At 43.7% G+C, this 72,089-nt stretch overlaps 1 long non-coding RNA gene across 1 annotated transcript; it reads right to left on the minus strand.

Moving 5' to 3' along the window:
- Nucleotides 1-26,702: 26,702 nt before the first annotated feature.
- On the minus strand, nt 26,703-30,391 carry LOC125521912. The gene is made up of 4 exons (XR_007289504.1): nt 29,814-30,391; nt 28,848-29,001; nt 27,656-28,394; nt 26,703-27,533 (listed from the first exon to the last, which is right to left on the minus strand). It is a non-coding gene; the product is annotated as an uncharacterized LOC125521912 (long non-coding RNA).
- Nucleotides 30,392-72,089: the final 41,698 nt, after the last annotated feature.

Genomic DNA, 72,089 nt, shown 5'->3' on the forward strand with positions numbered 1-72,089 from the left:
TCGGAGTTCATGGGACGTTATCAAGCTGAACGTGTGCTGAAATCGGAGGTGCCGTACGTTTGGTACTTGGACCGGTCGGATCATGAAGACGTACGACTAGACGTACGACTAGATCAACAGCTTTCGGTCTACGAGGGTACATGGACACACTCTCCCCTCCCGTTGCTATGCATCACCATGATCCTATGTGTGCATAGGAATTTTTTTGAAATTTCTACGTTCCCCAACAGTGGCATCCAAGCTTGGTTTATGCCTAGATGTTATATGCACGAGTAGAACACAAGTGAGTTGTGGACGATACAAGTCATACTGCTTACCAACATGTCACACTTTGGTTCGGCGGTATTGTTGGATGAAGCGGCCCAGACCGACATTACGCGTACGCTTATGCGAGACTGGTTCTACCGACGTGCTTTGCACATAGGTGGCTGGCGGGTGTCAGTTTCTCCAACTTTAGTTGAGTCGAGTGTGGCTACGCCCGGTCCTTGAGAAGGTTAAAACATCACGAACTTGACAAACTATCATTGTGGTTTTGATGTGTAGGTAAGAACGGTTCTTGCTCAGCCCGTAGCAGCCACGTAAAACTTGCAACAACAAAGTAGAGGACATCTAAATTGTTTTTGCAGGGCATGTTTTGATGTGATATGGTGTAACGCCCTCGATGCGCCTATAGCTCCCACGTGTCGAGGCACGACTTAGCGACATAACCGCATTGAAAGCAATGTCGCAAGTCAGGCAATCATTACAACATCCCATGTAATATATAATAAAAGGGGGAGATACATAGTTGGCTTACACTCGCCACGTCACATCAAAGTACTTAAATAACATCCATCATACAAACACTCATGGCCCGACTACGGCGCCAAAATAGAAGAAGACCCAACATGTGACAAGGCCCTGAATCGAACCCCAACTAGGCACCACTACTGATCATCGGGAAAGGAAACATAATAACGCTGAGAGTCCTCGTCGAACTCCCACTTGAGCTCGTACTCGTCACCTGGAATGAAATCACCTGGACCTGCATCTGGAATTCTAGTATCTGTGAGCCACGGGGACTCAGCAATCTCGCACCCTCGCGATCAAGACTATTTAAGCTTATAGGGTTGGGTAAGGCAAACATAAGTGGAGTTGCAGCAAGCGACTAGCATATATGGTGGCTAACTTATTCGCAAAAGAGAGCGAGAAGAGGAGGCAAGGCGCGAGCGAGAATCTAGAGGAACAACCTGCGCAAGCATAACTCCAACACCGTGTCCACATCCCGGATTCCGCCGAGAAGAGGCCATCACGGTAACACACTCAGTTGATTCATTTTAATTAGTTAGGGTTCAAGTTATCTACAACCGGACATTAACAAATTCCCATCTGCCCATAACCGCGGGCACGGCTTTCGAAAGTTCAATCCCTGCAGGGGAGTCCCAACTTAGCCCATGACAAGCTCTCACGGTCAACGAAGGAATAGACCTCCTCACAAGACGTTCCGATCAGACTCGGTATCTCAGTAACTCAAGACACTTTGACAGGTTAAAACAAGACCAGCAACACCGCCCGAATGTGCCGACAAATCCCGATAGGAGCTGCACATATCTCTTTCTCAGGGCACACTCAGATGAGCCAGACATCGGGTAAGCCAGACCAGAGTTGCCCCTGGTAGCCTCGGACATCGCTCAGTGGGACCAACACTTAGAGGAGCACTGGCCCGGGGGGTGAAAATAAGATGACCCTTGAGTCTGCAGAACCCAAGGGAAAGAAAAGGGGCTAGGTGGCAAATGGTAAAACCAAGGTTGGGCATTGCTGGAAAAGCTTTAATCAAGGCGAACTATCAAGGGGTTCCCATTATAACCCAACCGCGTAAGGAACGCAAAATCCGGGAACATAACACCAATATGACGGAAACTAGGGCGGCAAGAGTGGAACAAAACACTAGGCGAGAGGCCGAGCCTTCCACCCTTTACCAAGTATATAGATGCATTAAGATAACATGGCAATATAATGATATCCCCAACAAGTAAATAAATGATGTTCCAACAAGGAACGGCCTCCAATCTTCACCTGCAACTAGCAACGCTATAAGAGGGGCTGAGCAAAGCGGTAACATAGCCAATCAACGGTTTGCTAGGACAAGGTGGGTTAGAGGTTTGGCATGGCAATTGGGAGGCTGACAAGCAAATGGTAGGCATCGTAGCATTGGCATAGCAAAAGAGCGAGCAAACTAGCATAGCAAAGATAGTAGTGATTTCGAGGGTATGATCATCTTGCCTGCACAGTTGTCAGAGTTGACTGGATCCTCACTAGCAAACTCAACGGGCTCCTCGGTAGCGAAATCATCTCCCGGCTCTACCCAACAAGACAAACAAGCAACAAGGATACAATGAACCACGTGCAAGACCAAGCAATATGATGAAATGATGATATGCTATGCGGGATGCGATGCGGGATGCAAAATGCAAGATATGACAGAAAATGCATGAACCTGGCCTCAAATTGGAAAACCAAGTGTGCCACTGGATAGAGGGGATGAAATCGCTTGAAAATGATATAAAGAACGCCAGAATCGGAGTTACGGTTTGGAAATGGCAAGCGTTTCAAAAATGACACTGGTCTGCAATTTACAGCAAGTAGGCATCTAAATGCAATGCAACGAACATGCTACAGCCACCAAACATGACAACAAAATACATGGCAGGGATGCACACAAGATGCTTAACAAGCCACGGCCAATTCATCCATTAAGAGGTCCAAACAAGCATGGCAAAAACGCAAATGCAAAACAGATTCCAGACTTAGTGAAATTAACACTTGTCTGAAATTTCAGATCACAAAGCCCTCTTCGGAGCAGCAAAACAACATGATACATGACCTGATTAAGACAAGTAAGAACATGGCATGGAGCTACTCAACAAGCTTAACAAAAGACCCAAAGTGACCTGGGGCCAAAAGGGTTCACAAAATATATAAACGAGCACACGAACATAGCTAAAACACAATCAGTTTTCAGACAGTGAAAACTGAGACATGCTGAAATATAACTCACGAAGGCATGTAAACGAGCTCGATGCACTCACCAAGGTGCAAGTCATGGAAAGGCAGGCATACATCTATTAAGAAGGCACAAAGTTCTAGCTAGACATGGCAAGAACAATGGCATAGCATGCACGGATCAACTACAATAACATCGGCAAAATCGCAAACGAGTTGATGATCTGCCCAGATTCACCATGAAGCAAATGTAGAGCTCGATTGACTCAAGCTAGGTTGCTCCATAATTGCAAACAAAGACATGGATGGATAGAGCATAACATGATTAACAAAACTCCTTTACTGATCATCCTCAAAAGGGGCACGGATCACTAGGAAACAAGCTGAACATATGGCATCATGAACTAAATAATCCCAGACTTAGTGAAAACTACTAAGTCCCTGAAAACAGATTTACCGGGTGCCTCACTTTGCAAGCTTGCACAAGTCACCACAAACATCCTAAAAATGCATGGGTTGCACCTCTGGAAAGAAGACAAAATCCTTAACAAAACATATGAAGGACTCACAGGCATATCGTGCACACAATAATCATGGCAAAAATGACAAAAGTCTAAGATGAACTAGCAGATCTGACAATTAACTCACGAAGCCTCCTTCTAACAGCATTTTGGGAATCAAGATGAACTCAAATGAAAATGATGCAATGTAATGAAACGATGTACTCGTCGAGGCGAACATTTTGATATATTATATGTCCAAAACGGAGCTACGGATGCAAAGTTACGGCAGGTCAAAGTATGCACAAAAATTAGGGTTCGGGGGAGAGAAGTCAACCGGATCTAGATCTGGAATCACTGTTCATGCACAGTTCACCGACGCGGACTTCGAGGTCGCCAGAATTCCTGTTCACGCCAGAGTCGGAGGGAGCTCGCCGGAGAGAGGGGTCGGGTGGCCGGAGCTCGTCGCCGGAGGAGGGAGCGGGCGGCGGGGGCGGCGGCCCGCGGTGGCGTGGCGGCGGCGAAGACCCGAGGCGGCGGCCGGGCGAGGCGGCGGCGCGGCTCCCGGTGGCCGGAGCGGCGGCCGGCGTCGTGGAGGAGAAGAAGCGGGGCGGCGGCGCGGCAGGTGAGGATGGCGGCGGGCGACGTGGGCCTCGGGGGCTCTCCCCGGGCCAAGCGGGCCGGCGGCGGGGGAGACCCGGCGGGTGCTGACATGGCGGCGGCGGGTGGCGATTTTTGTCAGGCCGGGTCGGACGTGTCCGGCTCGGCGCGGAGATCTGTTTTTTTAACTAGGGTTTCGGGGAGAGGGAGAGATCCAAAAATGGAGGGGTGTATATATAGGCATAAGTGGAGCTAGGAGAGTCCAAATGAGGTGCGGTTTTCGGCCCCGCGATCGTGATCGAACGCTCTAGGACATGGAGCAGAGTTTGGTGGGTTTTGGGCCAAATTTGAGGGGTGTTGGGCTGCAACACACACGAGGCCTTTTCGGTCCCTCGGTTAACCGTTGGAGTATCAAACGAAGTCCAAATGACACGAAACTTGACAGGCGGTCTACCGGTAGTAAACCAAGGCCGCTTGGCAAGTCTCGGTCCAATCCGGAAATGTTTAATCCCCACACACGAAAGAAAGCTAGAAATGGCCATCGGAGGAGAACGAAGCGCCGGAATGCAAAACGGACAACGGGGAAAAGGCTCAAATGCATGAGATGAACACGTATGCAAATGCAATGCACATGATGACATGATATGAGATGCATGACAAAGACAACAACACACGAAGACAAAGACCCGAACCCGAGAAATAAATATAACTTAACGCCGGAAACGGCAAGAGTAGGAGTACAAAAAGGGAAAGTTACATCCGGGGTGTTACATATGGTCAAGACGTGATAAGATATAAATTGTTGTATGAGATGATCATGATTTGTTAAAGTTATCGGTAACTGGCTGAAGCCTAATGGTTGTCTCTTTATTGCATAAGATCCAAGCGTCATACAATTGTTTTACTTTATCGCTATGCGATAGCAATAGTTGCAAATGAAATAGTTGGCGAGACGACCATATGACGACACATTGATAGAGATCAAGATGATGGGGATCATGGTGTCATGCCGGTGACGATAGAGATCATGACGGTACTTTGGAGATGGAGATCAAAGGCGCAAGATGATCATGGCCATATCATGTCACGTATTTTGATTGCATATGATGTTTATCCTTTATGCATCTTATTTTGCTTAGTTCGGCGGTAGCATTATAAGATGATCTCTCACTAAATTTCAAGGTACAATTGTTCTCCCTGAGTATGCACCGTTGCAAAAGTTCGTCGTGCCGAGACACCACGTGATGATCGAGTGTGATAAGCTCTACGTTCACATACAACGGGTGCAAGCCAGTTTCGCACATGCAAAATACTCGGGTTAAACTTGACGAGTCTAGCATATGCAGATATGGCCTCGGAACACTGGAGACCGAAAGGTCGAGCGTGAATCATATAGAAGATATGATCAACATAATGATGTTCACCATTGAAAACTACTCCATCTCACGTGATGATCAGACATGGTTTAGTTGATATGGATCACGTGATCACTTAGATGATTAGAGGGATGTCTATCTAAGTGGGAGTTCTTTAATAATTTGATTAACTGAACTTTAATTTATCATGATCATGAACTTAGTCCTGATAGTATTTACATATCTATGTTGTAGATCAATAGCTCGCACATAGCTTCCTAGTTTATTTTTGATATGTTCCTACAGAAAAATAAATTGAAAGATGTTATTAGCAATGATGCGGATTGGATACATGATTTGATGATTATCCTCATTGCTGCACAGAAGAATTATGTCCTTGATGCACCGCTCGATGACGGACCTATTGCAGGAGCATATGCAGACGTTATGAACGTTTGGCAAAGCTCGGTATGATGACTACTTGATAGTTTAGTGCACCATGCTTTACGGCTTAGAACTGGGACTTCAAAAATGTTTTGAACGCCGCGGAGCATATAAGATGTTCCAAGAGTTGAAATTAGTATTTCATACCCATGCCCGTGTCGAGAGGTAGGAGACCTCTGACAGTACTTTGCCTACAAAGATGGAGGAGAATAGCTCAACCAGTAAGCATGTGCTCAGATTGTCTGGGTAATGCAATTGCTTGAATCAAGTGGGAGTTAATCTTCCAGATAAGATAGTAATTGACAACATTCTATAGTCACTATCACCAAGTTACTAGAACCTAGTGATGAACTATAATATGCAAGGGATAACGGAAATAATTCCCAAGCTCTTCGTGATGCAGAAATCGACGAAGGTACAAATCAAGAAAAGCATCAAGTGTTGATGGTTGACAAGACCACTAGTTTCAAGAAAAGGGCAAAGGGCAGAAGGGGAACTTCAAGAAGAACGGCAAGCAAGTTGCTGCTCAAGTGAAGAAGCCCAAGTCTAGACCTAAGCCTGAGACTAAGTGCTTCTACTGCAAAGGGACTGGTCACTGGAAGCAGAACTGCCCCAAGTATTTGGCGGATAAGAAGGATGGCAAAGTGAACAAAGATATATTTGATATAAATGCTATTGATGTGTACTTTACTAGTGTTTATAGCAACCCCTCAGTATTTGATACTAGTTCAGTTGCTGAGATTAGTAACTCGAAACGGGAGTTGCAGAATGAACATAGACTAGTTAAGGGTGAAGTGACGATTGATACGTCTTTGTTGTATCTACTTTTCCAAACACTTTTGCCCTTGTTTTGCACTCTAACTTGCATGATTTGAATGGAACTAACCCGGACTGACGCTGTTTTCAGCAGAATTACCATGGTGTTATTTATGTGCAGAAACAAACGTTCTCGGAATGACCTGAAACTTCATGGAGCAACATTTAAGAAAATATGAAAAATACCTGCAAAAGATGAAGGCCAGGGGGCCCACCACCTCTCCACGAGGGTGGGGGCGCGCCCCCTACCTCGTGGGCCCCCTGTTGCCTCTCCGACTGAAACTCCAACTCAATATATTGAGTTTCGGGGAGAAAAAAACCAGAGAGAAGAAATCATCATGTTTTATCATACGGAGCCGCTGCCAAGCCCTAAAACCTCTCGGGAGGGCTGATCTGGAGTCCGTTCGGGGATCCGGAGAGGGGAATCCGTCGCCATCGTCATCATCAACCATCCTCCATCACCAATTTCATGATGCTCACCGCCGTGCATGAGTAATTCCACCATAGGCTTGCTAGATGGTGATGGGTTGGATGAGATCTATCATGTAATCGGGTTAGTTTTGTTAGGGTTTGATCCCTAGTATCCACTATGTTCTGAGATTGATGTTGCTATGACTTTGCTATGTTTAATGCTTGTCACTAGGGCCCGAGTGCCATGATTTCAGATCTGAACCTATTATGTTTTCATTAATATGTGAGTGTTCTTGATCATATCTTGCAAGTTTATAGTCACCTATTATGTGTTATGATCCGTTAACCCCGATGTGACAATAATCGTGATACTTACCGGTGATGACCGTAGTTTGAGGAGTTCATGTATTCACTATGTGTTAATGCTTTGTTGCGGTTCTCTATTAAAAGGAGGCCTTAATATCCCTTAGTTTCCGTAAGGACCCTGCTGCCACGGGAGGGTAGGACAAAAGATGTCATGCAAGTTCTTTTCCATAAGCACGTATGACTATGTTCGGAATACATGCCTACATTATATCAATGAACTGGAGCTAGTTCCGTGTCACCCTAGGTTATGACTGTTACATGATGAACTGCATATGGCATAATTCTCCATCACTGATCCATTGCCTACGAGCTTTCCATATATTGTTCTTCGCTTATTTACTTTCCCGTTGCTATTGCTATCATCACTACAAGATACCAAAAACATTACTTTTACTACTGTTACCCTTTGCTACCGTTACCATTACTATCATATTACTTTGCTACTAAACACTTTGCTGCAGATATTAAGTTTCCAGGTGTGGTTGAATTGACAACTCAGCTGCTAATACTTGAGAATATTCTTTGGCTCCCCTTGTGTCGAATCAATAAATTTGGGTTGAATACTCTACCCTCGAAAATTGTTGCGATCCCCTATACTTGTGGGTTATCAAGACTATTTTATGGCGCTGTTGCCGGGGAGCATAGCTCTATTCTTTGAGTCACTTGGGATATATATATGCTTATCATTATGAAGAACTTGAGAGATCCAAAAAACAAGATCTATCCCTCAACTACGAGGGGAGGTAAGGAACTGCCATGTAGCTCTGCACTTGATTCACCTTCTGTTTTGAGTAAGCTTGCGACACCTACACCTGCTTCTGCTATTCGTTCTGATATGTCGCATGTTATTGATGATGCCACTTCTGCTATGCATGATACTTATGATGAAACTACCTCTATGCCTGATACTACTGTGCCACTTAGTGATTTTCTTGATGAACAACTTGCTAGGGCTAGAGAGATTGAAAATATTGAACCTGATGATACTGATGAAAGTGATGACGACGAATCACTTCTTATTCCTAAGGGTTATGTTTTTTATCAACAAGCTTCTTTAGCTATTTTAGCTTGCAAAAATAGAAATGAACTCAAAAGGTTATTAGCTAAATGGACTAAGCAATCTCTAAATGCTAGAATGAAACCTGACCCTGCTTTTGCTACTTCACCTATCTTTGTTACTGATAAGGATTATGAATTCCCTGTTGATCCTGATATAATTACTATGGTTGAATCTGATCCTTTTCATGGTTATGAATCAGAAACTATTGTGGCACATCTTACTAAATTGAATGATATAGCCACCCTGTTCACTAAAGATGAGAGAACTCGTTACTTTTATATCCTTAAAATATTTCCGTTCTCATTAAATGGTGATGCTAAGATAGGGTTTAATTCTCTTGATCCTGGTTGTGTGCGTAGTCTCCAGGATATGATTTATTACTTCTCTACTAAATATTTCCCTGCTCATAAGAAACAAGCTGCTTTAAGGGATATATATAATTTTGTGCAAATTGAAGAAGAGAGCCTCCCACAAGATTGGGGGAGGCTTCTCCAGTTACTTAATGCTTTGCCTGATCATCCTCTTAAGAAAAATGAAATACTTGATATCTTTTATAAGGGAATAACCGATGCCTCCAGAGATTACCTGGATAGTTGTGCTGGTTCTGTTTTTAGGGAAAGAACACCGGATGAAGCTGAAATTCTATTGAATAATATGTTGACAAATGAAAATAATTGGACACCTCCGGAGCCAATTCCCGAGCCTATTCCTAAACTAACTCCGAAGAAGAGGGGTATTCTATTTCTCAGTCCTGAAGATATGCAAGAGGCAAAGAAATCTATGAAAGAAAAAGGTATTAAAGCTAAAGATGTTAAGAATTTACCTCCTATTGAAGAAATACACGGTCTTAATTTACCGCCTGTTGAAGAAACATATAATCCAAATCCTTCTCCTATTGAAGAAACTCATGGTCTTGATAACCCGACACAGGTAGTAAAGGTAAATTCTCTCTATAGATATGATAAAGCTGAAATCCCATTTACTAAATTTGCTAGCCCATGCTTAGATGAGTTTGATAAATTTATGGCTAAGCAAGAAGACTTTAATGCTTATTTTGGTAGACAATTGAAATACAATTCAAATATGCTTGAACACTTGGATGATTATTTGGCTAATGTTAAAGGTGAAATTAAACTTATTAGTAAACATGCTTCTATGGTTACCACTCAAGTAGAACAAGTACTTAAAGATCAAAATGATTTGCTCAATGAATTGAATAGTAAAGATAATGATAATGCTATTAGAGTGGCTAATAGAACTGGTAGAATGACTCAGGAACCTTTGTATCCTGAAGGCCACCCTAAGAGAATCGAGCAAGATTCTCAGAGAAATAATACAGATGTACCTAGTTCTTCTAAAAAGAAGAAAAAGAAAAATGATAGGACTTTGCATGCTTCTAGTGATCCTATTGTTGAAACACCTGAGAATCCAAATGATACTTCTATTTTTGATGCTGAAACTCAATCTGGTAATGAACCTGAAACTAGTGGTAATGTTAATGATAATGTTCATAATGATGCTCAACCTAGTAATGATAATGACATAGAAATTGAACCTGTTGCTGATCTTGATAACCCACAATCAAAGAATCAACGTTATGATAAGAAAGACTTTCTTGCTAGGAAACATGGTAAAGAAAGAGAACCATGGGTTCAGAAACCCATGCCTTTTCCTCCCAAACCATCCAAGAAAAAGGATGATGAGGATTTTGAGCGCTTTGCTGAAATGATTAGACCTATCTTTTTGCGTATGTGATTAATTGATATGCTCAAAACTAATCCTTATGCTAAGTACATGAAAGATATTATTACAAATAAAAGAAAGTTGCCGGAAGCTGAAATTTCCACCATGCTTGCTAATTATACTTCTAAGGGTGGAATACCAAAGAAACTTGGAGATCCCGGTGCACCAACTATACCATGCTCCATTAAAAGAAACTATGTTAAAACTGCTTTATGTGATCTTGGAGCCGATGTTAGTGTTATGCCTCTCTCTTTATACCGTAGACTTGATTTGAATAAGTTGACACCTACTGAAATATCTTTGCAAATGGTTGATAAATCAACTGCTATACCTGTCAGTATTTGTGAGGATGTGCCTGTTGTAGTTGCAAATGTTACTATTTTAACGGACTTTGTTATTCTTGATATTCCCGAGGACGATAGTATGTCTATTATTCTTGGAAGACCCTTTTTGAATACTGCAGGGGCTGTTATTGATTACACTAAAGGCAATATCACTTTTCATGTTAATGGAAATGAGCATACGGTACACTTTCCGAGGAAACAACCTCAAGTTCATAGTATCAACTCTATTGGAAAAATTCCATCGATTATATTTGGAGGTTTTGAATTTCCTCTTCCTACTGTCAAGAAGAAATATGATATTCTTATTATTGGGGATGTGCATATCCCCGTTGAGGTAACATAGTGTTCTTCGAAATTTCTCCGGTTCCATGTTATTCGGAATGAGTTCGTTAACAAGACTTGATCAACCTTGTTAGTGGATTCCTTCTGATGATCATGAGATGGATGAAACTAGAAGGCACAACCTTCTGTACCCCACTTTTACTTTCTATTATTTATATTAAATAAAATTAAAATAAATATTTTTCTGTCTGTTATCTGATTATCCGTGCAATATAAAAATACCTCAAAAATAAAAGTTCTCCAAATGCCCTGAAATTTAAATATGATTTTTCTAGAATATTTGAGAATATTTGGCACTAAGAACACAGCAGGGGGTCAACTACCTGCCCACGAGGGTGGAGGGTGCGCCCCCTGCCTCGTGGGCCCATGGTGGCCCTCCTCCACTTATCCTTTCACCCATACACTTCTTCTTCCTCCCAAAAACACGAATAACCAGCTCAAACCTGAGTCCAAGCTCGTTTAGCTGCCATTTTCGATCTGCTTGCTCAAAGCACCTCTCACAAAACTGCTTGGGGAGATTGTTCCTTGGTATTTGACTCCTCCATTGGTCCAATTAGTTTTTGTTCTAGTGCTTTATTCATTGCAAATTTTTGCTACTTAGGTGACCATGTTCTTGAGCTTGCATGTCAAATTTATATGGTCAAAAGTAGTTTTGATGCATGATATAGGCTCTAGGCACTTGTAGGAGTTGTTGCTATCAATTTTATTGAGTTTGGTTTACTTTTATTTTGAAGTTACTAAAAAATTTCAGAATTTTTTAGAGGAAGAAATATGCTTAGGAAAATGTTCCAAGGTGGTTCTTCAAGGAAGCAAGGACCCAGGCTTGCAATGCGTGATGCTGATGACGAGCCACCAAGAGACGCTCCAGTGCGTCCTTGTGAATGGCCTTCTGAGAACTTTATGGATCGAGCGGGAATTAAGGAAGAATTCAAGGCATATCTGTGTAACGCTGATCTTGTGAGCTTCGAGGAAGAGAAGTGCAACCAATATCACAACCTCACCAGTACCTTTGTGAGGAGGTTTGAATTTTCAACTTCACGTAATTCTCCAACTGTCCTGTTTGATCTTTATGATATTCTTACACTATGGACTTAGAGGATTTTACCACTGCTTGCAAACTTCCACAATGGGGTAGTATAAGGGATCCTCGCAAAACTGAATTTAGAGATTTTCTTGCTAGTATAACTGTAGGAGAATCTAGAGATATTACACAAGCTACCATAGGGAGCATTCACTTTCCTGCTATACATTACTTTGCTCTCTTCATAGGTAGATGCATTAATGGTAAAGATGAGGCATGTCACATTTGTGTCCCTGACCTTAGTATTCTTAGGAGTGCTGTGTTAGGAGATAAATCTTATAATTTGGGAGCCATTGTTGCATGTAGGTTGCATCTTAATAGATTTAATGGAGATTTCTTTGGTGGAATTTCTGCAACCTGCATAGCTAATTTTCTTGGTGTAGCCATACGTGAAGATGATATTGAATTACCTCCTGCTTATCTAGATTTTAATGCTATGGTTCACCACCAGTTTGTCGAGAGGAACGAATCACCTCTCCGGTATCGACTAATCTTTGACAGATGCCGTGCTGTCCGTATTACTCTCCCTGCTCCTGCCTTCTTTGATTATTAGGCAAGAGGAAGATATACTATTACCAGAGAGGAGGCAGATGAGTACGAGAGGAGAGAGGAGTCCGCCCGTCGCCACGCTGCAGCTCAGCAGGCGATAGCTGCTGCATCGCAGTACGACCCCAACTACTATTATGGATATCCGCCAGGCCAACCGTGGCCATAGACGAACTTAGGCCAAAAGCCGAAGCTTGGGGGAGTACGTATTTCCCACTGACATTACATTTATGCTCACACACTCATTGCTAGATGTCGGTGCTCATACTTTTTCATTGTATCATCCATGCTAGTTTATTTCCCTTTTTATGCTTTCTTCTTGTGTGTTTAATAAACCTTAAGAAAAACCAAAAAAATTAGTTGTAGCTTTTAATCAGTTTAATTTCCATGCTTGTAGTAGTATTTAAAAAGAAAACTCAAAAAGATTTCATGTTCTTCTTTTGCTTGTTGGGAGCTTTCCTGTGTAAATAGTTTTATTTCTTTTCTTTTCTTTGGGGGTCGATAGGAGAAGACCATAATTAAATTGTTGAAGTGGCTCTTATATGCATTATTGTTTATCTGAGAAAAGACCCCATATTGCCTTGTCTTCTCCCGTTTATTGAATGCCTGCAGATTCCAGCTTAGTCCAATGCACGTGCACTATTATTATTATTCACATCATTCGATCGTGCAAGTGAAAGGCAATTATGATGTTATATGATGGACTGGCTGAGATGAGAAAAGCTGGTATGAACTCGACCTCTTTTGTTTTTGTAAATATGATTAGTTCATCGTTCCTGATTCAGCCTATTATGAATAAACATGTTTGCAATGACAACTAGAGATCATAGTTTCTTGTGCCATGCTTGATTAGCTACGAGTTATAATGGTTTACCTTTCGTGCCAACATGATATTGAGATAGTTATGATGTGGTATGATAGGGTGGTATCCTCCTCTGAATGATTTAAGTGACTTGACTTGGCGCATGTTCACGCATGTAGTTGAAACAAAATCAACATAGCCTTCACGATATTTATGTTCATGGTGGATTATATCCTACTCATGCTTGCATTCAGTGTTGATTAATCTTAATGCATGTTCATGACTGTTGTCGCTCTCGAGCTGGTCGCTTCCCAGTCTTTTGCTAGCCTTCACCAGTACTAAATAGGAATACTGCTTGTGCATCAAATCCCTTAAACCCCAAAGTTATATCACATGAGTCCACTATCGCGGTGTTTTTACAAAAACGTCCCTGTTATTTAAAGCATTCAACCCGCAGTCCCTTTCTAAGTGGATTCTTCAAAAACGTTTTGTTTTTGCACAAAACTCCCCGTTGTTTAGTATATTCAACCCGCAGTTCTTTTTAAAGTCCAATTGAATCCTTGAATAAAGACATGGCTTCCTTCCATGCTCCGCGATCTGTATGGTATGGCGGCGCCGCTGGCCCGCCGGTCTTCTTCTCTGACCGTCAGCGCCCTCTTTTCCTTCCCCTCAATATCCGCTCCTAATCTTCTCTGGCGTCTCCCGCAGTCTCCTCAATCTCCAACCTCTTGCTCCAGTGTTGTTCTTCTCTGATTTGGATCGGTTTGGAGTCCGTCTCCAACACAAAATCATGGAGTGCCCGACCTGGATTAGACTTAGCGGCCATAAGAAGGAAGGATCCTCCACCGCTTGCCTGCCTTGCGCCTCCCGGCGTTCTCGTGTCGCGGCTCGACCTGGCCCTTGCCCTGTCTCTCGCCATCGGCTGCCAGGTCAGAGACCTCGCCTCGGTCCTCCTTCTTAGCGCCTGGGTCGCCAGCCACGCTCAGCCCCCTCCTTGGCTTCGATCTGATGGCCCTTCCCCAACCTCCTCAACCTCGACAGATCCGGGAGGCCGCCGCTCGGTCAGGAAGGTGTGTTGTGATGTCTGAAGTCCTCTTACTTCCACTAAGTTTCAGGTTTAACCTCTGTATAATCTCAACTCAAGCAAGTTTCGCGCAGCAATTGAGGAGGCTTTCCTAGCCCAGCTTGTTTTTCTGAACTCCAAATAGGTGGGTTTTTCTCTCTCTCTCTCGAGTAGTTTGTGGATGAGCTTCCATGTATAGGCTTTGCTGACTACAGTTTTTTTAAGGATTAGAAAATACAAAGAATCATGTCCTGATTGTACACAAGAGAATAATGATAGTTGAACCTCGAAGGGGCATATGTGCTAGAGTGGCGAAAGCTTGTGAAGCCATGGTCTGTGATCTGCAGATATATAGTAGGAACAAGTGCGATTTGGATTTCCTTTTTGTTTGTCTTATGTGTCGCTTTGAGATGATGAGGCCGAGATATGGCCTCGCTGCTATGCGTCAGAACCATGGCTCGAATGTGTGTTCCAGCCTCTATCAGACCTGGCCTCTAAGCATATCCTTCCAAGCTACAGTGGTGCACATGCTAGGCTACTCATTTGGTGCAGCCACCCCCCCCTTCCTACAGTGGTGCACACTCATTTGGCAGAATACATGCGTTTGCTCGTGCCCTTGTGCCCCTTGCTGCTCGACCTTTTTGGAGTTCTAGCATGACTCTGTGGTCAGTCTTACTGAGATTGTTGGTCCTGTTCTAACTTATGATAATGTTGATCGGAAGGGAGTGGGGTCAGAAGAGGGACGTTGGTGGTGTTCGAGATGTATCGATGGTCAGCTGTTGGCAGGGCCCTCATGGAGACACTGGACAAGATGGTGCTCAGCGGTGTGCTCAGCCCCAAGCTCGCCTTAAGCGTCCTCCTGCAGTCCGGTAAGGTCCATTCAACATTTCCTCATTTGTGAATCAATCAACAAGCCTATAAAATAATAAATTGCATGCAGTTGGGTGTTTTTATCTTGATCTTTTTGTTTCTTTTAGTCCATGAGAGGTTGGAGAACCAGGTTAAGAGCAAGGCATTCTTCAAGTAATTCATCTCATCCAGTAGGTTGATAGTTTTTTCGGTAAGCCATCTCATCCAGTAGCTTGATAGTAGGGTTGGTTTCTATTGGTGCATTACTTTGTAATGAAAATAAATCACATCGCCTTTACCCAATGATTTTTGTCCAGAACCAATCATATTATTTCTTTTCTACGAGTACTATATATGTTGATTATTTAGAGGTCTCATCTTCTTGAGACTTGCAAAGGTAAGACGTACGAAGAATGAGAGATGGTGCAAGTTTCTTAAGTATATCATCCCATTCAAGCATCACAAAATGCGAGTAGTACTATTCAAAGGGGTGAAGAAATAACATGCTAATCATTTTTAGAGGGCAAACTAGCTACCATTTTTTTAAATGGAGTGTGGCATTGACCTCTGAGTCTGGATGTAACATCCCAAAATTCTAAATTTTGGAATGTTATAATAAATAGATAGATTTGATTGATTGTTTGATTGATTGTGTGAAATTGAGTGAAATTCGAAACCTTTTTGAAAGTTAAATGAGAGGGAATAAAAGGACTTTCCCAAACTTTCATTTTGCATTTATGATCTTCGTGAATTCAAATTCTTTTCAAATACAAAACCCTAGAGAGAAGATGACATGACTTCTTCCATTTAAATAAATGAAAAGGGTGTTTGAAAAATATTTGAATTCCATTGGGAAATATTTTCCAATTCAGAAACTTTATGCAAGTCAATGATTTTCATGAGAGAAGATAAAATGACTTCTTCAAATTATGAAATATGAGTTGGGAGTTTCAAAGATCACATTTAAAGTCCTTTTTGAATTTATTTTCAATTTGGAGTTATTTGAGTTTTATTCAAAATATTTGTCTCCAAAAATAAAATATATGGAAAATAGGGTAACATGATTCCCTACATCAGAAAATTGGAGATAAATAAATTTGAATTCATTCTGGTATTTCTAAAATGATTTTTATTGAATTTTATTAGACCAGTAGCACTCTTTGAATTATCTGAATTTGTGTGAATTTTATTTAATGCTAGGAAAATGTCCATGTTGTAGAAAATATTTTTCTGCAAATTCTGGTATATTATATGCCTATATAAAAAATTATTTATTTTTTTGTTTTATTTTTTTCTGTTGTTTGGAAAATCTTTTTAAAAAAACCCTCCGTCACCGAACTGGGCCGGCCCAGCCAACCGGCCAGGCCAAGGCCCAGCCCGACGACCGCGCTCGTCCCTGAGCTCCACTCGAAGACCGCCGCCGCAAAGACAGCGCCGCCGCCGCCGTGTCCGTCGCGGACACCGCGCCCCGCCGCCTTTGCCCTGCCCCCTCCTCCACGCCTCGCGCCTCCCCCGCCACCTATATAAGCGCCGCCCCGGATCCCCTCCTCCCCTCTCTGCTCGTGCCACCGCCGCATCTCGTGCGCCGCCGCCGCCACAGCCGCCCCTTGCCGCGCCGCCGCTCGCTAGTGCCGCCGCCTGCCGCGCCCCCCCCCCCCCCCCCCCCCCCCCCCCCCCCCCCCCCCCCGCGGTCACCGCGCCGGACCTCGCCGTCTGCAGTCGCCTGCTACCGCGCCGGTGCCGCCGACGCCCGTGGCCGGACTCGCCGGAGACGCCCGCCACGTCGCCGGAGTTGACCGAACCGGTATAAACCGCCCGGTTCATCGGGTTTTTCTTTTAGTTTTGTTTTCGGTTTCTTTTTGGTTTTTTTATATAAACCGGCTTTGTTTTTGTTAGATTATTTTGCGAGCGTTCACCAGTTAGGCCCCTGTAGTGAACGGTTTTCTTCACTTATGCCTCTGTACGGAACGTTCATTAGGTAGGTTTTCCTTTTTCTGTTTAATTTCGGCCAGGGACCTATTCATGATAATTTTCTTCACAGATTAGTCCCTGTACTTCAATCGATCATTACTTTTCACTCGTTTATCCAAATCCAACGAAACCAACGCTCATGTCTTCATTATGATCCCCAATATCCAGTAATCCAACTCAAACATGTTTTTGAAAAGTTTAAAATTTGAATTAGACCAGATTTGTATTCAAACTTCTTTTGATCATAACTTGAGTTTCGTAGCTCCGTTTGAGTTGATTCTTTTTGCAAATCGAAGCTTTTGACCTAAACTTTTTGATAAGGCCAAATTCATGTAATTTTGGTACTGTTAGAAATTGTTTTATGTTGCAAGAGTTATTTGCTTGGTTTTGGTGTTCTCCGAATCGTCTTCTTCGTTCTTTCTGATTTGTTGAGTGATTGCTTATGTGTGGTTACTATTGCTTGCTTATGATAGATTGACCGGAGTGTGACGAGTAGAACTATCAAGAGTTTTGAGTGCGAATCATCTTCATCAACATTGCAGGCAAGTTCACACTTTGATCATATCCCCTTTCATACCTAGTTTTATTGCATTAGTTTCACCCTCAAACATTGCATGAGTAGGATTGATTACATGTGGGTATTGGGAAGTAGTTGATGAGGTAGGAACCTATTTCCCTGCATTCAAACCTTGGGAGTTACTATTACGTTATGCTTATATTGCCATGCTATGCTCGTAGACATGGATTGGGTTTGAGAGTATTTCATGACAGATGTGAGATTGTTAATTAATGGTTTACTTAAGGTGGCAACTTTAGCACACATCTGGGTGGATTGAGGCACTTGGGTATTCCAGCGATTGCCTGTCTAGGCACCTGGGTATTCCAGGATTGCCTGGTTTTTTTATGGACCGCCACCCTGTCTCAAAGGGATCATGAGATTATTCATACTAGAAACTTCCGTGTGCAGCTACAAGCTATTATGGGCTCTAGCATAGTTGATTAAGTCGTGTGAACTCTTATAGTGGTAGACTAGCATATGTAGGGGTTGTAGGTGGTACGGTCTACCCATCGTAAGGTGCAAACGCTTCTGAAAGACTATGTCTCGGTCATCCGTTTCTCAAACACCATGTAGTGCGAGAAATCCAACGGAGGAGATCGAGTCTTGTGGGGAAAAGTGCGCAAACCTCTGCAGAGTGTATAAACTAATCATGATTAGCCGTGTCCCCGGTTATGTACGTTTTGAGTACCTAGTACTTGGGTTATCATCTGAATCTCATCATGTTACTTTAAATTAATTTTGTTGGGTTTAAATATGTTACTTAATTGGGATTGAGAATGCTGTCAACCATTCTCAATGTTTAACAACCACCATGATAGTTAAATAATATTTATTCCTTTGCAGTAGGGAAAAATGGCTTTTCGCAAAAACCATTTAACCATAGAGCTTTTCCACCAGCCATATATGCATGTAGTGATAGCCATTGTTCATCATTCTCTATGGTGTGAATTTGCCAATACATGCAATGTACTGACCCTTTGTGGCTGCAACGTCTCATGTTGAAGGATTATCTTACAACGAGTAAGTGATACGTTAGGGTTACGATTTCTACACTCAACTTTGCCGTTGGTGTTGATGGGAATCCACAACCTTGTTGTTACTTCCGCTATTTGGATTGAGGTAAGAGTATTTTACGTTACTTTATACATGTGATTTACCTCTGTTATAAATCCTCAAGTACTGTGTGTGTCACCATACCAATCCAGGGATGACACTTAAGCACAGAGACTTGACCGTTTGAGGCCGGGTCGCTACACTGGAGCAATTGTACTAAAAGTGTTTGATATTAACAAGTGACAACTAGCCAGACTGGTTACATGTTGAAAGAACATGCGGTGCCCCCATGTTTGGTTTTGGTAATTGATGACAATCTCTATGGACTAATGGTTGCCTTGAGTTATATTTGAAGGTTTTGTCCATAGCTTTTCTTGGAGTACATGTGTTGGTTTGAAGGAGAGTTTGTGTCGACCAAGGTGCTATTCAAGGAATTACCTAAAGATTGGTCTTGTGAGAGGTTGATCAAGACTAAGTTAAAGAGTGAATCAAGTTGATCAACCCACAAAGCATACAAGATGTACCGAGAGGGATCAAGTGATCCCATGGTATGGTAAGCATTGTCAATTACGCTTTGTGTACTAACCCATGGTCTTCGTGAGGGTTCTTTGCGGGGTTAGGTTGCAGTGTGCAAGTTCAAGCCAAGCACCACGAAGAGATCAAATGCTTGAAGCTTGATGTCCTTTGTGGTGACAATGGACCTGTGAAGATGTGCGGAAGAGTAGCTCACCCATAGTAGAGTATGGGGGAGCAATCAACTAGTCTTCATCGAGTCAACACAATCAAGAAAGGTTGCGGTGTGCAAGTCCAAGTGGAGCATCACGAAGAGATCAAATGCTTGAAGCTTGCCACCCTTTGTGGTGACAATGGACTTGTGAAGATGTGCGGAAGAAAGGCTCACCCATAGTGGAGTATGGGGGAGCAATCAACTAGTCTTCATCAAGCCAACACAATCAAGAAAGCTGGTCCAACTTTAGGAAGTCAAGATCGTCATCATCTAGCTCAAGTGGACCATGTGCAAGGCAAAGGTTTGCCCTTGATAGGTTTTCTATTTTACCGGTCTCATGATGGTAGTTGGGAGACCGGGTTATAGGATCGATTGCCATACTATCAAGGGGGGCTCTCAATGAGTAGCTTGATCGTATCGTTCGTTGAGAGCTCAAACCATTGCATCCTTGCATCATCTTTCTTGGTTCTTGTTTGGTTCTCTTTGTGAGTCTTAGAGCTTACGGTCATCTTGTTGACAAGCTTGAGTTCATCGAAAACGGAGTTCGCTTGCATCTTCTATGATGTTTTCGATGTTGGAGGTTTTGCCAGTTCTTATCGGTTGGAGGTTTCACTACTCTTTTTGTTAGGCATACCTCCCGTGCTATTTTGATGCTACTCGTCGTCTTGTTTCCAACAAGCTTGAGTTTGCTCAATTCGGAGCTCATATGCAGAAGTTATGGCAGTTCTGGTTTTCTTGAGTGTGGTTTTTGTCAGGGTCCCAGCGGCAGTACCGCTGAGGAGTCACAAGCGGCAGTACCGCTCCGCAGCGGCAGTACCGGCGGTGACTCCGCAGCAGTACTACCGTTGGCTTACCAGGTCCCTATCGCGTCGATTCGAGGGGTCTTTTTCTCTGTCGGATTGTGCAGTACCTCGCTGCGGCAGTAGTGCGGCAGTACCGCTCCTTAGCGGCAGTACCGCCCTTCCTCCGCGGTAGTACCACCCGATTCCCTCTTTCCCTTTCCCCTTCGTTCTGCGCGGCAGTTTCGTCGAAGGGTGCGGTAGTACCGCCTAACCCAGCGGTAGTACCGCTGTCTCCTATGGTACTACCGCCCCAAGGTTCATGTTTTGTTGCTCCTTTCTTCCGCCTGAGCGGTAGTACCGCTCATAGAGCAGTAGTACCGCTCGTGTGCGGGCTGAGCACATAACGGTTGGATTTTCCCCCTCCTATAAAAAGGGGGTCTTCTTCCCCATTGAACCTTATCCTTTGAGCTCGTGTTCTTCCCCCATTGTTGACCTTCTTCGAGCTTGCTAACTCTCAATCCCTCCATGGATTCTTGCTAGTTTTTGAGGGAAAAGAGAGAGGAGATCTAGTTCCACATTTCCACCAATCACTTTCTCCTCTATGTGAGGGGAACCCCTTGGATCTAGATCTTGGAGTTCTTGGTGTTCTCTTTCTTGTTCTTCCTCTCATTTTCCTCCCTAGAATTAGTTGCTTCGGTGGGATTCGAGAGAGAAGGACTTGGGCACTCCGTGTGCCCTTTGCCATTGCATTTGGTGCATCGGTTTGAGTTCTCCACGTGATACATGGAAGTTACAAGTTGAGAAGCTTATTACTCTTCGGTGCTTGGTACCCTTGAGCTTGCTCCTCTTGGGTGCTTGGGCGCCCTAGACGGTTGTTGGTGTTCGGAGCTCAATCATTGTGGTGCAAAGCTCCAGGCAAGCGTCGGGGTCTCCAATTAGGTTGTGGAGATCGCCCCGAGAAATTTGACGGGTATCGGTGACCGCCCCCAAGGGTTGCCATTTGTACGGGTTCGGTGACCGCCCTCAAGGGTCCCTTAGTGGAATCACGGCATCTTGCATTGTGCGAGAGCGTGAGGAGATTACGGTGGCCCTAGTGGCTTCTTGGGGAGCATTGTGCCTCCACACCACTCCAAACGGAGATTAGCATCCGCAAGGGTGTTAACTTCGGGATACATCATCGTCTCCTCGTGCCTCGGTTATCTCTTACCCGAGCCCTTTACTTATGCACTTTACTTTGTGATAGCCATATTGTTTCTTGTCATATATCTTGCTATCACATAGTTGCTTATCCTTCTTAGCATAAGTTGTTGGTGCACATAGGTGAGCCTAGTTGTTTTAGGTTTTGTGCTTGGCAAATTAACCGCTAGGTTTATTCCGCATTTGTTCAAGCCTAAACCGTAATTATTTTAAAACGCCTATTCACCCCCCCCCCTCTAGGCGACATCGACGATCTTTCACATGTGAGTCGCAACAGAGGCGATAAACTCTTAGGTATTTTTGGTAAAATAAATTTGTTCTTCTGTACATTTTGTTGTACGAGCTAAAACATGGCAGTTTAGACAAACAACACACTTCAGCCTCTGTTTATAATTGGATTAAAGATGCACATCTGCCTTTTCTTGCGTCGTGCTCAGAGCATAGAATTTCATTCTGTTAATTCATTGATCGTGGCAGGATTTAAACTTCTACAGGAAATTAGTAGTGATTGTTTATACTGCATTTCAAAGTTAGAACTAAAGGAGACACGGGCGTGACAATTACACCATTTGAAGGTCTATCTTTTGCACAATCTGAATTTATTACTTTTATGAAAGGCAAGGGTATGCACTTTTCACTATCAATCTTGGAGTAGGACGCCTGCATGTGAGGAGTAGTTGATGAAAGCTATTGGTTACCACACCTCTTATTAGTGCCAAGTTGTAGCATTTGAATTGCTGTGGTGTTCTTTCATAGTCTTTCTTAGCTTTATTTATTTTCCATTGATTAGCTGACCTATGTAGTGTTGTAATTTCCCATAACTGCAAACTATCGGGCTAACATATTGGCATCTTCCAGTATTGCCCTTCATATGGAAATACTGAAAATGCTGAAGAACTGCCTGGCAAGCATATTGGCAGTAGACATTCGGTGAGACTTCAGTTTCTATCATCAAAGTGCTCGTAAGATTAGTTAAGTAGAAAATGTTTTATTAAAGGACTCATAAAGCTTATTTGGAATTGGATGAGGTTACTTTATGGAACAACAACGTGTGATATGCTAAGTAATAAACGGTTACATAAGTTCATTCAGGAGTTCACCATCAATTTGCTATGGTTATCATAAGTCATGGACTAGTAATGATATAAATCTACAGATTGACCTCTTATTATACCCTAAGTGCCATCAATTTCAAGAGAATAACGAGGCATGCTACCTGCTTTATCCTTCCTTGCATAACTATATATGCAACTGGACTTTATCATTTGTCACACTGATTTATACACTGTAATTATGTAGCCACCCATTGCGTCGAAACGAGCCTGCCTTGGTCCAGGGAGATAGAGAAGGCGGCTCATTCGCAAGTTCAAGCTGGCCACGAGCGACGCTCTTAGTCACTCCCAGCAACGCACTGCGTGTTGGCTGGGATCTTACCCAAATAGTATGTCCAATACTGTAATGGCAGATTATACTCCTGATTAGTTGAGTGATACAATTCCTTTCCAATTTTTTTTTTGTTTTAGCCATGGTTATTTGGTTAAAGAGTGTTATGTTTTTTGTTCTCCCGTTGCAACGCACGGGCATTTGTGCTAGTACCTACATATATACGGTATCTACCTGCCGTTCCAACTAAATTTGTATGTGCCAAACTGTAAACCATCAAATAAATATCTTGTCTTGTATGCTCTAATATCTCATATATCAACTAGGGTTGTCTGTATCTTCCATGTTAGGCGGGTTATTCTCAAGAGGAGTGGACTCCGCTCCTCACTCACAAGATAAATGGCTGGTCACCGGGATGCCCAGTCCCATGCTTTATGCAAACTAAATCAAAATAATTGCAAACAAAACTCCCCCTGGGACTCTTGTTAGTTGGAGGCACTCGTTGTTTCGAGCAAGCCATGGATTGATGCTTGTTGGTGGAAGGGGGAGTATAAACTTTACCATTCTATTTGGGAACCGCCTATAATGTGTGTAACATGGAAGATATCGCCATCTCTTGGTTGTTATGTTGACAATGAAAGTATACCGCTCAAAATATTATTCACCTCCGTTTCAAATCCGAGCTCTGGCACCTCTACAAATCCCTGCTTCCCTCTGCGAAGGGCCTATCTATTTACTTTTATGTTGAGTCATCATCCTCCTATTAAAAAGCACCAGTTGGAGAGCACCGCTATCATTTGCATTCATTATTGTTAATTTACATTGAGTATGACTTGACTGGATCTCTTTTACCATGAATTACAATGTCTAGTCAGTCCTTGGTCTTTAAAGGTGCTCTGCATTTATGTTTTGCGGTCTCAGAAAGGGCTAGCGAGATACCATCTTGTTATATCATATTATGATTGTTTTGAGAAAGTGTTGTCATCCGAGATTTATTATTATGGCTCGCTAGTTGATTATGCTATTGATATGAGTAAACTTGAGACCTATGCGTTATTGTGAATGTGGTTAGTTATAATCTTTGCTGAAAACTTGAATGCTGGCTTTCCATATTTACAACAACAAGAGCAAACAGAGTTTGTAAAAGTTTTTCTTTATCACTTTCAGTTTATCAACTGAATTGCTTGAGGACAAGCAAAGGTTTAAGCTTGGGGAGTTGATACATCTCTGTCGTATCTACTTTTCCAAACACTTTTTGCCCTTGTTTTGGACTCTAACTTGCATGATTTGAATGGAACTAACCCGGACTGACGTTGTTTTCAGCTGAATTACCATGGTGTTATTTATGTGCAGAAACAAACGTTCTCGGAATGACCTGAAACTTCACAGAGCAACTTTTCAGAAAATAAGAAAAATACCTGCAAAAGATGAAGGCCAGGGGGGCCACCACCTCTCCACGAGGGTGGGGGCGCGCCTGCCCCCTAGGGCGCGCCCCCCTACCTCGTGGGCCCCCTGTTGCCTCTTCGACTCCAATTCCATATATTGAGTTTCAGGGTGAAAAAAATCTGAGAGAAGAAATCATCGCGTTTTACGATACGGAGCCGCCGCCAAGCCCTAAAACCTCTCGGGAGGGCTAATTTGGAGTCCGTTCGGGGCTCCGGAGAGGGGAATCCGTCACCATCATCATCATCCATCCTCCATCACCAATTTCATGATGCTCACCGCCGTGCGTGAGTAATTCCATCGTAGGCTTGCTGGACGGTGATGGGTTGGATGAGATCTATCATGTAATCGAGTTAGTTTTGTTAGGGTTTGATCCCTAGTATCCAATATGTTCTGAGATTGATGTTGCTATGACTTTGCTATGTTTATTGCTTGTCAGTAGGGCCCGAGTGCCATGATTTCATATCTTAACCTATTATGTTTTCATCAATATATGAGTGTTCTTGATCCTGTCTTGCAAGTATATAGTCACCTATTATGTGTTATGATCCGTCAACCTCAAAGTGACAATAATTGGGATACTTACCGGTGATGACCGTAGTTTGAGGAGTTCATGTATTCACTATGTGTTAATGCTTTGTTCCGGTTCTCTATTAAAAGGAGGCCTTAATATCCCTTAGTTTCCGTAAGGACCCCGCTGCCACGGGAGGGTAGGACAAAAGATGTCATGCAAGTTCTTTTCCATAAGCATGTATGACTATGTTCGGAATACATGCCTACATTATATCAATGAACTGGAGCTAGTTCTGTGTCACCCTTGGTTATGACTGTTACATGATGAACCACATCCGGCATAATTCTCCATCACTAATCCATTGCCTACGAGCTTTCCATATATTGTTCTTCGCTTATTTACTTTCCCGATGCTATTGCTATCATCACTACAAAATAGCAAAAACATTACTTTTACTACTGTTACCATTTGCTACCGTTACCATTACTATTATATTACTTTGCTACTAAACACTTTGCTGCAGATATTAAGTTTCCAGGTGTGGTTTAATTGACAACTCAGCTGCTAATACTTGAGAATATTCTTTGGCTCCCCTTGTGGCAAATCAATAAATTTGGGTTGAATACTCTACCCTCGAAAACTTTTGCGATCCCCTATACTTGTGGGTTATCAACGATGTGTGTTGGAAGTGGTTCCAAGATTGATATGATCATCATCACACACTCCCTATTCTTTCAGGATTAGTGTTGAACCTAAATAAATATTATTTGGTGTTTGCGTTAAGCATGAATATGATTTGATCATGTTTATTGCAATACGGTTATTCATTTAAAGTCAGAGAATAATTGTTATTCTGTCTGCATGAATAAAACCTTCAATGGTCATACACCCAAGGTGAATGGTTTATTGAATCTCGATCGTAGTGATACACATATTCATAATATTGAAGCCAAAAGATGCAAAGTTAATAATGATAGTGCAACTTATTTGTGTCACTGTTGTTTAGGTCATATTGGTGTAAAGCGCATGAAGAAAATTGATGTCTACAACACAACCTTCTCCTTGTAGACGTTGTTGGGCCTCCAAGTGTAGAGGTTTGTAGGACAGTACCAAATTTCCCACAAGTGGATGACCTAAGGTTTATCAATCCGTGGGAGGCGTAGGATGAAGATGGTCTCTCTCAAACAACCACTACAAGAAATATGTCAACTTGTGACCATGACTATTGGTCACTGAAAGGTCGTTGTTTTTCATTTGCGACCTTTTTGTGACCAAAAACAGAAGGTCAAAAGCTGGCGGTCGTAAACTGAAATTAACGACCTTCTCTATGAGAAGGTCGTAGACGTTTATGACCAAAATATGCCTACTGTTTTGTTTTGTCCACTAGCAGCCTCCCCAGGCCACGTAGGCATCCGACATGGCAATCTGACGTGGAAAAATTGCAACCAATTGAGAAGGTCATTGATAAGATGCAACCCAGTCCGATTGAGTGTTTTACATGGGCCAAGCCCAACAATTCAGCCTTTTTATATTATTTTTCCATCAATTTTTGATCGGCATCATGGGCCAAGCCCATTATTGCAGCCTTTTTATTTCCAGGGTCGTGATCCTTTTTTGGACCATTTCTTTTTTTGTTCGCATCTATTTCTCAATTGGGCCTCGGCCTTTTTACAGTCCATTTCCTTCGTTTTTAGTTTTTTCCTGTAAATATTATTTGGAAAATCGCCTTTTTATATGCCAAATACTATTAGGTCCCACTTGTCAGGTTCTAATTAAAGACAACCAATGTTTCAATTTCCACACAATTATTTCAGTCAAAACAGCAAACAAATGAGAATTATCAAACCACATGCCAATTTTGGCTAATAGCACAATCTTTACATAATTCATTTCACCATTACATGTGATACCATCACAACATATAAACCTGCTACAAATACACTCCAAACTTCTTCACTTTCAGGCTGGAGCTCTTTACATGAGAGGAAACACCATTTCTGGATATGTCCGTACAATCTGAACAAAGGCATCTAACAATTAACCAAAAGAGTTAGAAACAAAATAAAAACAAAGATAGATAGCAGCTAGGGACTAAATCATGAACCATCTCTACATGTAACATGTAACCGTAATAACCACAAGGACTAGTTGTTGCATGAATACCAAAACTTCCAGAAATGGTTGTTCAGAATACAAGAAGGCATAGTTGTTGCATGTATACCAAAACTCCCAAAATGGTTCTAGATGTTGAACGCAGAAAACAATTTAATCTTTGATGGTTCATTGAGCACGACATGAACAATTTAAGATAACAAGACATATGTTCTACACTAATTTTACACAAATCATTATCAATTACAATTTATAACAGACTTAAAACAAAACACCATAGCTTCTGCATCACATAGGGAATCAACACAATGGCATCATGGCCCATCGACCAAAGAACAAAAGAAAATAAGGGGATAGACCGAAGACTTATCTAGTCAGAGAAGATAGCGTTGATGTAGTTGCAGCACGGCTACCTCAAGACTGTGAATGTGGTGCCATGGTTGGGGTTGATGCGCCCGAGCAAGGTAAGCATCATGGCCTCGTCGGGTCTGCGAGAATAAGAAAAGTATTAGCTATATTGCCCAGTAGGACTGGCTAGCATCCAGAGCATGCATTGACTGGACACATATTCCCTTTAACAAAATTACAAGAGTATCATCAGGATCATTACATTCCCTCTTGATTAAGTAGCAATGTCCGTTCTTTTTGCTCCATGGCTGGCCTAAACAAAACCGCCTTGAAAAATAGAAAGAAGCCTCAGGTTTATCAACCACAGCAAAACAACAGTGTGACCTAAAGAATAAGAATAGAAAGAGGTCTCAGGTTTATCAAGCATAGCAAAACAGCAGTGTGACCATCAATCATAGAACTGAATATAAAACAAAAGAGGTCTCAGGTTTAGACTCTAAAGGAAGAGCTAGTTATGCATGATGTCTCAGGTTTAAACAAAAGATCAAAACCACAATTTTAACAAGAGATATGTAGTCAGTCCAATTGAACAAGATCTGGACAGTAGCATTATGAGTATTTAAGTGGAGATGTAGCAGGCAATCAAATGAAGCAACTTAATTGTTTGCATGGCATTCACCATAGTAGATAGTACTAACCCCAGTACACATGCATGTAGAAATGATTTGCTCAAACAATGGCTAACTGAATTCAAAACGAAGGAAATTTGGACTCAAGCTTAGTCAGTCCAGCATAATCCATGCTACCCAACCACCTCCGTTTATACAGTTGTTATTATTTATCTTATCAGCGATGCCTATGCAGGAACTGAAAACCAAAACACATGTCTGCTTAAGTGAAAATTGCTGAAACAATGGCTAAATAAGAGATGCTACTCATCAGCAGAATTGTTGGTCATGTACGCTGTTATAGTCAAGCAGAAGCCTCTTGTACTTGAAGGCCTATAAAATAAAATCGGTAAGTTAGATTGATTACTATAGGTGCAACACATTTTCTCAAAGAGGCATAAACATGACATGAAATAGATGTAGTATCATCACTACATGAAAGGAGCATTATACTTGGAAGGAAAAAACAACATTCTGTCACCAAATAAACAATACTTGACAGGAAATTGTGCATTTCGTCCTTGTATCCATTAGTAGCAGGTATTCAGCATCCTGTTTTTATCTGTCTAAAAATAAGCATGGCAACTTTGTACATGACTCAATCTTTGAGCATGGCAAAAATTATTCTAACTCTATGATGGTACCACGTAAACTTATATATGGTCGTGGACAGTGAAACTCCAATCACAAAATCAGCTATGCGTCTACTGTGTCAAGGCATGACATGGCAAAAAAATTCAGAAGATGGACAAAACAAATATGAATGAAGGTTCAGCAACAGGCTACCTGCAGAGAAATGAATCCAACAGCGGGGTCTTGTGTTGTGCATCGCCATGGTGATCTAGCTCGAGCCACGACTGTAGCGTTGCCACGACGTGATCCCTGTTTGGGCTTGCACGAGCAAATCAGGGCACGCCTCCGTCACGCCATCAGCCTCTACCTACAGTAAGTGTTTGTAGTGTAAGGCCATGGATGCATTTGTCTGAATTTGTGTGTGACTGTTGCTCATTACATGATGTGGTGGCAGGCAACAGTTACTACCATTTGCAGATCAAAAAGGACCACTCTGTATATATGCAACAATTACATGATGTGGTCAGTGGTCACACGTCCCATACTGCATTATTAGTGCAGGGAAAAGGACAATGCATGCTGCATTATTTGAGTCTGTCAACTGAAAACAGTAGTATTTCTGGCCATTGCTAGCTAGCATGTGAAATAAAGAAAGAAAGAAAAATCACTAGTATTATGTCTGAAAAATCACTAGCTAGCGTATGTTTGCATGGCTAATATTCTAGCATATACAATACTTAAATCTATAGATTTACCATCCCTTTCTTAGTTATAGCATATAATAGAAATCTAGCAACATAAGTAAGCACATATCATTTTTTATGATAGCCATTGGGCTTCACAAGTATATGCAAGAAACAGACTTTTTTCAGTTAACATAGAACAGAAACATTCCAACAACAGGAGTGGGCACATATCAGTTTCCTTTTTCTTGTTTTGAATGGTCATACAGAATCAGAGGCATCCTCTTGCCTGTCTATCAGGAGCCTAGGAACCATATCACTGTAGCTAAACATCGCAAATACAGTGCCCCTAGGCGAAATTCAGAATTCCTCAACACCAATACTGTACCCAGCCAGCCTCCCTCTCACATAAATTCAGAATTCCTCTCAGGCAGCACATGCGTAGCACAACAGGGCTAATAGAGAGAGAAGAGGGGAATGAATGAATATTACTAACTCCCGATAGATCTTGAGGTGCAGCTTGAGGGGCTCGACGTAGTCCTCGAAGCCGAGCGTGCCCATGGACCAGATCAGGTCGTCTCCATTGACGATCTTGCGCTTCTCCTTCACGGACTTGTCGCTGGCCCTGCGGTGCCCGGGATCACACACGAGTTAGCTCGTACCAGAGTGGGCGCACCCCTCCACCACCTCCCCCTTCGCCGGCCTCCGCGTCCTCGCCCTCGTCATCCTCCACGGGCGGGAGGAGGACACAGCCGGCCCCCGCAGCGACAACCCGCAGGAACAGCGCGCGGCGACAGCCGGCCCCTTATATCCATTCCGCGGCGAGCGGTGATGAGAAGAAGTTGGCGGTCCCGCCCCATGGCGCGCCGCTCGTGTTGCTCCTATGGATGCGCGGCAGCGAAGATGGGCGGCAAAGGTAGGGGAGAGGGAGGGGAGGGGAGGGTGTAGACCGGCGGCGAGTGGAGAGGGAGGCAGCAAGCGGAGAGGGAGGCGGATCTGGATCTGGAGCGGCGGTGGGAGGCGGCTGCAAGGGATAGCGCTAGGGTTCACGTGCGGGGATGTGGGCCGGGCTTCATGGGGTGAGAGGGTGAGGGAGTTTTTTGTTTGAGACAAAGATGGGGTGAGGGAGAAAGGGCTACCGTCGGATCCGGGAGCATCCGACGGCATTGGAGGCGCGATCTGCGTGACATGCCTATGGACCAATTAGAACCCAGTACACGTTATGACCATCTAAATTGGTCGTAATCAACTAAAAATAAGGTGTTGAATCATATAAACAGTTTTATGATATGAGAAATTCAAAAAAAACAAAAACATTCTCATTGTGTCAGCAAATCTGACCTAGTTTTTAGGAAAACTATCAAACTTGGAATTGGAATAAGACAAATATCTTTAATAAGTGTTATGAAAAATGAGTTTTTAGGAAAAAAATTATTTTCTATTTTTGGAGTGAAAAAATTCATTTTTTAGAAGAATCTACCAAATATTTGTTTCAAAATGGCACCACACCATTTCCAAAACTATAAGACATCATTTTCTGTACAGTTGACCAAATCTTAACATGTAAAATGTTTTCGATCCACCTCTCATCAAAAAGACAAGTTATGTTTCAAAAAAGAATCTACCTGAGCATTCTTTTGTTTTTCTTCTATCTTTTCACATGAAAAAAATAAAAAAATGATCTCATATTTTGCACAAGGGTGCATCTTGGAATTCCAAACAATGTTGACTAAGGGAGTTTTCATTTTCTTTGCACACATATTTCATTTTCCATTTTTTGAGTGCCCGAAATGAGTTTTTTTGTGAAGGACCTACCATATATTTGTTGCAAAATTGGACCAAATCATGTTTATAAAATACTAGGACATATTTTCCATTTTTTGAGTGCCCAAAAGGAGGTTTTTTTTGTGAAGGACCTCCCAAATAATTGTTGCAAAATTGGACCAAATCATTTTTTCTAAAATACTAGGACATATTTAATGCACAATTAACCAAATGGTTGGGTGTAAAAAGTTTTGAGCCACCTCTCGTGAAAAAGACAAATTTCCGCCGATTCAGTTGAAAGCGGGTCAAATTTGAACTATAGCTGCCTTGTAGTTTGCTCTTTATTTTTGCCAAAAATCATTTTTAGGTACGTAAGTATCTATTTAATCAGAGAAACATCAAAAAAATTCCAAGATTCAACCACTAGCTAGGAACGGTCATTCCCGCCGTTTTGACCACATTTTGAAACGGGCATAAAAAAATTCAAAAAAATCAAAAAACTGGGAAACCTTCACATTGTGTCATTATATGTGGCCATGTTCCCAGGAAAAATAACAAACTTGTAATACGGCAATTATTTTAAAAAAGTGTTCTCAGAAACGAGCTATCACGTATGGAGATCAATGGCTTTCAAGCCAAATGATCAATCTTATGGCCACATTCATGGCATAGTTTGTTCAAATGATCTCATATTGTGCACAAGGGTGCATACTAGAATGGCAAATAATGTTGCCTAAGGAAGTTTTCATTTTCTTTGGACGAAAAAACCATTTTCCATTTTTCGAGTGCCCAAAAGGAGGTTTTTGTTGAAGGACCTCCCAAATAATTGTTGCAAAATTGGACCATATCATTTTTCTAAAATACTAGGACATATTTAATGCACAATTGACCAAATGGTTGGATGTAAAAAGTTTTGAGCCACCTCTCGTGAAAAAGACAAATTACCGCCGATTCAGTTGGAAGCGGGTCAAATTCGAACTATAGCTGCCTTGTAGTTTGCTATTTATTTTTTACAAAAAATCATTTCTAGGTACGTAAGTATCTATTTAATCAGAGAAACACCAAAAAATTCCAAGATTCAACCACTAGCTAGGAACGGTCATTCCCGCCGTTTTGACCGCATTTTGAAACGGGCATAAAAAATTCAAAAAAAATCAAAAAATTGGGAAACCATCGCATTGTGTCATTATATGTGGCCAAGTCCCAGGAAAAATAACAAATTTGTAATACGGCAATTATTTTAAAAAAGTGTTCTCAGAAACGAGCTATCACGTTTTTAAGCCAAATGATCAATCTTATGGCCACATTCATGGCATAGTTTGTTCAAATGATCTCATATTGTGCACAAGAGTGCATTTTGGAATGGCAAACAATGTTGCCTAAGGAAGTTTTCATTTTCTTTGGACGAAAAAACCATCACTACTAGGGAAAACCCTAGCAGTAGCGCTGGTTTTGTGCTCGCTAGTAGCGCGGGTAGGCGCGCTACTAATAAGGCGCTACAGCTATTGCTTAGCAGTAACGCGTCCCGCACGCGCTACTGCTAGGACAAATAGCTGCAGCGCTTGTTCACTCCCACGCTGCTGCTAATGTAACTACTGGCAGCGTGTTTTCTTTCCATCTCTACCAGTATTGTTTTTTATTTTTTTTATTTTTTTATTTTTAGTGTATTTATGCGCCATCGTACAAATATTGGTACAATACCAGTTATGAGGTTTACATCATTATGTCCATAACAGTGTGTCAAATGAAGGTGGATTAGGTTCAAGTGGAGGCAATATGTGGTGCATGTCAAAAGTATACTACTAATCCAAACTTGATCTAGTTTGGACTAGTAGTACTTTCGATGTGCACCACATGTTGCCTCCACTTGAATCTAATCCGCCAGCACAAGCTATTTAATCATCATCATAATCATTAGCACCAACAATATTTATTTAATCACCACTAACACTAGCTAATAATAATCATCAGTCATTACCACCAACACTAGCTATTTTATCATCATAGCAATAGTGTAGCACATCATCATCCTCAAACTCATTTCTAGCTAATCACTCCTGCTGCTCTCTCTTAGGTAAAACAACATAACACATGTGTAGCTCTCCTCCTTGATCAAGTTGGAGCATGCAGATGAACCTGTCTCCTAATTTTGGGTAGCACATCTGTTTGCTGCCCCCTAGTACTTGTCTGTGCTCCCCCATCACATATCTAGTCCAGTCTTGCACTATTAAGCATTCATCGCTGATCTTGAATGCACTAAAGTAACATGTAGGATATCTTGGCCGTAAGCTAATAATACTCATGGTACCTTTAGTCTCGATCCCACAAGGCACGACATTCATCGGGAGTCCCTGTTGAAGAACATCGTATGGTCACATACTTAGCAATGAAGTTTAGCTTCACAAATAATGTATGGAAAAGATGCACTGAGGACAAATAGTAAAAATCTTACCATCCTTCCTAAATAGATGTGACCGTAGTTCATGATGAACACTATTGGTCGCACGTTTTCAGTACTAAGATTTCTAAGTCCAGGAAGAAAATTTGTCTTGACGGTATCAAGATCCTCAAGCCATGAAACATAATGACTTAGCTCCTTGCAGTTTAGTTCAGCCCCGGGACAGTAGTAGGTCCTGTCTACCAAGCGCTGGACATGTTTTCTTGCACCAAAATAAGCTGAAAATACAAATTAGTTGTCAACTATTTTTGAATAAACAATATCAAAGACATAAATATGGTTGAGAAACTTCCATTTTGGTGTAACTGGAGGCGTCTGCACATCGACCCAGATCTCAGTATTACCTTCAATATCATCTTCCGGACGAATATCAAAGGTGATAACCATATCAGGCTCAAATGCATAAGTCTTGCATAGTGCTCGCCATGTTTTGCATCCAAAATAGGTGTAGTCGTCTGAATTGTATAACTTTTTGTGGAAAATATAACCATGCTCGGTCTTGAAATAAACTTTCTTTACCTCCATAGTATGACTGAAACCTATCTTATCCAATACAAAAACTCTTGCATGGCAGGGGATACGCTAGTAGAATAGTAAAAAAATTATAAGTTGAAGCTAATGAAGCAGATGTCACACTTAATTACGAAAAAAGACTTGTCGTTGTGACTTACTGTATCCAGTTCGAAGTTCTCGTCCAGCTTGATGCTGAAGCGCCTATCATCATCTAGGAAGATTCTGTCGCACAGGCCGTGCTCGTCTTCGCAGTATTTGCAAATACCGAAATCCTTTTTGTCGTCAGACATTTCCTATGTTCATAGTTAAAACAATAATTGAAAATCGATAAAAGACAACTACCAGGATACTCAACACACAAATCCGGGGCACTCGATATTTCCTACATATTCTGGCAAAAGTCATGCCAAAATTCACGGAAAAATCCGGCATGACCTTTGCTAAAATAGGATATATCGAGCGCCTGAAATTTGCCGGAACAGAAATGAATCAACACTCCGGCAAAACATAGGCCACTCAGAGGTGTAACCTGCAAACATGACCGACCACTTGGATATTGAGCAACACAAGATATACATTTCAAAATATCTTATAAGACTCAAATTAGCATGCATTCTATAAGCAAAAGTAAATCATCTCTGAAGGAAATATGCCCTAGAGGCAATAATAAAGTTATTATTTATTTCCTTATAATCATGATAAATGTTTATTGTTCATGCTAGAATTGTATTAACCGGAAACATAATACATGTGTGAATACATAGACAAACAAAGTGTCACTAGTATGCCTCTACTTGACTAGCTCGTTAATCAAAGATGGTTATGTTTCCTAACCATGAACAATGAGTTGTTATTTGACTAACGGGATCACATCATTAAGAGAATGATCTAATTGACATGACCCATTCCATTATCTTAGCACCCAATCATTTAGAATGTTGCTATTGCTTTCTTCATGACTTATACATGTTCCTATAACTATGAGATTATGCAACTCCCGTTTACCGGAGGAACACTTTGGGTACTACCAAACGTCACAACGTAACTGGGTGATTATAAAGGAGTACTACAGGTGTCTCCAAAGGTACATGTTGGGTTGGCGTATTTCGAGATTAGGTTTTGTCACTCCGATTGTCGGAGAGGTATCTTTGGGCCCTCTCGGTAATGCACATCACTTAAGCCTTGCAAGCATTACAACTAAATGAGTTAGTTGCGGGATGATGTATTACAGAACGAGTAAAGAGACTTGCCGGTAACGAGATTGAACTAGGTATTGGATACCGACGATCGAATCTCGGGCAAGTAACATACCGATGACAAAGGGAACAACGTATGTTGTTATGCGGTCTGACCGATAAAGATCTTCGTAGAATATGTAGGAGCCAATATGGGCATCCAGGTCCCGCTATTGGTTTATTGACCGGAGACGTGTCTCGGTCATGTCTACATTGTTCTCGAACCCGTAGGGTCCGCACGCTTAAGGTTACGATGACAGTTATATTATGAGTTTATGCATTTTGATGTACCGAAGGTTGTTCGGAGTCCCGGATGTGATCACGGACATGACGAGGAGTCTCGAAATGGTCGAGACATAAAGATTGATATATTGGAAGCCTATGTTTGGATATCGGAAGTGTTCCGGGTGAAATCGGGATTTTACCGGAGTACCGGGAGGTTACCGGAACCCCCCGGGAGCTATATGGGCCTTAGTGGGCTTTAGTGGAAAGGAGAAAGGAGCAGCCCAAGGTGGCCGCGCGCCTCCCCCCTCCCTAGTCCTATTAGGACTAGGAGAGGTGGCCGGCCCCCCTCTCTCTCTTTCCCCCCTCAAGGAGTCCTATTCCAACTAGGATTGGGGGGGGGGAATCCTACTCCCAGAGGGAGTAGGACTCTCCTGGCGCGCCACCTTGGCCGGCCAGCCTCCCCCCTCTAGTCCTTTATATACTGAGGCAGAGGCACCCCAGAAACACACAAGTTGATCCACGTGATCTATTCCTTAGCCGTGTGCGGTGCCCCCAGCCACCATAGTCCTCGATAATACTGTAGCGGAGTTTAGGCGAAGCCCTGCTGACTCTGTAGCATCAAGATCGATCACCACGCATCGTGCTGACTGCTGAACTCTTCCCCGACACTTTGCTGGATCGGAGTCCGGGGATCGTCATCGAGCTGAACGTGTGCTCGAACTCGGAGGTGCCGTAGTTTCGGTGCTTGATCGGTTGGATCGTGAAGACGTACGACTACTTCCTCTACGTTGTGTCAACGCTTCCGCAGTCGGTCTGCGTGGGTACGTAGACAACACTCTCCCCTCTCGTTGCTATGCATCACCATGATCTTGCGTGTGCGTAGGAAATTTTTTGAAATTACTACGAAACCCAACAGTGGCATCCGAGCCTAGGTTATTTATGTTGATGTTATATGCACGAGTAGAACACAAGTGAGTTGTGGGCGATATAAGTCATACTGCCTACCAGCATGTCATACTTTGGTTCGGCGGCATTGTTGGACGAGACGACCCGGACCAACATTACGCGTACGCTTACGCGAGACCGGTTCCCCCGACGTGCTTTGCACATAGGTGGCTTGCGGGCGACTGTCTCTCCAACTTTAGTTGAACCGAGTGTGGCTACGCCCGGTCCTTGCGAAGGTTAAAACGGAGTCTATTTGACAAACTATCGTTGTGGTTTTGATGCGTAGGTGAGATTGGTTCTTGCTTAAGCCCGTAGCAGCCACGTAAAACTTGCAACAACAAAGTAGAGGACGTCTAACTTGTTTTTGCAGGGCATGTTGTGATGTGATATGGTCAAGACATGATGCTGAATTTTATTGTATGAGATGATCATGTTTTGTAACCGAGTTATCGGCAACTGGCAGGAGCCATATGGTTGTCGCTTTATTGTATGCAATGCAATCGCGATGTAATGCTTTACTTTATTACTAAGCGGTAGTGATAGTCGTAGAAGCATAAGATTGGCGAGACGACAACGATGCTACGATGGAGATCAAGGTGTCGCGCGGTGACGATGGTGATCATGACGGTGCTTCGGAGATGGAGATCACGCACAAGATGATGATGGCCATATCATATCACTTATATTGATTGCATGTGATGTTTATCTTTTTATGCATCTTATCTTGCTTTGATTGACGGTGGCATTATAAGATGATCTCTCACTAAATTATCAAGAAGTGTTCTCCCTGAGTATGCACCGTTGCCAAAGTTCGTCGTGCCCAGACACCACGTGATGATCGGGTGTGATAAGCTCTACGTCCATCTACAACGGGTGCAAGCCAGTTTTGCACACGCAGAATACTCAGGTTAAACTTGACGAGCCTAGCATATGCAGATATGGCCTCGGAAACGGAGACCGAAAGGTCGAGCGTGAATCATATAGTAGATATGATCAACATAAACGATGTTCACCATTGAAAACTACTCCATCTCACGTGATGATCGGTTATGGTTTAGTTGATTTGGATCACGTGATCACTTAGAGGATTAGAGGGATGTCTATCTAAGTGGGAGTTCTTTAATATGATTAATTGAACTTAAATTTATCATGAACTTAGTACCTGATAGTATCTTGCTTGTATGTTTGATTGTAGATAGATGGCCCGTGTTCCGTTGAATTTTAATGCGTTCCTTGAGAAAGCAAAGTTGAAAGATGATGGTAGCAATTACACGGACTGGGTCCGTAACTTGAGGATTATCCTCATTGCTGCACAGAAGAATTACGTCCTGGAAGCACCGCTGGGTGCCAGGCCTGCTGCTGGAGCAACACCAGATGTTATGAACATCTGGCAGAGCAAAGCTGATGACTACTCGATAGTTCAGTGTGCCATGCTTTACGGCTTAGAATCGGGACTTCAACGACGTTTTGAACGTCATGGAGCATATGAGATGTTCCAGGAGTTGAAGTTAATATTTCAAGCAAATGCCCGGATTGAGAGATATGAAGTCTCCAATAAGTTCTATAGCTGCAAGATGGAGGAGAACAGTTCTGTCAGTGAGCATATACTCAAAATGTCTGGGTATAATAATCACTTGATTCAATTGGGAGTTAATCTTCCAGATGATTGCGTCATTGACAGAATTCTCCAATCACTGCCACCAAGCTACAAGAGCTTCGTGATGAACTATAATATGCAAGGGATGAACAAGACTATTCCCGAGCTCTTCGCAATGCTGAAAGCTGCGGAGGTAGAAATCAAGAAGGAGCATCAAGTGTTGATGGTCAATAAGACCACTAGTTTCAAGAAAAAGGGCAAAGGGAAGAAGAAGGGGAACTTCAATAAGAATGGCAAGCAAGTTGCCGCTCAAGAGAAGAAACCCAAGTCTGGACCTAAGCCTGAAACTGAGTGCTTCTACTGCAAGCAGACTGGTCACTGGAAGCGGAACTGCCCCAAGTATTTGGCGGATAAGAAGGATGGCAAGGTGAACAAAGGTATATGTGATATACATGTTATTGATGTGTACCTTACCAATGCTCGCAGTAGCACCTGGGTATTTGATACTGGTTCTATTGCTAATATTTGCAACTCGAAACAGGGACTACGGATTAAGCGAAGATTGGCTAAGGACGAGGTGACGATGCGCGTGGGAAACGGTTCCAAAGTCGATGTGATCGCGGTCGGCACGCTACCTCTACATCTACCTTCGGGATTAGTATTAGACCTAAATAATTGTTATTTGGTGCCAGCGTTAAGCATGAACATTATATCTGGATCTTGTTTGATGCGAGACGGTTATTCATTTAAATCAGAGAATAATGGTTGTTCTATTTATATGAGTAATATCTTTTATGGTCATGCACCCTTGAAGAGTGGTCTATTCTTATTGAATCTCGATAGTAGTAATACACATATTCATAATGTTGAAGCCAAAAGATGCAGAGTTGATAATGATAGTGCAACTTATTTGTGGCACTGCCGTTTAGGTCATATCGGTGTAAAGCGCATGAAGAAACTCCATACTGATGGACTTTTGGAACCACTTGATTATGAATCACTTGGTACTTGCGAACCGTGCCTCATGGGCAAGATGACCAAAACGCCGTTCTCCGGTACTATGGAGAGAGCAACAGATTTGTTGGAAATCATACATACAGATGTATGTGGTCCGATGAATATTGAGGCTCGTGGCGGATATCGTTATTTTCTCACCTTCACAGATGATTTAAGAAGATATGGGTATATCTACTTAATGAAACACAAGTCTGAAACATTTGAAAAGTTCAAAGAATTTCAGAGTGAAGTTGAAAATCATCGTAACAAGAAAATAAATTTCTACGATCTGATCGTGGAGGAGAATATTTGAGTTACGAGTTTGGTGTACATCTGAAAAATTGTGGAATAGTTTCGCAACTCACGCCACCCGGAACACCACAGCGTAATGGTGTGTCCGAACGTCGTAATCGTACTTTACTAGATATGGTGCGATCTATGATGTCTCTTACTGATTTACCGCTATCATTTTGGGGATACGCTCTAGAGACGGCCGCATTCACGTTAAATAGGCACCATCAAAATCCGTTGAGACGATGCCTTATGAACTGTGGTTTGGCAAGAAACCAAAGTTGTCGTTTCTGAAAGTTTGGGGCTGCGATGCTTATGTGAAAAAGCTTCAACCTGATAAGCTCGAACCCAAATCGGAGAAATGTGTCTTCATAGGATATCCAAAGGAAACTATTGTATACACCTTCTATCACAGATCCGAAGGCAAGACTTTTGTTGCTAAATTCGGAAACTTTCTAGAGAAGGAGTTTCTCTCGAAAGAAGTGAGTGGGAGAAAAGTAGAACTTGACGAGGTAACTGTACCTGCTCCCTTACTGGAAAGTAGTACATCACAGAAAACTGTTTTAGTGACACCTACACCAGTTAGTGAGGAAGCTAATGATAATGATCATGAAACTTCAGATCAAGATACTACTGAACCTCGTAGATCAACCAGAGTTAGATCCGCGCCAGAGTGGTACGGTAATCCTGTTCCGGAAGTCATGCTACTAGATCATGATGAACCTACGAACTATGAAGAAGCGATGGTGAGCCCAGATTCCGCAAAATGGCTTGAAGCCATGAAATCTGAGATGGGATCCATGTATGAGAACAAAGTATGGACTTTGGTTGACTTGCCCGATGATCGGCAAGCGATTGAGAATAAATCGATCTTCAAGAAGAAGACTGACGCTGACGTAATGTTACTGTCTACAAAGCTTGACTTGTCGCAAAAGGTTTTCGACAAGTTCAAGGGATTGACTACGATGAGACCTTCTCACCCGTAGCGATGCTTAAGTCTGTCCGAATCATGTTAGCAATTGCCGCATTTTATGATTATGAAATTTGGCAAACGGATGTCAAAACTGCATTCCTGAATGGATTTCTGGAAGAAGAGTTGTATATGATGCAACCAGAAGGTTTTGTCGATCCAAAGGGAGCTAACAAAGTGTGCAAGCTCCAGCGATCCATTTATGGACTGGTGCAAGCCTCTCGGAGTTGGAATAAACACTTTGATGGTGTGATCAAAGCATTTGGTTTTATACAGACTTTCGGAGAAGTCTGTATTTACAAGAAAGTGAGTGGGAGCTCTGTAGCATTTCTGATATTATATGTGGATGACATATTACTAATTGGAAATGATATAGAATTTCTGGACAACATAAAGGGATACTTGAATAAGAGTTTTTCAATGAAAGACCTCGGTGAAGCTGCTTACATATTAGGCATAAAGATCTAGAGAGATAGATCAAGACGCTTAATTGGACTTTCACAAACAACATACCTTGACAAAATTTTGAAGAAGTTCAAAATGGATCAAGCAAAGAAAGGATTCTTGCCTGTGTTACAAGGTGTGAAATTGAGTAAGACTCAATGCCCGACCACTGCAGAAGATAGAGAGAATATGAAAGATGTTCCCTATGCATCAGCGATAGGATCTATCATGTATGCAATGCTGTGTACCAGACCTGATGTGCGCCTTGCTATAAGTCTAGCAGGGAGGTACCAAAGTAATCCAGGAGTGGATCACTGGACAGCGGTCAAGAACATCCTGAAATACCTGAAAAGGACTAAGGATATGTTTCTCGTATATGGAGGTGACAAAGAGCCCATCGTAAAAGGTTACGTTGATGCAAGCTTTGACACTGATCCGGACGATTCTAAATCGCAAACCGGATACGTGTTTACATTAAACGGTGGAGCTGTCAGTTGGTGCAGTTCTAAACAAAGCGTCGTAGCGGGATCTACATGTGAAGCGGAGTACATAGCTGCTTCGGAAGCAGCGAACGAAGGAGTCTGGATGAAGGAGTTCATATCCGATCTAGGTGTCATACCTAGTGCTTCGGGTCCAATGAAAATCTTTTGTGACAATACTGGTGCAATTGCCTTGGCAAAGGAATCCAGATTTCACAAGAGAACCAAGCACATCAAGTGACGCTTCAATTCCATCCGGGATCTAGTCCAGGTGGGAGACATAGAGATTTGCAAAATACATACGGATCTGAATGTTGCAGACCCGTTGACTAAGCCTCTTCCACGAGCAAAACATGATCAGCACCAAGGCTCCATGGGTGTTAGAATCATTACGGTGTAATCTAGATTATTGACTCTAGTGCAAGTGGGAGACTGAAGGAAATATGCCCTAGAGGCAATAATAAAGTTATTATTTATTTCCTTATAATCATGGTAAATGTTTATTATTCATGCTAGAATTGTATTAACCGGAAACATAATACATGTGTGAATACATAGACAAACAAAGTGTCACTAGTATGCCTCTACTTGACTAGCTCGTTAATCAAAGATGGTTATGTTTCCTAACCATGAACAATGAGTTGTTATTTGACTAACGGGATCACATCATTAAGAGAATGATCTGATTGACATGACCCATTCCATTAGCTTAGCACCCGATCGTTTAGTATGTTGCTATTGCTTTCTTCATGACTTATACATGTTCCTATAACTATGAGATTATGCAACTCCCGTTTACCGGAGGAACACTTTGTATACTACCAAACGTCACAACGTAACTGGGTGATTATAAAGGAGTACTACAGGTGTCTCCAAAGGTACATGTTGGGTTGGCGTATTTCGAGATTAGGTTTTGTCACTCCGATTGTCGGAGAGGTATCTCTGGGCCCTCTCGGTAATGCACATCACTTAAGCCTTGCAAGCATTACAACTAAATGAGTTAGTTGCAGGATGATGTATTACAGAACGAGTAAAGAGACTTGCCGGTAACGAGATTGAACTAGGTATTGGATACCGACGATCGAATCTCGGGCAAGTAACATACTGATGACAAAGGGAACAACGTATGTTGTTATGCGGTCTGACCGATAAAGATCTTCGTAGAATATGTAGGAGCCAATATGGGCATCCAGGTCCCGCTATTGGTTATTGACCAGAGACGTGTCTCGGTCATGTCTACATTGTTCTCGAACCCGTAGGGTCCGCACGCTTAAGGTTACGATGACAGTTATATTATGAGTTTATGCATTGTGATGTACCGAAGGTTTTTCGGAGTCCCGGATGTGATCACGGACATGACAAGGAGTCTCGAAATGGTCGAGACATAAAGATTGATATATTGGAAGCCTATGTTTGGATATCGGAAGTGTTCCGGGTGAAAACGGGATTTTACCGGAGTACCGGGAGTCGGGATTTTACCGGAGTACCGGGAGGTTACCGGAACCCCCCGGGAGCTATATGGGCCTTAGTGGGCTTTAGTGGAAAGGAGAAAGGAGCAGCCCAAGGTGGCCGCGCGCCTCCCCCCTCCCCTAGTCCTATTAGGACTAGGAGAGGTGGCCGGCCCCCCTCTCTCTCTTTCCCCCCTCAAGGAGTCCTATTCCAACTAGGATTGGGGGGGGGAATCCTACTCCCAGAGGGAGTAGGACTCTCCTGGCGCGCCACCCTTGGCCGGCCAGCCTCCCCCCTCTAGTCCTTTATATACTGAGGCAGAGGCACCCTAGAACACACAAGTTGATCCACGTGATCTATTCCTTAGCCGTGTGCGGTGCCCCCAGCCACCATAGTCCTCGATAATACTGTAGCGGAGTTTAGGCGAAGCCCTGCTGCTGTAGGTACATCAAGATCGTCACCACGCTGTCGTGCTGACGGAACTCTTCCCCGACACTTTGCTGGATCGGAGTCCGGGGATCATCATCGAGCTGAACGTGTGCTCGAACTCGGAGGTGCCGTAGTTTCGGTGCTTGATCGGTTGGATCGTGAAGACGTACGACTACTTCCTCTACGTTGTGTCAACGCTTCCGCAGTCGGTCTGCGTGGGTACGTAGACAACACTCTCCCCTCTCGTTGCTATGCATCACATGATCTTGCGTGTGCGTAGGAATTTTTTTGAAATTACTACGAAACCCAACATCATGCGTCCGTACATCGTCGAATATTATCACTAATACATCCCGAATAGTGTCATACATATAACATCACTAGTACAACTAAAACCCTAGCACACGACGGGTATCGGCGCGGGCGGTGGACACCCACAAAGAAGGAACCATCACGGGATCGTAGCTCTAGTGAGATCCCTGGAGAACCTGCCAGGTATTGGAGAACCTGTGCTCCAACGCAAACAAGTAGCGACGGACGTGCGGGTCCTCCTCACTGACACGGTGACGCACCACCTCCGCGGAGTCCTCGAGCCTCTGGACCGTCACTGGCCCACGCGACCGCCACCAAAGAAGGTTCGGGTCAACGACAGGCTGGCTCCTCACCAACCTGCGCCCCCGGTAGGTAGCGCCTCCCAGTACCACCCCGTCGGAGCCCAGTCCCGGACATGGCCCATCTGGTCAAGCAGGTGTCGTCCTCCGCCGACTCGACGACGAGGATGCGAGATAGGCATCATCCACGTCGATGCGGGAAAATTGCTTTAACTAAAAAAATAGCAACAAGTTCTTACTAACTAGTTCTATTAATTCAACTAGTTCTTACTAAAAATAAACTTACTATAAATAAAAATATTCTAGTACCTAATTAGTACCTAGTTCTTACTAACTAATTAGTACCTAAGAACTACTGCCCTAATTACCATCTAATTTGATGAACCTATAGGGGTGGAAAGTGGTAGAAACCCTAACTAATTTGATGGAGGTACAAACCCTAGGCAGAGGTAGGGAAGAGGGAGGAGCAGGTGTGCTCACCTCGGGTGCCTGCAACGAGGGAGGGGCAGGCGGCGTCGAGGTCGTGGTCGGGGCTCCGGGGCGGCGTTGAGGTCGGGGGGGGACGGGGGCAGCGTTGAGGTCGGGGTCGGGGGCGGCGTCCCGGGCGGCGTTGAGGTCGGCGGCGGGGCCGGCGTTGAATCTGGGGTCGGGGGCGGCGTGGGGAGAGCGCGCGGCGACCGAGGGGCGACGGCGGCGGCGAGAGTGGAGTTGCTTTGGGGGATGAAGTGGCCGTGGGGAAGGATGATCCGCGTGGTTAAGTCAGAAGTACCAGTAGCGCGTTCCAGAAAGGGCGCTACTGCTACGTTAGCTACAGCGCGTTCTGGAATACACGCTGCAGCTAAGGAGATTAGTAGTAGCGCTGGGCCATTATACGCGCTACTGCTAGGTTGGGCTAGCCATGTGCGCCCAGTTCAAACGTAGCAGCCGCGCTTTTCGCTAGTACGCGCTACTGCTAAAGTCATAACAGTAGCGCAGTTTATTTACGCGCGCTGCTGTCATTTTGTACAGCGCTACTGGTAAAATTCTGTGTATAGGCTTTTCCCTAGTAGTGCATTTTCCATTTTTCGAGTGCCCAAAAGGAGGTTTTTTTGTGAAGGACCTCCCAAATAATTGTTGCAAAATAGGACCAAATCATTTTTCTAAAATACTAGGACATATTTAATGCACAATTGACAAAATGGTTGGGTGTAAAAAGTTTTGATCCACCTCTCGTGAAACAGACAAATTTCCGCCGATTCAGTAGGAAGCGGGTCAAATTTGAACTGCAGCTGCCTCATAGTTTGCTATTTATTTTTTACAAAAATCATTTCTATTTACATAAGTACCTATTTAATCATAAATACATGGTTTGGTTGCGATACGTTGAGGTTTGAGCGGTGGCCGAGGGCCCCAACTCTAGAGCGCGTAAACTTGCATGCCCGTCGAGTGGTCACCGCGTGAACGTGGCGTTGCCATGTGTTCTGGGAGGCCTAGGCATGTCTGGTAGGTGCTAGGAAGAAAATTACAACATAAGATTCTCACGAGGAGACCGATCGATGCTCGCAGCCAAGTGTTTGATTAGCGGTACGAGAAATGTAAATGGCTAATGGGCGTGAGTTTTGGCTGAGGATAATCAGTTACTAAGAAGACCGTCTTCACAAATTTTCATCTCAAAAGGAGGAGCCTAGATGGTACTTGCTTTGCAAAGTACCACACTGGACATAAATACGAATGTTGAAGCTGGGCTCAAAATAATGAATGGATTGAGCTGGCATTTGGTGGAGGATGGTTATTTGGGCATAGGAAAGCACTGTAGAAAATGGATACTATTTGGACATGCCAAAGTGGTACTTCCTTCACAAAGTGCTGCTCTGAACAGAATAGGAAAATGAATATTGTTGAATTATTTTTAAACTAGGCAAGGAAGGTTTTTGACATATTTGATGAAGATATGATCCAAACAATTTATGAGAATTTTTTAGAAATTTTTGGAATAACAGCAATATAGGTTGCTTCACAATCTAAGACGGGGCTTGCCTGCTCCCGTCACCTGCTCCCATCCGTGCTCCCCTTCGCTAATTCTTCATCTAACGGCTGGCGCTATTTTCCTTCCCTGTGCATATTTTCTAGCAAAAAAAATCACGAAGCTCCCGTATTTCCGTTTGCCCCAATACGTATTCGCTCCTCCTCTATCTCTTTCCCTGCCGACAGTCGACCGTGGGGAGCGGAGGCATCGAGTGGATCGGCTACCTCCCCAAGGCGTCGTCGCGGCCTCCGGCGGGAGGTCTGTCGGCATCCACGCTCGTCCCAGATTTCGGCTTCTCCCGCGGCAAGACCGGCTCCTTCTCTTGATTTGTCCTCGCCCAAGGGCCAGGTCTTGGAGTTGCCTGCGATGGGGGCAGCCATGGTGGAGCTCGGGTCGGGATAGTGGAGGTGGTGGTGGCTGTTGTGCCGCCACTGAAGACCACGGGCGGTGGCAGGGCAGAGGCCGCGGCGAGCGACGAGGGCGGCCGGCATCCAGCGGGTCTTCGTGGGCCCGACACCGGCCATGCGGCTGCCTTCCATCCTCCTCGCTCCATGGTCAGTACAGCAACTCACCCTCGCTCCCTTCCATCCTCCTCTCTATTGTTTTGTGCAGAATACATATGTCTACTCTGGTTTCTTTTCCCTTCAGTTCACATCCGAGCAAGTCTATAGCTAGCTAGTATCAATTAAGCACACATGCACATCAGGGCCTTGCAAATTAATTTGTTCCATACAGTGATTCGTTAAAAGCTCAAATTATGTGAGTGCAAAATTATAAACCGAAATTAGTTTCTAAATGTCCTGGATACCTAGTTAGCTCAGTTTTAGTTGATAATTCCTTTCTATCACTATTTTGCTGCGTAATGAAGGTGCTCAATTTTATATATTTTTAAAGATGTTTAAGTTTTGAGGCAACAAAATACATAGTTCAAACACAGTGGATTCGGACATGGGAATATCTTGCATTGCACAAAATGCTGATGGTGTTGTTTACTGGTTGAAAATAAACTGGAAGTTAATTAGCTACCGATGGTGATATTTTCATACAGGATGATGCCAGAAAGACGGTTCAACTAAGTGAACAAACTACTCCTTAGATCGATGCTTGCAAAGTCGTATGGTTTGGCTCATCCTCATCCAGGTGACAGTGGCGCTCCATTACCATAGTGATCGACTAATGGTCTGTTTGTCAGGTTAGACAAACTAATCTATGATGTTGGTAATAGTACAGTTTGTACCTGATGCTAACCAAGCCTATTCAATACAAGACAGATAAGACTATTTTTATATTTATCACAGTCACAAATTGCGTATTCAGTTAATTGCTGATTGATATAGATAGTCTCCTTCAATCCATGGTCGTATACTCATAGATTCTAATAGAATTGCACAAAAGTACATGAAATAAAAATCTATAACATTGATTAAGCTGGCTTTTGTTGTTGGGAGAATGGTAGATTTTGTCCTGGGATCATCGTCGGGGTAGAGGTACCAACGGTAGGATTTTGTTGCTGGAGAAATGATAGATTCTGTCCGGGCATCATCATAGGGGTAGAAGTACTACTGGTAGGAGTCTGCTGTTGAAAGAATGATAGATTCTGCCATGGCATCATCGTGGGGCTACAGGTACCAATGGTAGGATTCTGTTGTTGGAAGAATGGTAGATTCTGTCCTGCCATTATCATAGGGGTAGAAGTACCACTCGTAGGAGTCTGTTGTTGGAAGAATAATATATTTTGTCCTGGCATCATCGTAGGGGTCGACAGACCAATGGATTGTTGCAGACTTGAGTTGGAATGTGCTAAATAAGGGTAAGCATGACTTGGCGGAGCTCCCAGTTGAACCTACGCAGATAAATAGCAAAGCTTAGGTAACAGGTGATTGAAAATGAGAAATAGTTTAATAATTAAACTTATTATACCATTTGGGTTGGATTGTACTGTGGTAAATACCCAGGCATTTGGTTTGTCAAAGGCATTTCAGGTCGTTCTTGTAAAGAATTGACTGTCTTCTTTTTCTTCTTTGTTTTTGCTTTCTCCAAGCCACCAACAGGTCTTGCTGATCTTGGTACAATATTTTCTCTGAATTGATCCTATGAAGATTAACAGCAAAACTAAGTGTGGTTCAAGTTTAAAAAGGAGATAAAGTCAAAAAGCTTCGACTTCTTATACCATTAAGATTGGGTTATACATAGGCATTTGATTTGTGAAAGGCATTTCAGGTTGTAGTTGTAAAGAATCATCTATCTTCTTTTTCTTTGTTGTTGCTGCTTTCTCCAAGCCACCAACGGGTCTTGCTGATCCTCGTACAGTCTTCTCCTTGACCTTCATACCTCTTGGCATGTGAAGCCCCTCGTTATGCTTTGAAACTCTAGTAGAGTCGATGTTCAGACCTGCAACCATATAGTTAAATGTAAGTCTTTGAATATACTCTATGCAACTAGTAGTATAGTATATAACTATATACCTTGCGAAAGAGAGGAGTCACCCAAATCTGGATTTGGGTCTGGATCAACTCTAATTATCAAGCTTTGCTCCACATCTCGTGCTAGCTGCTCTGCACATTTAGCAGCCATATCACATGTTTCATCGGACTCTGCGGCGCGAGCAGCTATGTGGATAAACATTCTGCACAAGTCCTTGTAAAAGTTCGACATTCTTGCTTTTAGATCTTCATGCATATTGCGATTGCTTGTTATCTCTAGCACTTTCGCATCAATTGTCCATCTTTTCAGTATATATTGTTCAGGGTATTAATATCAAGTATCTTTAAACAACGAGAGCAGAGGATTCCAGCAAATTCAAACTTCTTGCAACTGCAATTGACCTTTTCTTCGTTTGGATAAAAACTAACAACATGCTCGCGCTGCGTTCCATGAAATTTTACTGTGTAAACCTTCTTCTCTTTATCACTTGAATCACAAAGAAATGTGTCATAGTTCAGGGTCCGAAGCACTTGCTCCTGAAACATCTTGAATATTGCGGGAGTATATGTAGTTGCGGCTTGCCTTAACACATAGCTACGTTCTGCCTTCAGCTTGGGAGTAGTTTCTGACGCCTTGAAGTCACACTTCACCTCTACAAATCTTTTATCCGCAACTAGACGCTCAAAATGCTCAAAAAAAGTAAGCATGTCATATTTAATACTAATGTACCGCTTTAGTTCATTATTCATGCTTTCACTTCTTTGGGTAGTGCTCATGTGGGCTGAGAATGTATTTCTGCCATACACTAGTGCCCATTGCTCCCTTTTCTCAAACAGCCTTTGCAGCCACATATTGTCACAGAGTCCATACCTGTCTAGCATTCTATTCCATTCATTTATAAAATCGTCTTCTTCCTCAATATCATAGATACAATGCTGGAAATCAGCATTGAACTTCTTATATTCTTCAACAACCCTAGCAAGGTGCTTGCAAGCATTTTGGTTCATATGCCACACACAAAGTCTACGGTGAGACTGAGGAAGGACTTTACTGATTGCCTTGGCCATTGCTGCATCTTCATCAGTCAGAATAGTCCTTGGATGTTTCCCAGACATAGCTGTTAGAAATGTTCTAAAAAGCCAACCAAAACTTTCAGCATTTTCATCATAGAGAAGTGTAGCACCAAAGACCATGGTTTTCTTGCGATTATTCACCCCAACAATCAAACCAAAGGGACGCCCATCATCTAGTTTCCTATATGTGGTGTCAAAGCATATAACATCACCAAACATTGCATAGTCTGATATCATTTTTGAATCAGCCCAGAAAATATTAGTTATCAGATCATCCTCATCAACTTGAATTGAATAGAAAAAATTGGCATCTTCTTTTACCTTCTTCTCCATGTATTCTAACACCCCCCTGTGTCTCCTTTCTTTTCTTGAAGTGTTCTCTTAGAGTACAAACGATTTTTCATATCTTCGGGTGCAAACCCAAGATTTGGAAGTCCACATGCTTCTTTGGCCATAAGATCTATAGTTGTTTTATTTGAAATGCCCACAGACTTTGCGACTTCAGCGTTTGCTAATTGTGCTTCTGTGACTTTCCTTTGGGATCTTAAGTATAGGGTCATGTCTCCAGTAGCAAGAGGATGGTTATGTGCTGCCTCAAATTCGTACACATAATACAATCCATTTTTGAGACTTATCTTCATATGGGCTTGACAACCACATTGTGTTTCGGGCCTATTGTAACTGAAAGAATCCTCTCTGCTATCTTCAGCACGGAATCCTGTCAATTAAAGTAATTATCTTAGTGAAACCAAAAGTAATAGTAGTATAACCAAAACAAAATACAAGCAACCCATACCTTGACGGGAGCACATAAATGTCCATTGTTGTATTACAGTAGTATTCTTCACTTTATGGTGACTCCCTCTTCGGATGCTAAAACCAGTAGCTTTTGCATATTTGTTATAAAATGAGCAGGCCTCCTCTTTAGATAAAAATGTCATGTCAATCTTTGGTAATCTGTTGTTAGTGAAATTTGTTGCAACATTTTCTTGCACGTCCTGTATGAATTAGTATTCAATTTTGTTAATGCACATTTTCACATATGTTGTATTGTGCTTACCATGCGTAATTTGACTGGATTTATGAAACACGGATTAAAAAAAGATTGCCCATGTCATAACAGTATTATCAAACAATGTAGACTAATATGCACGGGCTGCTGTTTTATTAGAATATGCTGACTAGAGTATTAACTGAGTATTAAGCATCTATTTTGACATGTGCAGTTTCTTCATGTACCAGGAATAAGGCTAGTATAATTATAACCGATCCATAAGCTGTATCATCCTATACGAAGCAAAAACAGATGTTTTATGATCATGATCGACATTTTCAATTTTGTTTTCATCAGGAAGAATTAACAATCTACAATCATGAAGGCATTTTTTATCTTTATCAGCAGGGAAAATTAATCAGTAGATTCTATAAGGAAAAGAACAACAAAAAGAGATCATGAAGACTATACTTTTGGTCCCTGAGATTCATCACCGTCCTCATGGATTCAAGGATCGATGCTTGAGGAAGCCATGGGGAAGAAGATGCCCCTTTCCTTCAGCCCCTAGGTCTTGTTTCTGGCCGATTGATGCACCATAGCCTTGTGAATTTCGGTCTTCCTCCTGTTATTGAATTTGTTTGACGTGCTTCTGCCAAGGATCTTGTTCCTGATTGATGTGGGTGATGGTGAGATTTGCGTGTTTGTGTGTTTTCGTCTGGATTAACAAAGGTCTAAGAGGTTTGGCGCCCGAACCTCTTTGTTATGTATGTTGGCGGCAAAAATTGAGATTAGCCTCATTTTCCCTCCAGATTAGTGGAGCAGGAGTCTTTCCAGGTATTACGGACAGATAACAGAGAGAGAGAGAGACGTGGGTGGAGATAAGCTGTGCCAAGTATTACGGAAAGATAATAGACAGAGAATACGAGTTTTTGTAACGTGTTTTCTTTCGCTAGAAAAGGGGGCGTGGGTGGAGATAAGCTGCCCAGCCGTCGGATGGAAAATAACTCGCTGGGAGCATGGATGGGAGAAGGCGACGGGAGCAGGCAAGCCCCGTCCCACAACCTGGGCAAAAATTGACACATGGACATGATACGTAGGCAAAACTGATGAGATGGTGCCTAGTCATCGCAACCCATCACAATTTACAAGGTTGTGACCATTTATATTGGCCGTTAACAACTAGAAATAAGGCAGCGGACTAGCGTTGTTTGCTTTATGACCATTTCGTGTAAGGAAATTATGACCTTCCTTATCAAAATGGTCGCAATGGTTTAGGGTTTGGAGCCCCCCGAATAGCTTTTGACCAATTGGTCTCAAATGGTCATAGATCTATGACCAATTCTTCCAGGGTCACTGACAGAAGGTCACTAGTTGACATATTTCTTGTAGTGAACCCTGCAACCAAATAACAAAGAGTCTCTTGTGTCCCCAACACACCCAATACAATGGTAAATTCTATAGGTGCACAAGTTCGGCGAAGAGATGGTGATACAAGTGCAATATGGATGGTAGATAAAGGTTTTTGTAATCTGAAAATATAAAAACAGCAAGGTAACTAATGATCAAAGTGAGCACAAACGGTATTGCAATGCGTTGAAACAAGGCCTAGGGTTCATACTTTCACTAGTGCAAGTTCCCTCAACAATAATAACATAATTGGATCATATAACTATCCCTCAACATGCAACAAAGAGTCACTCCAAAGTCACTAATAGCGAAGAACAAACGAAGAGATTATGGCAGGGTACGAAACCACCTCAAAGTTATCCTTTCTGATCGATCTATTCAAGAGTCCGTAGTAAAATAACACGAAGCTATTGTTTCCGTTCGATCTATCATAGAGTTCATACTAGAATAACACCTTAAGACACAAATCAACCAAAACCCTAATGTCACATAGATACTCCAATGTCACCTCAAGTATCCATGGGTATGATTATATGATATGCATCACACAATCTCAGATTCATCTATTCAACCAACACAAATAACTTCAAAGAGTGCCCCAAAGTTTCTACCGGAGAGTCAAGACGAAAACACCAACCCCTATGCATAAGTTCACGGAACTCGCAAGTTGATCACCAAAACATACATCAAGTGCATCACGTGATATCCCATTGTCACCACAGATAAGCACATGCAAGACATACATCAAGTGTTCTCAAATCCTTAAAGACTCAATCCGATAAGATAACTTCAAAGGGAAAACTCATTTCATCACAAGAGAGTAGAGGGGAAGAAACATCATAAGATCCAACTATAATAGTAAAGCTCGCGATACATCAAGATTGTATCACCTCAAGAACACAAGAGAGAGAGAGAGAGAGATCAAACACATAGCTACTGGTACATACCGTCAGCCCCGAGGGAGAACTACTCCCTCCTCGTCATGGAGAGCGCCGGGATGGTGAAGATGGCCACCGGAGAGGGATTCCCCCTCCGGCAGGGTGCCGGAACTGGTCTAGATTGGTTTTCGGTGGCTACAGAGGCCTCTGGCGGCGAAACTCCTGATCTATTCTGTTCCTCAATGTTTTTAGGGTATATGGACATATATAGGCGAAAGAAGTCGGTCAGGGGAGCCACGAGGGGCCCACAAGGGTGGGGGTGTGCCCAGGGGGGTAGGCACGCCTCCCTGCCTCGTGGCCACCTCGAAGCTTCCTTGACTTCAACTCCAAGTGTTCTGGATCACGTTCGTTCCAAAAATCACGCTCCCGAAGGTTTCATTCCGTTTGGACTCCGTTTGATATGCCTTTTCTGCGAAACACTGAATCAAGGGAAAAAACAGAAACTAGCACTGGGCTCTGGGTTAATAGGTTAGTCCCAAAAATAATATAAAAGTATTTAATAAAGCAAATAAACATCCAAAACAGATAATATAATAGCATGGAACAATAAAAAATTATAGATACGTTGGAGAAGTATCAGCATCCCCAAGCTTAATTCCTGCTCGTCCTCGAGTAGGTAAATGATAAAAACAGAATTTTTGATGAGGAACATATTTATCCATGTAATTCTCTATTGTCGCAAGAATATTCAGATCCGAAAGATTCAAGACAAAAGTTTAATATTGACATAAAAATAATAATACTTCAAGCATACTAACAAAGTTATCATGTCTTCTCAAAATAACATGGCCAAAGAAAGCTACCCCTACAAAATCATATAGTCTGGCTATGCTCTATCTTAACAACACAAAATATTTAAATCGTGCCCGATGACAAGCCAAGCAATTGTTTCATACTTTTGATGTTCTCAAAGCTTTTCAATCTTCACGCAGTATATGAGCATGAGCCATGGACATAGCACTATAGGTGGAATAGAATGGTGGTTGTGGAGAAGACAAAAAGGAGAAGATAGTCTCACATTAATTAGGCGTATCAACGGGCTATGGAGATTCCCATCAATGTGAGTGAGTAGGGATTGCCATGCAATGGATGCACTAGAGCTATAAGTGTATGAAAGCTCAAAAAGAAACTAAGTGGGTGTGTATCCAACTCGCTTGCTGACGAAGACCTAGGGCATTTTGAGGAAGCCAATCATTGGAATATACAAGTCAAGTTCTATAATGAAAGATTCCCACTAGTATATGAAAGTGACAACATAGGAGACTCTATCATGAAGATCATGGTGCTACTTTGAAGCACAAGTGTGGTAAAAGGATAGTAGCATTGCCCCTTCTCTATTTTTCTCTCATTTTTTTGTTTTTTAGTTTCTTTTTCTTGGGCCTTCTCTTTTTTATGGCCTCTTTTTCTCTTTTTTTCGTCCGGGGTCTCATCCCGACTTGTGGGGGAATCATAGTCTGCATCATCCTTTCCTCACTGGGACAATGCTCTAATAATGATGATCATCACACTTTTATTTACTTACAACTCAATAATTACAACTCAATACTTAGAACAAAATATGACTCTATATGAATGCCTCCGGCGGTTCACCCGGATATGCAATGAATCAAGAGCGACATGTATGAAAGAATTATGAACGATGGCTTTGCTACAAATACGATGTCAACTACATGATCATGTAAAGCAATATGACAATGATGAAGCGTGTCATAGAAAATGGAACGGTGGAAAGTTGCATGGCAATATATCTCGGAATGGCTATGGAAATGCCATAATAGGTAGGTATGGTGGATGTTTTGAGGAAGATAGAAGGTGGGTTTATGGTACCGGCGAAAGTAAAATAAAGAACTCACATACTTATTGCAAAAATCTATTAGTTATCGAAACAAAGTACTACGCGCATGCTCCTAGGGGGGTAGATTGGTAGGAAAAGACATCACTCGTCCCCGACCGCCACTCATAAGGAAGACAATAAAAAAAATCATGCTCCGACTTCATCACATAACGGTTCACCATATGTGCATGCTACGGGAATCACAAACTTCAACACAAGTATTTCTCAAATTCACAACTACTCAACTAGCATGACTCTAATATCACCATCTCCATATCTCAAAACAATTATCAAGTATCAAACTTCTCATATTATTCAATGCACTTTATATGAAAGTTTTGATTATATCCCTCGTGGATACCTATCATATTAGGACTATATTCATAACCAAAGCAAACTACCATGCTGTTCTAAAAGACTCTCAAATAATATAAGTGAAGCATGAGAGTTCAACAATTTCTTCAAAATAAAACCACCGCTGTGCTTGCTACCTCTTGAGCATTGCGTTGGTTTTCCCTTGAAGAGGAAAGGGTGATGCAGTAAAGTAGCGTAAGTATTTCCCTCAGTTTTTGAGAAGCAAGGTATCAATCTAGTAGGAGATCACGCTCGAGTCCCACGCACCTACACAAACAAATAAAAACCTCACAACCAACGCGATAAAGGGGTTGTCAATCCCTTCACGGTCACTTACCAGAGTGAGATCTGATAGATATGATAAGATACTATTTTTGGTATTTTTATGATAAAGAAAAATAAAGATGCAAAGTAAAATAAACGGCAATAGAAATAGCTAAGTGTTGGAAGATTAATATGATGGAAGATAGACCCGGGGGCCATAGGTTTCACTAGTGGCTTCTCTCAAGAGCATAAGTATTACGGTGGGTAAACGAATTACTGTCGAGCAATTGATAGAATTGAGCATAGTTATGAGAATATCTAGGTATGATCATGTATATAGGCATCACGTCCGCGACAAGTAGACCTAAACGATTATGCATCTACTACTCTTACTCCACACACCGACCGCTATCCAACATGCATCTAGAGTATTAAGTTCATAAGAACAGAGTAATGCTTTAAGTAAGATGGCATGATGTAGAGGGATAAACTCATGGAATATGATATAAACCCCATATTTTTATCCTCGATGGCAACGATACAATACGTGCCTTGCTGCCGCTGCTGTCACTAGGAAAGGACACCGCAAGATTGAACCCAAAGCTAAGCACTTCTCCCATTGCAAAAAAGATCAATATAGTAGGCCAAACCAAACTGATAATTCGAAGAGACTTGCAAAGATAAACCAATCATACATAAAAGAATTCAAAGGAGATTCAAATATTGTTCATAGATAAACTTGATCATAAAGCCACAATTCATCGGATCTCGACAAACATACCGCAAAAGAAGATTACAACGAATAGATCTCCAAGAAGATCGAGGAGAACTTTGTATTGAGATCCAAAGAGAGAGAAGAAGCCATCTAGCTAATAACTATGGACCCGAAGGTCTGAAGTAAACTACTCACACATCACCGGAGAGGCCATGGAGTTGATGTAGAGGCCCTTCGTGATCAATGCCCCCTCGGGCGGAGCTCCGAAAAAGGCCCCAAGATGGGATCTCTCGGGAATAGAAGGTTGCGGCAGTGGAATTAGGTTTTCATGGTGCTCCTGGATGTTTGGGGCTACATGGATATATATAGGTGGAAGAAGTAGGTCGGTGGAGCAACGAGGGGCCCACGAGGGTGGAGGGCGCGCCCGGGGGAGTGGGCGCGCCCCCCTGCCTCGTGGCCTCCTTGATTGTTTCTTGACTCCCACTCCAAGTCTCCTGGATCACGTTTGTTGATAAAATCACATTCCCGAAGGTTTCATTCCGTTTGGACTTCGTTTGATATTCCTTTTCTGCGAAACACTGAAATAGGAAAAAAAACAAAAATTTGGGCTGGGCCTCCGGTTAATAGGTTAGTCCCAAAAATGATATAAAAGTGTAAAATAAAGCCCATTAACATCCAAAACAGATAATATAATAGCATGGAGCAATCAAAAATTATAGATACGTTGGAGACGTATCAAGCATCCCCAAGCTTAATTCCTGCTCATCCTTGAGTAGGTAAATGATAAAAGAAGAATTTTTGATGTGGAACGCTTTCTAACATATTTCTCAATGTAATTTTTCTTTATTGTGGCATGAATGTTCAGATCCGAAAGATTCATGATAAAAGTTTAATATTGACATCGAAATAATAATACTTCAAGCATACTAACTAAGCAATTATGTCTTCTCAAAATAACATGGCCAAAGAAAGTTATCTCTACAAAATCATATAGTCTGGCTATGCTCTATCTTCACCACATAAAATATTTAAATCATGCACAACCCTGATGACAAGCCAAGCAATTGTTTCATACTTTTGATGTTCTCAAACTTTTTCAATCTTCACGCAATATATGAGCGTGAGCCATGGATATAGCACTATATGTGGAATAGAATGGTGGTTGTGGAGAAGACAAAAAGGAGAAGATAGTCTCACATCAACTAGGCATATCAACGGGCTATATAGATGCCCATCAATAGATATCGATGTGAGTGAGTAGGGATTGCCATGCAACGGATGCACTAGAGCTATAAGTATATGAAAGCTCAACAAAAGAAACTAAGTGGGTGTGCATCCAACTCGCTTGCTCATGAAGACCTAGGACATTTTGAGGAAGCCCATCATTGGAATATACAAGCCAAGTTCTATAATGCAAAATTCCCACAAGTATATGAAAGTGATATCATAGGAGACTCTCTATCATGAAGATCATGGTGCTACTTTGAAGCACAAGTGTGGAAAAAGGATAGTAGGATTGTTCCTTCTCTCTTTTTCTCTCATTCATTTTTTTTATTATTTGGGCCTTTTATCTTTTTCCTTTTTTGGCCTTTTTTTCCTTTTTTTTTTTTCGTCCGGAGTCTCATCCCGACTTGTGGGGGAATCATAGTCTCCATCATCCTTTCCTCCCTTGGGACAATGCTCTAATAATGATGATCATCACACTTTATTTACTTACAACTCAAGAATTACAACTCAATACTTAGAACAAAATATGACTTTATGTGAATGCCTCCGGCGGTGTACTGAGATGTGCAATGATGCATGAGTGATATGTATGAAGAATTATGAACAGTGACTTTGCCACAAATACGATGTCAACTACATGATCATGCAAGCAATATGAAAATGATGAAGCATGTCATAATAATGGAACAGTGGAAAGTTGCATGGCAATATATCTCAGAATGGCTATGGAAATGCCATAATAGGTAGGTATGGTGGCTATTTTGAGGAAGGTATATGGTGGGTTTAAGGTACCGGTGAAAGTTGCGCGATACTAGAGAGGCTAGCAATGGTGGAAGGGTGAGAGTGCGTATAATCCATGGACTCAACATTAGTCATAAAGAACTCACATACTTATTGCAAAAATCTATTAGTTATCGAAACAAAGTATTACACGCATGCTCCTAGGGGGATAGATTGGTAGGAAAAGACCATCGCTCATCCCCGACGGCCACTCATAAGGAAGACAATCAATAAATAAATCATGCTCCGACTTCATCACATAACGGTTCACCATACGTGCATGCTACGGAAATCACAAACTTTAAAACAAGTATTTCTCAAATTCACAACTACTCAACTAGCATGACTCTAATATCACAATCTCCATATCTCAAAACAATTATCAAGTATCAAACTTCTCATAGTATTCAATGCACTTCTATAAAAGTTTTATATTATTCCTAAAAGCAAATTTCCATGTTGTTCTAAAGGACTCTCAAAATAATATAAGTTAAGCATGATACATCAATAGTTTCTATAAAACAAATCCACCACCATGTTCTAAAAGATATAAGTGAAGCACTAGAGCAAAAACTATATGGCTCAAAAGATATAAGTGAAGTACATAGAGTATTCTAATAAATTTCAAATCATGTGAGTATCTCTCAAAAGTTTTGTTTCAGTGTAAAAACTGGAGGATCTTGGGTAGGGGGTCCCGAACTGTGCGTCTAAGGCGGATGGTAACAGGAGGCAGGGGACACAATGTTTACCCAGGTTCGGGCCCTCTCGATGGAGGTAATACCCTACTTCCTGCTTGATTGATCTTGATGATATGAGTATTACAAGAGTTGATCTACCACGAGATCGTAGAGGCTAAACCCTAGAAGCTAGCCTATGATTATGATTGTTGTTGTCCTATGGACTAAACCCTCCGGCTTATATAGACACCGGAGGAGGCTGGGTTAAACAGAGTCGGTTACAAGGGAGGAGATCTACATATCCGAATTGCCAAGCTTGCCTTCCACGCAAAGGAGAGTCCCACCCGGACACTGGACAAAGTCTTCAATCTTGTATCTTCATAATCCAACAGTCTCGCCGAAGGATATAGTCCGGCTGTCCGAGGAACCCCTAATCCTAGACTCCCTCATTAGCCCCTGAACCAGGCTTCAATGACGATGAGTCCGGCGCGCAGATTGTCTTCGGCATTGCAAGGCGGGTTCCTTCTCTGAATACTCCATAGAAGATTTTGAACACAAGGATCGTGTCCGGCTCTGCAAAACAAATTCCACATACCACCGTAGAGAGTATAATATTTCCACAAATCTATTCTGCTGACAACTTTTCATAACGTGACATCATGCCATGGCCCTGTCATTATTTGAACCGTTTTTCTCAACCAGCTACTACACATATTGCGAGGCGGTTTACTTGGCACATCTTGTCAAAGCAGAGATCGTGTCCCCTTATCACGGGATTCTCATCAATACGAGTGTGGGTAACCCAACCACACCATCAATTACGACGCTTGGGGAATAAGCGAGTTTACCAGGCAAGTGGGGAGGCGCAGAATCCCTGCTGCCTTTATAAGGGGATAAGGACTCCCTTTCGCAATCACGCTTTCTTCTTCCCGATCCATTCCCCTTTGCCCGAGCTCCAGCGCCCGAGCGTTCATCTTCTCCGCCCACAAAGGCCTTCCGAAAATGTCCGGATCCGGAGCAGGTGGCAAGTGCAGGGCCTCTACCGTCCAGGAGAAGCATATCAAAAAGCTTCAGGAGGCCGGGTATCTGGCCAAAAAAATCGGCCACCGTCTCCTGACGGCGGGACAGAAAGTTCCTACTCCGGAACCCTAAGAGAGGGTTGTATTCCTCCCTCCTTTTGTCCGTGGGCTAGGGTTTCCCCTCCACCCGTTCGTTCGTGGCATCATGTATTATTACGGGATCAATTTTCACGATCTATTCCCCAATTCCTTCCTCAAAGTCTCGACATTCATCATGGTGTGCGAGGCTTTTCTCTGCATCTCGCCACACTTCAGCTTATGGCTGAAAATCTTTAATGTGAAGCCCAAAGTGGTGAGCGGCGAGCACGCCAAGTGCGGGGGCGCCATGGTGAGCAAGATGCCCAACGTCACATGGCCAACATGTACTTTTAATGATTGTGTAAAAGAGTGGCAAAAGCAGTGGTTTTACATTAGTGAGCCGCGCGGCACGGAATGGCCCGCTGCTCCAGAGTTCCGATCCGGAGCCCCTCTGCGGCTTACGTCCTGGCCCAAGAAGGGCCTGAACTGGTCTTCGTCTGACGAACTGTCTATGCTCCAGACACGCATTAAAGATATGGAAGACAAGAACATTGAACTTGTCAATGTAGTCCAGGTGATGTTAGTTCACCGGATCCTGCCTTGTCAGCACCAGACTTGCAATGCATGGGAATTCGATCCGGCCAAGCACCAGACCCTGCGAAAGCTCTTTGGCTCCTCGCACGAAGACATCTGGAAGGTGCTTTTCAAGTCCAGAAAATCATGGCCAGACTCGGCCAAGGACCGCGGGTATCAACTGTCCCGCCCTGTAAGCTCGGTAAGTTTTTATGTGTTTTACCCGCATAACCCAAGGGAAATGCTTAATGTGTTTTCCTCAACTCCCCTAGGGCTGGACGAAGAAGGCGGGGCGGATCCACTGTCCGGCCCCGTTGCCCGAAGAACCGGCCGGCCCACTTCTGACGAAGATGCTGGCCCTGGCGCCGTACAAGGCGCCGAAGAAGAAGACTGAGAAGGAGGCCAAAAAGACCCGAGGCGGCCTTCGTCGCCACGGCATTTCGGGCACAATATCCGAAGGCTCCAACATCCGGTCTGCTCTGAAGAGGACGACGAGGAGGAGGAAGACGAATCCCCAGCGGGGGGAGAAAGAAGAGGGCGGCCTCCATACACTTGGAGGCCGAGTCGCCTAAAAGGGGAAAACTCCTCTTTCGGAAGAGTCCACTGCTGCCGCCGATAGCATCCCGGCGTGGGGTCCCAGGGCCTAGCCCCTGGTGAACTCGTGAGTATAAAGTCCGAACACGTTTATGCGTCCAGACTCATCATGGCATAATATTTTAACCTGAGCTATATTTTTTGTAGTTCGGCAAGGTCCCGCACCGAACGATCCTCATCAGAGGATTCGCTGAGCTCGGATGCTATAGAGAGCGGGACACCCCCGAAGGACCCTTCCCCCAAATATGTGCATAACACCGAGGCTTCGTCCTAGAAGGACCCCAGCCAAGGAGGGGTGGAAGAGGTCATGAAAGCGGTGCCTGGAGGTCAAACATCGGGGGCCGGAGACATGGAGCAGAAGATTCCCATGGGAGTCGACAGCGGGAGCCATCTTGAATTCGGCTCCCAGCCGGACGCAATTCCGAAGACCAATACGGCTCCAGAATCAAGCAGGCGGCCTCCCTCGGCTGGAGGGGGCATGCCTGTTCCACCGGCGATCTCTGTCCAGCCAGAGGTGCCGGATGTTTTGTTGGCCGCGCTGAAGAGCGCCTCCATCGTCGATGAACACCGTTCCCTGATGGGTGCGGTGATTAAGGAGATTCAGTCTGCTAAGATTGGACTGAATGAAGCCTGTATCAGCCTTATAAGAGGCTTTGAGGTATGTTTTATGAGGTTTCGAAGAGTGTCATAGTATGGATAGTAGCCCCTGATACACTGTTCGGTGCAAGAAAGGACCGGAGAGAGGATCAATTTTATGTTCGCAGGAAGACTCGATGACATATATCTCTCTTCTTTTATAAGCAGACGTCTATAGCGGTTGCTGCCTCTCATGTTGCGGAGGTCTCCGGACTGAATCAAAGTCTGGAGCGGGCCGAAGAAGAACTTGGCCAGTTGAAAAGGCAGTTGGAAGATAAACAAGGTATGCACAAGCCTTATTCGCGTTCAGTGCAAACAAATTCTCAGTATGATAAAATATGTTTCATTATTGGCGCGAGGGGCGATGACCGAAGTCGAGGCTCTGAGGAAGCCTGTTGCCGAGGCCGAGGAAAAGACAACCGCAGAGCAGGCTCTTCGTGAGAAGCATGAGGCCAGGGTTATTGAAGCTGAGCATGAGCTTCAAGAGTCCGTGAAGAAATGCAAGACCTTGGAGTAGAGTTTAACGGAGAAAAAATCTGAACTCGCCAGGGCTCATCAGGCCGCGCGCGATGCCCAAGGGGAAATGCAAGGCGCCCCACAGGAGATCCAAGAGGCAAGGACAATCGCGGCAGGTAAGGCTTTTTTTTCATGTAAAGCAAGTATTTGAGGAGAAAATCATGTTTTTGATTTTGAGTTCAGATTTCTCCAGGGGTATTTGCGGAACTGCCCCGCAGCATATCGGATGCCGCCCAATTCTACCAAGCCGAAGAAGGGAACACTGCGGATAAGCTCTTCTGGTCGCAGTATCTGGCACCGAATTATCCAGTGCCTTTTGCCGACCAACTAAAACAGCTGATCGAACTGCATAGGGTAGCCGAACTAGCCATGAAGGATTTGATTATCCGGCTATGGCCTTCTGAGCCGATTCCAGGCAGCTACTTCGGGCTCGTGAAGCGTCTTGTGAGTGCCTGCCCTCGACTTGACGTCATCAAGCGGTCGATCTGTATAGAGGGTGTGCGAATGGCCTTCGCCCGCGCAAAGGTGCACTGGGGGAAGATGGATGCTGAAAAGCTGATGACTGAGGGACCGCCGGAGGGGAAGGAGCACCGCAAGCCCGAATTATATTATGAAAGTGTCCTGAAAGGATCCTACCTAGCGGCGAAGCAATGCACCAAGGACATTATATTTCCATGAATACAATCATGTTGTCCTTGTAATGTTGAACAAGGTCATTTCTATTATTTATTGCCTGTTATATAAAAGTTTGTCCTCCTGCGTGGCCATTTTATATATTAATCCTGAGAGTTAGCCAATCGTCGGCTTCTGCCCCCACGTAGGAAGTACGGGGGTGTTCGGGATAAACCTGATCACTCTTTATCCCAGTTTTGGGTCCTTCGAAGGAGGTGTTCAGCACAACGAACCAGGCAATCAAACTATAGGGCTTTATCACTCTCACTTAGCCATAGGAGCTTTATAAAAGGAAGGTAGGCGCAGCCCCTGGTGTTCGGAAGACCGCAAGATGGGCTATATAAGCACCTGATCGGAAGAAAAGCCGATCCATCACACGTTGCATTGGTTATGGCATTATGCGGGAGAAATCCTTAAAGATTTTACAACCTCTCGAACAACTGACCAGCTCTCTCTGTATCATGACAGTCGGTTTTCGGCTTTCTCTACTGAGGTGCTCGTCCGGAAGAACCGGGACACAATCGTAGTAGTTCTCCCGATGCCTCCTTAGCCGATATAGCGGAACGTAAGGCAGCAAAACATGGGAGCCGGGCAAACCCAACATTTGACCCAAGACATGATTCGGAGCTGATCATATAATGCTATAAGTTCGGGGTGCCGAACTTCCATGAAGGTGTTCGGACTTTATTGCCGTCTTATGGGTAAAACGAAGCCCCTGGCATATTTAAAGCATATCACGCTGTACGGATGCCACTTGACAAAAGAATTTCAATAAGAAATAACAGCAGATAAGCGTTATATAAATCCACATGTTGTATTTGAATAGTACATCGATGCGTGTGTGTACAGGTAATGTGATAAAAAAGAAATATGACTGTGGAACCTACTAAGACCAGGGGGAAGAAGCTGTGTGCGGATCCGGAGTATAGTCGGATGGTCATCGCGGGGAATATCTAAGGATTCCCTTGCACGTTCGAGCTGCTTCCATATCGCCAGTCCTGGTCTGTGCAATGTTGAACCTGCAAACAAAATGTAAGAAATGCTCGTGTGCCGCAGAGCGGTTGAGCTGCGGTATGTGGCCTGTCCTGGCTTTCACCGGAGTGTTTAATTGAGCTCTGGACGAGCCGGGCTATCTTGCCGCGAAGTAGTTCGAAGTCCTTTGGTGGTGTCCGGGAATCGGGCCGTCGAGTCGAGGTTCAGTTGGAAGGTGCCACTTGTAGCTTCTGCTGTAAAAGCAGCGGTATACTCCTTGGTGCCGAGGGGAAGTTCGGCCTTGCCATTAACCGTGATGACGCCGCGCGCACTGGGCATCTTGAGCTTACGGTAGGCATAATGTGGTACCGCGTTGAATCGAGCGAACGCGGTTCGTCCGAGCAGTGCCTGATAATCACTGTAAAAGGGGACGATTTCGAGGATTAACTCTTCGGCATGGTAATTGTCTGGTGATCCGAAGACTACTTCAAGGGCGATGAAGCCTGTACAGCTGGCCTCCATACCTGGTATAATACCTCTGAAGGTGGTTTTAGTGGGCTTGATCACCGAATGATTGATGCCCATCTTACACACTGTGTCCTGTTAAAGCAGGTTTAGACTGCTCCCTCCATCCATAAGGACTCGTGTGAGGTGGAACCCATCAATTACTGGGTCAAGGACTAATGCGGCTGGATTGCCCTGATTGGTGTTAACCGGACGATCTGTGCTGTTGAAGGTGCTCGGCCCTAGGTTATATTGTGGGACGACTGGTTCCGTTAAGTCGACATCCCTAAGGGTGTGCGTCCGGTCCGGGTTGGGAGTGTAGGTGTCGTTTACCATGTTCACCGTTTGGATTTGCGGGGGAAATTTCTTTTGCCCTACTGTACTCGGTGATCTGGGCTCCTCGCCGCCTTCGTCGCTTTGAGACCCCTTATCTTTGTTTTTGGCACCTGACCTGCCGGCTTGTTTGAAGACCCAGCATTCTCTGTTGGTATGATTAGCTGGTGTTCCTGGGGTGCCATGAATTTGGCATGGGCGGTCAAGTATGCGGTCCAGACTGGACGGACCCGAATTGTCATTTGTGAGTGGCCCATTCCGCTGACTGGACATAGAGTCCCTAAATCCGGCGTTGACTGCCGTATCTTCGGCGTTTCCACCATTTTTGCGGCGCCTGTGTTTGTTGCGCCGGAGTTTGCCGTTGCTATCTTTGGCTTCTGATGTGCCAGGGTTGCTTGCTGTATTTTTGCTATGGGCCAACCAGCTATCTTCGCCCGCGCAAAAGCGGGCCATGAGTGTCGTGAGGGCTGCCATGGATTTTGGCTTCTCTTGGCCGAGATGTCGGGCGAGCCACTCGTCACAGACATTATGTTTAAAGGCCTCTAGGGCTTCGGCATCCGGACAGTCGGCAATTTGGTTCTTTTTAATTAGGAACCGAGTCCAGAATTTCCTGGCTGACTCTCCGGGCTGCTGTGTTATGTGACTTAAATCATCAACATCCGGTGGCTGCACATAAGTGCCCTGGAAGTTTTCCAGGAATGCGTCTGCTAGGTTCTCCCAGCTTCCGATGGAGTTTGCCGGCAAGCTATACAGCCAATGCCGAGCAGGCCCCTTGAGTTTTAGCGGGAGATACTTGATGGCGTGTAGATCATCCCCGCGGGCCATGTGAATGTGGAGGAAGAAATCCTCTATCCATACCGCGGGGTCTGTAGTGCCGTCATATGATTCAATGTTCATGGGTTTAAACCCTTCTGGGAATTCATGACCCATTACTTCATCAGTGAAGCATAGGGCATGTGCAGCGCCTCTGTGCCGGGCTATATCACGACGCTGTTCATATGAGTCTTGTCTGCTGTGTTCGGCCCGGCCGGATTTTCTTTTAGTATATCTGGCGTGACGGTTGTCGTCATGCGTTGGGGCGCACCCCCGTGATCCGTAGACCGATCTTTTATGTCCCGATTTGTTTTCCAATACTTCTCGCAAGTCCTGCGTGTTACCCCGGGCCTTGGTATTTTTGTTTGACTGGCGACGGGGTGCGGTCTGGACTTCGGGCTGATGTGCCACTTTGTCTCGGCCATGAGGTGGCCGGTCAGCCGCATCATACGCTGGTAGTGTAGGCTTTAATGCTTCCTCCTCGAGTTGGGGTAGCAACCTGCGCTTTGGGTAACTTTTGGTTGGGCGCTCGAGTTTGTATTCCTCAGCTGCCAGCACCTCCGTCCATCTATCCGCTAGCAGATCTTGATCAGCTTGAAGCTGCTATTGCTTTTTTCTTCTGGCTTTTTGCTGTGGCTATAAGCCGGCGCTTGAAGCGCTCCTGTTCGACGGGATCCTCAGGCGCGATAAATTCTTCGTCGCCGAGGCTCACCTCGTCATCGGAGAGGGGCATGTAATTATCATCCTTTGATTCTTCGCCTGCCGCCTGTTCCTTGGGGCTAGCTTGCCCATCCTCCTACTCGAAGCCTAGCTGGAGGGGATTGTCTTCGTCTTTGGCATTATCCGCAGCGTTATTGTTTCTTGTGCCGGTATCGCTGCTTTTGCTATGGCGGGGCTTAGAGCAGCGCCAATGATGCCGGTGCTTAGATTGCTTCTAGAGGGGATTATCATCCATTGACTTATTGCAATCTCTTTCTTTGTGGGTGTCCACCATGTATATATCATATGCTGAGGTGGCTGTCCAGCGCTCTGTGGGCGGTGGTTCCTATTCTTCCCCTGCATCGTCGTCCATACCATCGATGTCTTCGGAGCCGAAATCAAGCATGTCGGCTAAGTCATCGATAGTGGCTATTAAGTGGGTGGTGGGTGGGGAATGAATTTCTTCGTCGTCCGCTTCCCACTCAAGCCGTACATAGTTCGGCCAAGGGTCTCCTGACAAGGAGACAGACCTCAATGATTTTAGCACGTCACCCAATGATACGTCTCCGTCGTATCTACTTTTCCAAACACTTTTGCCCTTGTTTTGGACTCTAACTTGTATGATTTGAATGGAACTAACCCGGACTGACGCTGTTTTCAGCAGAATTGCCATGGTGTTGTTTTCTGTGCAGAAAAAAAATATTTTCGGAATGACATGAAACTCCACGGAACATCTTAGAAAATATAATAAAAAATCCTCGCCAAAGATGAAGACCAGGGGGACCACACCCTGTCCACGATGGTGGGGGCGCCCCCCCCCCTCTAGGGTGCCCCCCTACCTCGTGGGCCCCCTGGATGCCCTCCGAAGCCAACTCCAACTCTATATATTTGCTTTCGGAGAGAGAAAAATGAGAGAGAAGAAATCATTGCGTTTTACGATACAGAGCCGCCGCCAAGCCCTAAAACCTCTCGGGGGGCTGATCTGGAGTCCGTTTGGGGCTCCAGAGAGGGGGATTCATCGCCGTCGTCATCATCAACCATCCTCCATCACCAATTTCATGATGCTCACCGCCGTGCGTGAGTAATTCCATCGTAGGCTTGCTGGACGGTGATGGGTTGGATGAGATTTATCATGTAATCGAGTTTGTTTTGTTAGGGTTTGATCCCTAGTATCCATTATGTTCTGAGATTGATGTTGCTATGACTTTGCTAGGCTTAATGCTTGTCACTAGGGCCCGAGTGCCATGATTTCAGATCTGAACCTATTATGTTTTCATGAATATATGCGAGTTCTTGATCCTATCTTGCAAGTCTATAGTCACCTACTATGTGTTATGATCCGGCAACCCCGAAGTGACAATAATCGGGACCACTCCCGGTGATGACCATAGTTTGAGGAGTTCATGTATTCACTATGTGCTAATGCTTTGTTCCGGTTCTCTATTAAAAGGGGGCCTTAATATCCCTTAGTTTCCAATAGGACCCCGCTGCCATGGGAGGGTAGGACAAAATATGTCATGCAAGTTCTTTTCCATAAACACGTATGACTATATACGGAATACATGCCTACATTACATTGATGAATTGGAGCTAGTTCTGTGTCACCCTATGTTATGACTGTTACATGATGAACCGCATCCGACATAATTATCCATCACTGATCCGGTGCCTACGAGTTTTCCATATACTGGTTCTCGCTTATTTACCTTCCGCTGCTATTGTTACAATCACTACAAAATACCAAAAATATTTACTTTTCCTTGCACTACTCTTTTGTTACCGTTACCACCACTATCATATTACTGTGCTACTAAACACTTTGCTGCAGATACTAAGTTTCCAGGTGTGGCTGAATTGACAACTCAGTTGCTAATACTTGAGAATATTCTTTGGCTCCCCTTGTGTCGACTCAATAAATTTGGGTTGAATACTCTACCCTCGAAAGCTGTTGCGATCCCCTATACTTGGGGGTTATCAAGACTAATTTCTGGCGCCGTTGCCGGGGGGCATAGCTCTATTCTTTGAATCACTTGGGATATATATCTCCTTATCATTATGAAGAACTTGAGAGATCCAAAAACCAAGATCTATCCCTCAACTACGAGGGGAGGTAAGGAACTGCCATCTAGCTCTGCACTTGATTCACCTTCTGTTATGAGTAAGTTTGCGACACCTACACCTGCTTTTGCTATTCGTTCTGATATGTCGCATGTTATTGATGATGCCACTTCTGCTATGCATGATACTTATGATGAAACTGCTTCTATGCCTGATACTACTATGCCCCTTGGTGAATTTCTTGATGAACAAATTTCTAGGGCTAGAGAAAAAGAAATTATTGAATCTGAATACGATGATGATAGTGATGATGAAAATATGCCTGTTATTCTTGAGGGCTATCTTTTTGATATGGAATCTTCTGCCGCTATTTTAGCTTGCAGGGATAGATATGAGCTTAAGAGGTTATTAGTTAAATGGAGCAAAGAATCACTTAGAGATAAAATGAATCCCGACCCTGCTTTTGCTACTTCACCTATTTGTGTTCCTGATAAGGATTATGAATTCTCTGTTGATCCTGATATAATTACTTTGGTTGAATCTGATCCGTTTTATGGCTATGAATCTGAAACTATTGTGGCACATCTTACTAAGTTAAATGATATAGCCGCCCTGTTTACTAATGATGAGAGATCGCGTTACTTTTATATACTCAAAATATTTCTGTTCTCATTAAAGGGTGATGCTAAGATATGGTTTAATTCTCTTGATCTTGGTTGTGTGCGTAGTCCCCAGGATATGATTTATTACTTCTCTGCTAAATATTTCCCTCCGCATAAGAAACAAGCTGCTTTGAGGGAAATATACAACTTTGTGCAAATTAAAGAAGAGAGTCTCCCACAAGCTTGGGGGAGGCTTCTCAAGTTACTTAATGCTTTTCCTGATCATCCTCTTAAGAAACCCGAAATACTTGATATCTTTTATAATGGACTAAGCGATGCTTCTAGAGATTACCTGGATAGTTGTGCTGGTTCTCTTTTCAGGGAAAGAACACCGGATGAAGCAGAAATTCTATTGAATAATATGTTGACAAATGAAAATAATTGGGCACCTCCTGAGCCAGCTCCTGCTCCAATTACTGAGCCTATTCCTAAACCAACTCCGAAGAAGAGAGGTGTTCTATTCCTCAGTCCCGAAGATATGCAAGAGGCAAAGAAATCTATGAAAGAGAAAGGTATAAAAGCTGAAGATGTTAAGAATTTACCTCCTATTGAAGAAATACATGGTCTTAATTCACTGACTGTTGAAGAAACTTATGATCTCAATTCTTTATTTATTGAGGAACCTCTTGACCCCGATATCCCGACACAGGTAGTAAAGGTAAATTCTCTCTATAGATACGATAAAGCTGAAGTTCCTCCTACTAAAATTGCTAGTCAGTGCTTGGATGAGTTTGATAACTTTATGTTTAAGCAAGATGACTTCAATGCTTATTTTGGTAGACAATTAAAAGAAAATGCTTATATTATTAGACGCGTGGGTGATTATATGGCTAATATTAAAGGTGAACTTAAACTTGTTAGCAAACAAGCTTCTATGGTTACCACGGAAGTAGAACAAGTGCTTAAAGCTCAAAAAGAAGTGCTTGATGAAATGAATAGTAAGAAAAATGATTATGCTGTTAGAGTGGCTACTAGAACTGGTAGAATGACTGAGGAACCTTTGTATCCTAAAGGCCACCCTAAGAGAATCGAGCAAGATTCTCAGAGAAATAATATTTATGTTCCTAGTTCTTCTAAAAAGAAGAAAAAGAAAAATGATAGAACTGTGCAAACTTCTAGCAGTACAAAAAAAAGACACATCCGTGACATTTTGGGCCGAACAAAATTTTTTTCTGTCATACATATGACACTTCTATGATGATAATTGTGACAAAACCCGGTATCATCATAGATGTGGTGGGCTCGTACTTCTATGACAAAAAATCATGACAGAAAATGGGCTTTTCATCCTGGGCGGGCCGAAGACGCAGCTGCATGACATTCTTTGGGCCGTCCATGATGGAAAAAACGTGGTAGAAGCGAGGGGGAGGAAAATTTCGGGGAGTTCCCGGTTATGGTGGGAGGTCGAGGGCCGAGCGATGCGCGTTTCTCTCGTACACGTACGCGCGTGTGTGCGAGGCGTTGGCTCTAACTGAACCGGAGCGAGGCATTGGGCTCTAACTGAACCCGAGCGATTGCACTGCAGGCTACGCGTTACTGAACCCGAGTGATCGATCGATGGCTGTTAACTGAACCCGATCGAGCGATTTCTTGGCTACTGCTGCTAACTGAAGCCGATCGATGGGATGAACAGTGAGCGTTGCAGGGGGGTTTGGATGAACAGTGAGAGGTGGCGTTGCCTCTGGATGAAAAGGACCCCGTGGTGTGGTGGAGGGCTGGATGAACAGTAGACGGTGGAGGGGTGCCCGTGGAGGGGTGGATGAACAGGACCCCGTGGTGTGGAGGGCAGGATGAACACTAGACGGTGGAGGGGTGGTTGAACAGGACCCCGTGGTGTGGAGGGTTGGATGAACAGTAGACGGTGGAGGGGTGGTTGAACAGTAGTGCGCGGTGGAGGCTGGATGAACAGGAGCCCGTGGAGGCTGGAGGAGGTCGACGGTGGATGAACAGTAGCTCGTGGAGGCTGGAGGGGGTCGACGGTGGAGATGAACAGTATCTCGTGGAGTCCCGTTTTGCGGTACGCCACACCCCTCCCGATGAACAGGACCCCCGTTTCGACCATAGCGCTCCAACACAAGTCCGTTACCTCCGTTTTGTGGTACGCCACACCCCTCCCGATAAACAGGACCCCCGTTTCGACCGTAGGAGGTCCGTTTCCTCTGTTTTGCGGTACGCCACACCCCTCCCGATCAATAGGACCCCCGTTTCGACCGTAGGAGGTCCGTTTCCTCCGTTTTGCGGTACGCCACACCCCTCCCGATCAACAGGACCCCGTTTCGACCGTAGGAGGTTCGTTTCCTCCGTTGTGCGGTACGCCAGGCCTCGTTTCCATCGCCTCTTCCGTCCAAGCCCTCCCGATGAACACGACCACGCATTCCGTTCCGACCCATGAACACGACGACGCTGTTTCTCCGTTCCGACCCAGCCATGTACACGAGCCCTCGCCGTATGTATGCGCGAGTAGGCGTTCGAGACTCTGCCCGTATGTACACATACGTGGCCGTATTTTCTTTCTTGCACCCTGGCCGCCGCAACTACGACACGTGCGCGCAACTACATCAACCAGTATATATGTACGTACACATTCGCGACCAGAATGACAATGCTACGTACGCTTCAACCAGGTGGGCCCCGACTGTCAGGCACTTCCTTTCCTGCGAAGATGTAGCTGGTGGGTCCCAGCAGTCAAGGGGGCGAAATACGGTGGCCCGTCCGGTGGGTCCCCGCTGTCAGGTGGTGGAATAATTATTTTGCACGTAATAAGGAGGCACTTCCTTGCTGCGGCCGTGGACCTAGCTGTCAGCCTCTCCACGTACAGTCCACGTCTGATTGAAGTCATTCCTTGATCACGTTGACCACGCCGCGCTGAGAGCACCAGGGCGGTGTATGACGGCGAGGCCTAGGAAGGGGACGACGGGGAGCCGGGGAACCCGCGGTAGTGGAAGCCCGCGCGTGCGCAGAGAGGAGCACGAGGGTTCACTAGTTCGGCTGCGGTGTGAGGCTGCCGTCGCCGCAGGGCCTGGCCAGCGGTGGGAATAGTAGGGGGGCGGTGAGGCCTCCGCGGCAGCACAGCCGGCCACGGGAGGCAGGAGCATGCGGCACGACCGATGCTGCTTTGGGCGGCTGGAGCAAGAAGACCAGAGGTTGAAGAAGCACTACGGCCATTGGATGGACATCGTACGGTCACTGGAGCTAGAATCGTTCATATTGACTAAGTTGACAAAGCCCTTCGTCCCCGTCAACTTAGTAGGCCCACAAGTCAGCCTCCCACCAAGTTGGATCCCAGCTAGCCGGGGGAGTATTCATTTTTTTTGTGCGTAATAAGGAGGCACTTCCAGTGGGTTCGAGCTGACAGCGGGGGGAACGTTTTTTTGCGAAATACGGTAGCCCGTCCGGTGGGTCCCAGCAGTCAGGGGGAAACGATTTTTTTCGCAAAATACTGGTGGCCCGTCCGGTGGGTCCCTGCTGTCAGGTGGAGGAATAATTATCTTCCACATAATAAGGAGGCACTTCCTTGCGGCTACCGTGGACCCAGCTGTCAGCCT

This window comes from Triticum urartu, chromosome 7, assembly GCF_003073215.2.
Source record: "Triticum urartu cultivar G1812 chromosome 7, Tu2.1, whole genome shotgun sequence".
NCBI lineage: Eukaryota > Viridiplantae > Streptophyta > Magnoliopsida > Poales > Poaceae > Triticum > Triticum urartu.